Source organism: Pongo pygmaeus, chromosome 4 (genome assembly GCF_028885625.2).
Source record: "Pongo pygmaeus isolate AG05252 chromosome 4, NHGRI_mPonPyg2-v2.0_pri, whole genome shotgun sequence".
In the NCBI taxonomy this organism is placed as follows: Eukaryota; Metazoa; Chordata; class Mammalia; order Primates; family Hominidae; genus Pongo; species Pongo pygmaeus.
In genome coordinates this window covers 164,041,837-164,113,925 of record NC_072377.2, presented here as the reverse complement: position 1 = coordinate 164,113,925, position 72,089 = coordinate 164,041,837, and the positions used below count along the sequence as shown (strand labels likewise).

At 37.9% G+C, this 72,089-nt stretch overlaps 1 protein-coding gene across 5 annotated transcripts; it reads left to right on the top strand.

Annotated features, from left to right (window-relative positions):
• Nucleotides 1-18,974: 18,974 nt before the first annotated feature.
• On the top strand, nucleotides 18,975-70,303 carry RNF145 (ring finger protein 145). 5 transcript variants are annotated; one of them, XM_054487809.1, is made up of 12 exons: nucleotides 18,975-19,025; nucleotides 22,063-22,073; nucleotides 25,269-25,480; nucleotides 34,112-34,220; nucleotides 46,338-46,429; nucleotides 51,502-51,737; nucleotides 54,210-54,385; nucleotides 58,578-58,718; nucleotides 59,341-59,523; nucleotides 64,941-65,088; nucleotides 66,067-66,423; nucleotides 68,677-70,303. In XM_054487809.1, exons 1-12 carry the CDS (start codon nucleotides 18,975-18,977, stop codon nucleotides 69,040-69,042), a joined length of 2,082 nt encoding a protein of 693 aa, XP_054343784.1. In that variant the 3' UTR covers nucleotides 69,043-70,303. The 5 variants fall into 5 exon arrangements, with proteins under 5 accessions (XP_054343784.1, XP_063521398.1, XP_054343780.1 ...); XM_054487808.1 differs by lacking the exons at nucleotides 18,975-19,025; nucleotides 22,063-22,073 and adding exons at nucleotides 19,554-19,676; nucleotides 20,270-20,367 and having other exon boundaries at nucleotides 25,257-25,480; XM_063665328.1 differs by lacking the exon at nucleotides 22,063-22,073 and having other exon boundaries at nucleotides 19,009-19,025; nucleotides 25,257-25,480.
• The last annotated feature ends 1,786 nt before the right edge of the window (nucleotides 70,304-72,089 follow it).

Sequence of the window (72,089 nt, the reverse complement as noted above, 5' to 3'; positions counted from 1 at the left end):
CATACATTTAATGTACTTGTTTTCATTTTAAGTCATTCAACTGTGTAACAAAAATAATTTAAGTAACTCTAACATATGAAACATAAATATGGTGAATATTAGGTTCTTCTGAATGTTCCAATAGTATCTTTAAATTTAGTAAAGTTTTCTTATACATTGAACTTAAAGTCAGAAGTTAATCAATTATTCAATTAAATATTATACATTAAATTCTAAAGCAATTCTGTTTGATTCGCTCATCTGCTATTAATAAATTCTCCAAATAATTACACATATTCTAAATAGCAAGTGCACAAGGTGTTTCTCAACTTACCATGAATATATGAATACAATGGGTTTGGCTTAATCAGTTTTCATAATTCACTCTTTTATTTTCAATTACAGATCCTTCTAGAATTAAAATGGGCAGATGAAGCAGACAGTTATACCACACCAAACATTTGGTGTTATTTTTCAGGAGCAGGTCACTGAGGATACAAATTGACCCTGGATTTGGCTGGGACTCAGGGTTTTGTGTTCTCCCAACATACTGAGGCCCATTACAAGGCCTAGTTATAGGAATTTCATAGCCAGAAAGGGTCCCATGTTCACATCCCTAATTCTAGTGAAATCTGGGTCTGTAACCCCTCTCCTAGGTTCTTTCACTTTGAGATTGGATTGATTTACTCTTTGAATGGCTTTATCCTATTCTAAATTATCTTCTTATTCTTCCAAGCAGGCCAGGCTCAGCTCTTATTGATATTTAAATAGAATCCAGTTGGGATTCCACAAATCTCTTTGTAGTTTTGTATAGCTCTATCTACAATGGTAAGATCAGTCCTAATGACAGGAATGGATCTCAATCTACAAATGCAGGTCTGCAAAAACTCTTATTTTCTAAATATGTGACTCACCATTAATTTAATTAATTTTTCTAGGTAAACACAAGGCATGGGATTGTTACTTGCTACAAGGCAAGACATACAGGAAGGGGCTGGCAGGGACTCACGGTGTTAAGGTCCAAGTTATCCACCCTACTGGAATTTTTTGTTCTGGGGGCTCACTTTCTGGGATCTAGGGGAGTCGCAGCAGCAGCTGCAGCAACAGTGGATGATAATGAGCAACAGCAAGAACAACAGGGTGCTGACGAAGGTGAGGAAGATAATGTAGGCAGCAGTGTCCCACTTGGACTGAAAGGGCTGATCCCTGTCAGCTGTTGGTCTCCCCACACTTCCAGAGCCATTACCCCCAGCTCCTCCATGAACAACAGACCCATTTTAGCAGAAGTGCTCTGGTGCCACCTTTTAAAAATATACTAGACAAGCACCGCGAAACACATGGGCACTCAGCCACTGTTGACTTTGTGAACAAAAGAAAGAAAGAGAGGCTGGGCGTGGTGACTCATGCCTGTAATCCCAGCACTTTGGGAGGCCTAGGCAGGCAGATCACGAGGTCAGGAGATGGAGATCATCCTGGCCAACATGGTGAAACCCCATCACTACTAAAATACAAAAAAGTAGCCAGATGTGCTGGCATGTGCCTGTAGTCCCAGCTACTCGGGAGGCTGAGGCAGGGAATTGCTTGAACCTGGGAGGTGGAGGTTGCTGTGAGCCAAGATCATGCCATCGCACTCCAGCCTGGGTGACAGGGCGAGACTCTATCTCAAAAAAAAAAAAAAAAAGAGAAAGAAAGAAAGACAGAAAGAGAGAGAGAATGAAAGAAAGAAAGAAAAAGAAAGAAAGAAAGAAAGAAAGAAAGGAGAGAAGAAGCAAGGGAGAGAGAGAGGAAAGAAGGGAGGGAGGGAAGGAAAGGAAGAGTAGGCTTTAATTTACAATTTGAACCCTTATTTAACAGGAATTGAAAATGATAGAGTCAGTACTCACCCTTCCCTTTCCTCCTGAGATTTCATCTGGGTTCCAGGTGAACTCAGTGACATCAAGTTGGACAGCTTGAGACTTGCCTTGGGTGGAGTAGTTACACAGGGAACAAGAGTTTCTAAACCTTTAGAATTTCCTAATAGGACTGTCTTTTGTAATTCATAACATGCCTCTTTGAATCATACCTGAACGCATGCTAATGAGAGAATTCTTAACCTCTAGAGAGCTTCAGGATAGAGCTGATCACCAGGTGACTTTCAGCCCATCCCCTAACCCCTAACCGTGGGGAGGGGAAGAGGGTCTGGAGATTGAGTTCAATCACCAATGGCCAATCAATCACACCTACATAATGAAATTTCAGTAAAATCTCTTGAACAACAAGGTTTAGGGATCTTCTGAGTTTGTGAACATATTGATGTGCTGGGCGGGTGGATGCCCAGAGAGGGCAGGGGCTTTCTGTCCACCTTCCACTCCCTTACTAGCTCTATGCATCTCTTCCATTTGGCTGTTTCTGAATTGTATTCTTTATAATAAAACTGCAGTGGTTAAGTATAGTGCTTTCCTGTGTCCTGTGAGTCTTTCTAGTGAATTATCAAACCTGGTGGAGGGTGGGGAGTGATATGGTTTGGCTGTGTCCCCACCAAAATCTCATCTTGAATTGCCATGTGTTGTGGGAGGAACCTGGTGGGAGGTAATTGAATCAGGGGCTCAGTTCTTTTCCATGCTGTTCTTTATCAGCATGATATGTCTTTATCAGCAGCGTGAAAACGAACTAATACAGGGAGGGTCATGGGAATCCCCAAATTTGTAGTTGATTGAGCAGAGGTTCAGTTAGCTTGGAGCCCCATATCCGGCTAACATGTGAAGTGGAGGCATTGTTATGCAACTGAGCCCATAACTTGTGGGGTCTGCGCTGACTCCAGGTAATTGGTGTCAGAGTTGAATTGAATTATTGGACACCCAGTTGGTATCAAAGAATTGGAGAATTGGTGGTCCTTGGAAAATGACAGATTTGCTGTCAGAAAAACAATGCTGTGCTTCATTGGAGCACTACTCCTGTGTGCCTAGAGATCACTTTGCTCTTCTGCACCAAAGAGAAGCACAGGCGGAATCTGTGAGGTTGCAAAGTCCAAGTGCAAAGGCTTCTACAAAGCCATTTCGACTCAATGTTGGTCAACTTGCTGGGCTGGGCCTGGAGAATGTGAGCACCAGTCTCTTCTGCTCTTATGAAGTCCAAACTAATCTTGAATTTGTCATCCCCTGGAGGTTGGCCTGGGAAATGAGATGGGGTGGAGGCTCCATTTTGCAAAGACCCAACACCACCTAAGTTCTAATCACTTCCCTCTGACTCTCCTCCATCCTGGGGAAAAGTTGCATCTCTGGGCCAGAATAGCCTTGCTCTGATTCATTGAGTATCTTCTCAAATCACTATTCATGACAGAAGTTATATTCTATGTCTACTGAAAACTGGGATTTTGGAACTCAAAAGCTAGGATAAGGTTTTTGTTAGTTATATATTGGATTCTGCAATTCATCTGTCTTCTGCATCATTACATGCAGAATACTGAGCTGATTGAATGGGTAAGAGCCAAAGGAGAACAAGTAATGCTGGGAACAAAACACACAATGAGTAATTTTCCAAAATATTAACTCAGCGCACACTTTGACCATTTGTATTAATGCTTATGGAATAGTATTTGATGTCAGTTTTCCACTAGACTGTAAATACCATGAGGACAGGGATTATATCTTGCTTGTTCATTATTGTACAAAAAGTACCTAGAACAGTACCTGCATCCAAAAGAAAATCAATAAAGATTTGTTGAAGTCATTAATGAATTTAAACTCCTTAGTTTGACATTCAATATCTAAGTGATAACTCCCTGCTCTCATAAGCTAATTTTATTCCTGTAGTCACCAACTTTCCATATCACCTGAATTAATACAGTTATCAGCTTCTGTCACTTATTCAAGACCAGATCATTTATTTGAATATATTGTTTTCTTTGCTAAAAATGTCCTTTCTCCACTATAATAAAACATCTTCCCCTCTTTCAAACTATGCCTTAAAACTGATCCACAAACAACATTTCATGATTGACCTCACTTGTCTGTACACTCAGTTTCATTCATTCATCCCTTTAAAAATATATATTGAGTAACTAGTCTGTATTGGACACCATTCTAGGCACTGGCGATACAAATATAAATGAAAAGCTCTCTGTCCAAATAAATAAAACATGAATGAGGTATTTTTAAATAGTGATAAAGGCTATTAAAATACAAACAGGCCGGGCGCAGCAGCTCACACCTGTAATCCCAGCACTTTGGGAGGCCGAGGTGGGTGGACCACTTGAGGTCAGGAGTTCAAGACCAGCCTGGCCAACATGGCAAAACCCATCTCTACTAAAAATACAAAAATTAGCCGAGCATGGTGGCAGGTGCCTGTAATCCCAGCTGCTCGGGAGGCTGAGGCAGGAGAGTTGCTTGAACCCGGGAGGTGGAGGTTGCAGTGAGCTGAGATGGTGGCATTGCACTCCAGGCTGGGCGACAGAGCAAGACCCAGTCTCAAAGGAAAAACAAACAAAAAACACAGGACAGTGTGTGAGAGAAAGTGATCGGGGACAACAGAACAACATTAGATAGTGATTCAGGAAAGTCCTAGGCTGGGTGCCGTGGCTCGCGCCTGTAATCCCAGCACTTTGGGAGGCTGAGTTGGGTGGATTACCTGAGGTCAGGAGTTCAAGACCAGGCTGGAAAACATGGTGAAACCCTCTTTTCTAAAAATACAAAAATTAGCCAGGAATGGTGGGAAAAACCTGTAATCCCAGCTACTTGGTAGGCTGAGGCAGGAGAATCCTTGAACACAGGAGGCAGAGGGTGCAGTGAGCCGAGATAGTGCCACTGCACTCCAGTCTGGGTGACAGAGTGAGACCCTGTCTCGAAAAAAAAAAAAAGTAGTGATTCAGAAAAGTCCTGTCTGAGCATGTGATGTCTGAGCCAAGGTCTGAATGAAGGGAAGATGTGAGGATGGAGCATTTCTGCTACCATTTTTGTCAGGAGAGTGAACAGGTGCAGAGGGCCTGATGCAAGCATGGGTTGGGGTTCCTGGAAAAGCATAAATGAAGCCTGTGACTCAAGCTGGAGAACTAAGGAGGAGTGTGGTAAGAGATGAGAGCAGAGAGGCAAAGGTGCCAGGTCAGGCTGGGCCCTGTGGGCAAGGAACAGGAGTATGCATTTTGAACATAAGGGACCCCTGGAAGGCTCTGAAACTGGGCCATGTCATGGTCTGATTATCTTTCAGAAATGTATCTAGCCACTGGGTTAGGGATAGACTACAAAAGTGAAAGCAAAAAGACTAGGTAGAATTTAATTGCAGTAACATGAAATGATAGCTCAGCATGAACTAGGATGGTAGTGAAAATGGAGAGAAGTGGACAGATTGGAGACCTATGCTTGAGGTCAAGCCAGTAGGGCTTGCTGATGGACTGGCTGGGCATGGGAATGAAGACTAGGGTAAATGGGGAAACAGGAGAATCAAATTTGAACTTGATTTCTAGATCAGGGTTGGTGGTGTCATACACTGAGATGTGGGACCAGGGAAGGAAAGATTAAGGTGGAGGTAACGGGCAGGACTCCAATATTCTATTTAATTCACTTCCAACATGCCTGTTAGACATCTGGGTGCAGATGTTGAGTATGTGTTGGGATATATAAGCCTGGATCCCAGAGGAAAGGCAGAACAGGTGGTGGTGAAAAGAGCAGACTCTGGACTCAGCTTAGCCAGTTTCAAACCCTGGCTCCACCTATGTAGGCTTGAACAATTTACTTAAACTCTTTGTGCCTCAGTTGCTTCATCTATGAATTGGGGATAAAAACAATACTCACCCCGTAAATTTCTTGTGAGGATTAAATGAGTTAATACATATAAAGACCTTAAGACAGGGTCTGGTACACAGGGAGTGTCAAATAAGTGTTAATTACTATCATCAATAGGAGGCTGCGATTTGGACACAGCTGAGGGTACAGCTGAGGGCTGGAACACAAATTTGGGAGTCATTAGTGGAATTTTAAAACCATGGGAGTGGATGATATCCCCTCAGGAGACAGTGTGTTTACAGAAGGCAAAAGGGCCCTGAGCCAAGCCTTGGGTCACTCCAACATTTACAGCTAAGGCAAAGTAGCCCTCAAATGAGAGTGAGAAAGAACAGCTAATGAGGTAGAAGAAAAATTGGGAAGGCATGTAGTCACCGAAACTGGCAGGTTAAACAGTATTCTCCCCAGAATTCATGCCCATCTGGAATTTCAGAATGTAATCCTATTTGAAAATAGGGTCTTTACAGACCTAGTTAGTTAGATCTAATAAGTTCAGATGAGGTCATACTGATTACAGTGGGTCCTGAATCCAATGACTGGTGTCCTTACAAAAAGGCCATGTGATGACAGAGGCAGAGATTGGAGCGAGGCAGCTACAAGCCAAGGAACACCAAGGATTGGCAGGAGCGACCAGAAGCTAGGAATAGTCAAGAAAGATTCTTCCCTAAAGACTTCAGAGGGAGCATGGCCGTGCTGGCACCTTGATTTTGAACTTCTAGACTCCAAAACTATAAGGGAATAAATTTCTTTTATCTTAAGCATTCAATTTGTAGTCGTTTGTTACAGCAGCCTTAGGAATCTAATGCAAAAATCAGGAGAAGAAAGTGTTTTTAAAAGGGGGAGATAATTGGCTAGGTGTGGTGGCTTACACCTGTAATCCCAGCACTTTGGGAGGCTGAGGCAGGTGGATCACGTGAGGTCAGGAGTTCGAGACCAGCCTGGTCAACCTGGTGAAACCCATCTCTACTAAAAATACAAAAATTAGCCAGGCGTGGTGGCTCATGCCTGTAATCCTAGCTACTCAGGAGGCTGAGGCATGAGAATCGCTTGAACCCGGCAGGTGGAGGTTGCAGTGAGCCAAGATTGTGCCACTACACTACAGCCTGGGTCACAAGAGCAAAACTTCATCTCAAACAAAACAAAACAAACAAACAAACAAACAAAAATAGGTGGGGAGATGGTCAACTCTTTGAAATGGCTGGTGACAGGTAGAATAAGATCAGTACTGACAAGGGACCACTGGATTTGGTGAGGAAGTCTTTCATGATCTTGCTAGAAAACTTTCAGTGAAACATTTGGGGTTGAATTCTGATTGGAATGGATTAAGGGGAGAATAAAAGGTAGGAAGCTGACGCAGTTGCGATAGACAATTTTTCAGGATTTTTTTGTAGTGAAGTGGAGGTGAAGGTTGTGAGGCATGAAATTCAAGGGGGGGATTTTTTTTTATTTTTTTAAGAGACAGGGTCTCACTTTGTCACCCAGGCAGGAATTTAGTGGCACAATCATAGCTCACTGCAGCCTTGAACTCCTGGGCTCAATCAGTCCTCCTGCCTCAGCCTTCCCAATAGCTGGCACTAAAGGTGTGTGCCACCATGCTTAGCTAATTTAAAAAAAATTTTTTAGAGATGGGATCTTACAAGGTTGCCCGGACCAGTCTCAAACTGCTGGCCTCACACAATCTTCCTGCCTTGGTCTCCCAAAGTGTTGGGATTGCAGGTGCAAGCCACCGTGTTTGGACAGATTTTTTAAACAACCGCCATTCTAATCATGTTTGTATGCTAGTGGAAATGACCCAGCAGAGAGGGGACTTGATGGTACGAGAAAGAGGGATTTATTTCAGATTCTAAATGCTGGAAAAAAACAAGAGGCTGAGATTCAGATTGCTAGTGGAGAATCTGATCTTTTGTTGAAGCCAGGGAACCTCTACCAGGGTACAAGAAAGAAGGCCTAAAATATCGCTACGATCTGGTCATTTCATGGTGGATAGACAAGGGATTTGATGGATCACTTTGATTTTCTCAGCTACTCACTCAGCTGAAAATAGTGGAAGAGAGAGGATGGGTGGTGTGGAAGGTTTGAGAAGACAGCAGAACATGCCCCTCTGGGAGTGGGAAACAAATGTACCAGGACAATGCCGTGGGATTGTGGAGTGGGCCTGAAGGCTCAGATTTGAGATTTGTGATTGGTTGTGTGATTTATCCAGCAATATCAGCCACTCAGGTGCAGGTACAGAGCAGACAGAGAGCCAAGAATCCTTGTAAGTGGCACATTTAAATGACACATCATAGAACCTATGGTGGGTGAAGAGAGATGGCAGGACATAAGGAGAAGATGTAAAGAGCTGGTAGGGTCAGTGGATTGGAAGCTTGATGCTGAGAACACTTGAGTAAAGACACTATGAAAAAAGGACCAGAACCTTAATAGGAGTGGTCAGCAGGAAAGTTTATTGAAAATAAGGTTTTTGCAGCCAGGTGTGGTGCCTCACACCTGTAATCCCACCAGTTTGAGAGGCCTAGTAGGCAGGTGGATCACCTGAGGTCAGGAGTTTGAGACCAGCCTGGCCAACATGGTGAAACCCCATCTCTCCTAAAAATATAGAAATTAGCTGAGCACAGTGGCGGGTACCTGTAATCCTAGCTACTCAGGAGGCTGAGACAGGAGAATTGTTTGAGCCTGGGAGGCGGAGGTTGCAGTAAGCCGAGATCGTGCCTGAACTCCAGCCTGGGTGACAAAGCGAGACTGTCTTGAAAAAAAAAAAAAAAAAAAAAAGGAAACAGATAAAATGAGTTTTTTGGAAGTTGACGACAAATTAGCTGAAGACATACTATAGACAATCTCCTAAGTGGAAGAGAGAAGGAGTGAGGGATTCAAAAAGAAAGAAACTGTGGCTCATGCCAGAAAGAGTTCATAATCAATTAAGGGATAAAATATGTACCATGCAGCCTTATAACATGGCAGCATATGTAGGTCCATCTATCTAACTGGGTCATAAGATGCTTGAAGGCAGAAATTATGTTCCGGTTCATTTACATCACACTTAGCATCTGCAGGAATTGTGTGTTCTAATTCACTTATATGGCACCTAGCATCTAACAGATGCTATGAATATGTGCTTAGTAAATATTGACTGATAGTATCTTTACTATCTTTGAATAGTGAAGGTATAAGCATGATAAGCCAAAAATAATAATAATAACAATGATGATAGTGCTTATCCTGGTTTGGGCTGCTATAACAACATATCTTAGATAAGGTAATTTATAAACAATATAAATATATTGCTCACAGTTCTAGATGTTGGCAAGTCTAAGATCAAGGCAGTAACAGTTGTCTGGTGACAGCCTGTTCCTGGTGATAGTGCTTTCTACGTGTCCTCACATGGCAGAAGGGGCGAACAAGCTCCCTCAAGCCTCTAATTCCATTTATGAGAACAGAGCCCTCATGACCTAATCACCTCCACACCTCTAATCCCAACACTTTGGGAGGCCGAGGCAGGTGGATCACCTGAGGTCAGGAGTTCAAGACCAGCCTGGCCAACATGGTGAAACCCCATCTCTACTAAAAATACAAAAATTAGCTGGGAGTGGTGGTGCACGACTGTAGTTCCAGCTACTCGGGAGGCTGAGGCAGAATTGCTTGAACCCGGGAGGCAGAGGTTGCAGTGAGCTGAGATCACGGCACTCCACTCCAGCATGGGCAACAAAGTGAGCCTTTGTCTCAAAAAACAAAAGCAAAAACAAAGAAAACTCACAGGGAAAATTCCTGAAGTGTTATTGTCTTTTGTTTATATAGTCATTTCAGGTAAAATAATAATTCATTCATTACTAAGGAGACACCAGTGGGGCTTGAGTTCTACACTCTGAACAAACTCATCACCTATCCTGGCATTATCAGTGGGGCAGGAAGCAGGTGCAGCATAATGGGGGATATACACATAGAACCCTGACAAGTCTGGGTTGTATCTGAGTTCTGCTGCTGCTAGCTGTGTGACTCCGGACAAGTTACTTGACCTCTCTATGCCTCAGTTCTCTCATTTTTAGAATGGCAATAATTATACTATCTACTTCATAGGTTTTTCATGATAATTAAATGTGATAATTCATGTAAACTACCTAGTACAGGACCTAAAACATAGTAAATGCCCTAAATGTTACTCTTCTAAGTCAACTCCTCAGCATTTAACTGATTTCCGTGTTAAAGTCCAAACTCCTTCGCATGGCATGAAAAGTCCCTCCTTAACTCCTGGACTGGCCCCAGCTTACCTCATCTTTCCCTCCATTCCCTCTGTAAGTCTGAGATCCAATCATTATTGTTTTGTGTATCCTTTCTTATATGAACTTTACACTCTGGAAGTAACTCACAAGATTCGTGATGCAATCAAAATGCAATCTGATTTTATCACTCACTATCCCTTTAAGGATTCAGAAGGAGTAATTTTTTTCTGCCTTCCAATGGAAACTTGGACAGATACCAAGAATTCTTAATTAGTGGGCAGTCCTACTCACTTTAAGTAAAAAAATCAGTCTGGCTTTGGTAATTAGAAATGTGTCAAGATATTAATTAAATGCCTCAATCTCCATTCAAAAAGTGAGAGTTCTCTGCACCTGTGAGGGCCTGTGGTCACCTTATGCTCTCTCTCCCCTACTTAAATCCTCCCCAGGCACCAGTAGCTGCATCAGACCCCACCTGGGCAGAAGCCAGCTGAGAAAGTGCAGGTTGCTGGTGGTCTTCAGGTTGTCCGCATCTGGCAGGTGCCTAAACTTGATTCTTTCTCTTCTGGGTGCACATCTTTTTTTTTTTTTCTTTTTTTTTTTTTTTAATACATAGCAGTTTATTAGAAAGAATATATGGATATGCAGTGGTAAGTGACATAACTGATAAAAGAGGACCCACAATATCACTGATTCTCCTATTACTCCATGAAACTACTCCATGCAGTGATTTACAAGGGACCCTGGTTTGCAGGGTGCACAGGTTGCTTCACATTATCGAATACATAACACATAGGAGTTGTAATTTCATAGAATCTGAACAATCGGCACCACTGCTACTGATATCTTAACTGGTAGAAGCTAGCTGGCTTTTTATAACTGATCAACTATTGTGAGAAGCTATTGACTCTCCATGGGTTGTTTGAAGATGTTTTTTTTTTCTTTTTTTGAGACTGGGTCTGGCTTTTTTGTCCAGGCTGGAATGCAGTGGCGTGATCTCGGCTCACTGCAACCTCTGCCTCCTGGGCTGAAGCCATCGTCCCGCTTCAGACTCCTGAGTAGTTGGGAGGGACTACAGGTGCATGCCACCATGCCCGGCTAATATTTTTATTTTTTTTTAGTAGAGATGGGGTTTCGCCATGTTGGTCAGGCTGGTCTCAAACTCCTGACCTCAGGTGATCCACCCACCTTGGCCTCCCAAAGTGCTGGGATTACAGGCGTGAGCCACCATGCCTGGCCACGCCCAGCTAATTTTTGTATTTTCAGTAGACACAGGGTTTCACCATGGTGGTCAGGCTGGTCTTGAACTCCTGACCTCAGGTGATCCACCCACCTTAGCCTCCCAAAGTGCTGGGATTATAGGTGTGAGTCAGCACCCGGTCAGCTGACTCCTATGTATTTTTCAACACTCAGAATGTCTCTCCCCACCACCTCAAGAACCCACAAATGGGCTAATCCCACCCACTTCACACTATTTGCATTTTCATGGTAACCTTTTCTCACCTCTATCACAACTAACCCACACCGCTTTGTATATCTGTGATAACCAACCCACATCATTTATGTATCTGCCCCCACTCTAAGACACTGGAAGGTCTTGGGGTCAGAGACTCTTGAGATTTACTGTTACATCCTCGAAGCCTAACATACAATAAAATGCAAACTTCCAGCCTGCGTGGTGGCTCCCACCTGTAATCCCAGCACTTTGGGAGGCTGAGATGGGGGGATCACTTGAGGTCAGGTGTTTGAGACCAGCCTGGATAACATGGTGAAACCCCATCTCTACTAAAAATACAAAAATTAGCTGGACATGGCAGTGGGCAACTGTAATCCCAGCTACTTGGGAGGCTGAGGCAGGAGAATCGCTTGAACCTGGGAGGCGGAGGTTATGATGAGCCAAGATTGTGCCACTGCACTCCAGCCTGGATGAAAGAGGGAGACTCCTCTTCAAAAAAAAAAGTAAATTACCATTAGCAATAGCATAAAAAAAAACCAGGCATGAAGGAATTAATGTAATAAGAGATAAGTAAGATCTCTATGTGGAAACTAAAAACCTCAGCAGGATCTTGGGAAACTCAACAAGCTGATTCCAAAATTGATATGGAAATGCAAAGAACCAAGATCCTCCCGAAGACAAAACAAAACAAAGAAAACCAAGTGGGAAGATGTGCTTTATCACACATCAACTTCTTAGAGTCACTGGAACAGTTTGGTGTCAGCACAAGGATAAACAAAGAAACCAGTGGGATAGAATAGAAAGTTCAGAAACAGATCTATTCAGATATGCACACTCAATTTATGACAGAGATGGTGCTGTCGAGCACAGAAAAAACAGGTTTAAAACAAGCATTACACATAAAAAATATTAAATTCAAACTAAAAATTTATCTTCCTCAAAAGACATCATTTGAGACTAAAAAGGGAAGCTACATAACAGAACATTTTGCTTGACACATAATTGACAAAGGACTTGCATTCATAATATGCAAAGAATTACAAAAGAAAACAACAAGCAAAGGACAACATAAGGGAAAATTGGGGAAAAGACTTGAGCAATTCATCAAAAAGGAAATCTAAAAAGGCCCCCGAAATATGAAAAAGTACTCAACCTTATTGGCAATTAGGGAAATGCAAGTTAAAAACCCCACTAGAATGGTTAAAATTAAAAGGTCTGACAATACCAATCATAGGCTGGGAGACAGGGCAACAGGAACCAGATTACTATTAGGCAAGTAAGGTGCTGCAATCACCTTCAAACAGTTTGGAGTTACCTAAGAAAGTTGAAGATACGTAGCCCTGTGGCCCAGCAATTCAAGGGAAATGTGTACACGTGGTGACCAGGAAGGCAAGGGCAAAAATGTTGACAGCAGCATGATTCACCATACCTATAGCTCCAAACTGAAACTTTAATGTTCATAAATTCAATGTTCATAAGTACTAGGATGATTAAATCATGTTCTATTCATATGACAATTCTATACTGCAATGAAAATGAAATAACTGTAGCCTCACGAGAACATAATTGAATCTCACAGTGTTAGGCAGAAAAAGCTAGTCACAAAAGAATATCTAGGCCGGGCATGGTGGCTCACGCCTGTAATCCTGTAATCCCAGCACTCTGGGAGGCCGAGGTGGATGGGTCATTTGAGGCCAGGGGTCCGAGGCCACCAACATGATGAAACCCTGTCTCTACTAAAAATACAAAAATTAGCTGGGCATGGTGGTGCATGCCTGTAATTCCAGCTACTCAGGAAGCTGAGGCAGAAGAATCGTGCGAACCCAGTAGGCAGAGGTTGCAGTGAGCCGAGATTGTGCCACTGCACTCAAGCCTGGGCAACAGAGAGAGGGTCTATCTCAAAAAATAAAAAAAAAAAGGAAAAAAAAATCAAATACTTGATTATTTTATGAATTTATATAGCATTCAAGAACAGGCAGAACCAGACTACAGTTTTTAGGAATTCATAGTTAGGTGGTCAAAGAAAGAAAAGAAAGTGACTACATTAAAGTCAGGAAAATGATTACCTTTGGGGCTAGTGAGACAGCTGTGAATGAAAGGGCATGTGAGGATCTTCGGGGGTGTGGACAAGCTTATATTTCTGGATAGTGGTTAAATGGTTGTATTTCATAATAGTATGTGGAGCTGTACAATTGTGTTTTTATGTACTTAATATTATTATTATTAGTTACCTCCTTATGTTCATAGCAGCATATTATACTCAGGGATGGATGACAAGCAAATTATAAGGATTGAATGCCTTGGGACTCTTAAATGTAAATAATAGAAAACACAACCCAAACTGGCTTAAGCCAAAAATGGTAATCTATCGGGTAATATAAATTAAAGAGTGAGGAGGTCGGCATGCTGGCTTCAGATAAGACTTAGAGTTCTTACACTGTGACCAGGTCCTGGTTTCTTTTTTGTCTCAGGTTCTCTTTCTTCTGTTGGCTAAATCTTCAGTTGGTTCTTTCCTTTTGTATCCCAGATAGCTGCCAGTAAATTCCTGGGATTACAGGTTTCCTTTTTTAGGTCTAGCAGGAAAGTGAAACTTTGCTCTTCCCATAGCTCAGTCAAAACCTCTGATGTTTAGTCTTACCTCTGATTGGCCCAATGTGGCTCACAGGTCCTTCCCTGGACTAAGCACTAAGGGAGAAAGGATAAACTGGTGGAGCCCATTCCTGGTCAATAGCCAACAGACCACCTGTTTATTCAAGGTTCAAGTTGGTATTAGAAAGAAGAAGAGGAGAAGAATAGAGAGGAGGTAGCTAACAAATGTCTATGACAATCAATGTCCATTTTATTTAGTTGAATATCATCACACATAAACAACAACACACAGTTTTGCACTACTCCCTACCTCAGGCTTAATCAGAACCAAGGCAAAGAAAGTAGCTGGGTAGAACAGAGGTGCCAGTTGAGCTAAAATCTGAAAACAACAGCAAAAATACAATTTTTTTCTGCTGATGTTAGTGATTCTAAACAGTCACAAGTGCTCAGATTGATGAAAAGCAAAGCTGGCTTGTCAGATTGGATCTTCTTTAGAGATATTTTGAGGTGAACTGAGAAAATCTGAGTATTGACCGGGCAGTAGAGGATTTAGAGAACTATACTCCATTTTCTTAGGTGCAGTAATGGTAATTGGTAAAATTTTTAGAAGCAGCAGGTTGGAGTATTTAGGAGTGAAGTGTGTTGATGTCTGTAGCTCTCTAAAATAGCTTAGCAAAAGACACACACACATAGATAAAGCAAACATGCAAAAACTACCAATTGTTTAATCTAGATGGTATGCATATGGGTGATCATTAGAATATTCTTTTAATTCTGTATGTTTGAAACTCTTGAAATGTGGGGAAATAAAAAATGTTTTCAGAAAAATCTGAAAATTCAAAACAAAAAAAAAGCTGACTTATTTCTGTGCTTTCTCTTCTTATAGTCTCAGGTATTAGTTCCACACCAGGGAGAAAGAAATAAATTTATTTTGGTGTTAAAACAATATAAGTTCTATTGCTGTTTTCAATTATCCATGAAAAGTGTTTATTCAGCACCAGCTATGCATATGAATCACTTAGTGTTAATATAAAGTTACAATTTCATCTTTATCTCCCTATTAGAGAATAAAAGTTGACAACCAAATACTACAGACAGAAGGAAGGCAACTAGGCCAGGTGTTGTGGCTCATGCCTGTAATCCCAGCTCTTTGGGAGGCCGAGGCGTGTGGATCACTTGAGCCCAGACCAGACTGGGCAACATGGCAATATCTTGTCTCAACACAAAAATTAGCTGGTGTGGTGGTGTATGCCTGTAGTCCTAGCTGCTCAGGAGGCTGAGGTGGGAGGACTGCTTGACCCTGTCTCGAAGGAAAAAAAAAAAAAGGAGGGGGAACTATTGAGGACTTTGTACCAAGAATATTAGCATACATCATCTCATTTATTTTTCACAACAACCCCGCAAAGTAGATACTATCACTATCCCTGTTTTACAGACAATAAATGGAGGTGTTCTTAAGTTACGTACACTTGGTACAGGATCCCATAGCTAACAGATAGGAAGCATCTGAATAGAAGAGTAAATCTCTCATATACTGCTGGTGGGAATGTAAAATGATGCAGCCACTTTGGAAGACTATTTGGCAGTTCCTCAAAAAGTGAAACCATAGAGTTACCATGTGACCCAGCAATTCTACCAAGACAAATGAAAATGTGTCCACACAACAACTTGTACATGAATGTTCATAATAGCACTATTCATAAACGCCAAAAAGTGGAAATAACTCAAGTGTCCATCAACTGACGAATGAATAAGCAAAACATGATATATCTATCTACACAATGGAATTTTATCTGGCAAGAAAAGAAAATTAAGTACCAATACATGCTATACATGCTACACATGCATGGACCTCAAAAATGTTATGTAAAGTAAAATAAGCCAGACACAAAATGCTACATATTGTATGATCCTCTTTATATGACATGTCCAGAACATGCAAATCTGACAGAAAGATTAGTGATTGCAGAACAATTAATGATTGCTTAGGGCTGGGATGAGAAGGTAAGTAACTGCTAATGGATATGGGTTTTTTTTTCCCCGGCGGGAGGTTATGATGAAATGTTCTGAAATTGATTGTGGTGGTGGTTATACAACTCTGTGGATATACTAAAAACCACTGAGTTGTACACTTTAAAACAGGTGGATTATATGTTAATTAAGCTGTGTATATATATATATATATATATATATATATATATATATGAAAAAAAGAGTGAACCTCCCTTTACTGAATGATGTTGCCTAACAAAACTAGTTTTCCTCGTCGAGTTGGCTCTCAAAATCAAACCATGAGGGTAGCCAGGTTGAATGGATTCTATATATTATCTAGACTCTTCTAATTAGGGAGTTGATTATTGAACTGGATATCTTTGAATATCTGGTTGTTTGAATTGGATAAAGAAAACCTCAAAGTGCCCAGAACACATTAGGAACAAGAAAGTGTGTGAATAAATGAAGACATGAAAATTCTCCCTCATATTCCCAATGCTGGCTATCCAAAGTTCTTTGGATTTTGGCCCCATCATGTGAAATCCATTATATGATTTTCTCTAGATTTAGAAGGCAGTGCATAATAAAGTGGCCATCAGTTGTCTGAGGATTTGCAACAAAAGACTATTTCTATGTGACTATTAGCAATAGTTGGCTCTATCAGGAATTCAGGAACGAGTCTTTTGGAATGGCTAGAACTGGAACATATATGCACTCTTCCAAACTTCGTGCTGACTTCCTCCTCAATGTTGGATGCATTTAGACAGGAAGGAAGATAACCTTTGGAATCCTGAATGGCCTGCCATTGGGCAGTCATAAACATACCACTTCTTTCCTTCTAGCACCCTGGGCAAGTAAGTTCCTTTTATGACCAAGCTGTGGCATTTAGACATTTCCTTATGTTTCTTCCAGGTACTTAACGACAAATTTAGCTCTTTGCTTTTCCTGATTTGGGTGGGTTTGGGTGCCTCTAGAAAGTACTTCCTCTACACTTGATTGAGCTCTTTTATTTGAGCTGCCCTCTCTTCACCCGCCCCACCCCCACTTCTTTTTTCTTTTGCGTTTCTTTTTAGTTCTGTTTAATTACCTGCTTCTGGCAATGTGGAGATTTCTCATAACTGGATTAGCAGCACTATAATAGCAGTAACCCTTTCATTACCAGAGTAATTTTCTTTACTTGTTTTGAACTTCGGCATTTACGGGCAGCTGCTATTAAGTTAAAAGGTAAGAAGACATGTGACTTTTTCCGGCTTTTACAAGTCCAGAATACTTATAGTGAGGGTTACAGGGCTTTGAAGCCATTTCCCCCACTTTAAAAAAAGGAAAGGTAAGAGCTGAAGTAGGCCTCTCCTCCATTTAAAACACAAATCCAGTTAGAGACCAGCCTGACCAACATGGAGAAACCCCGTCTCTACTAAAAATACAAAATTAGCCAGGTGTGGTGGCGCATGCCTGTAATCCCAGCTATTTGGGAGGCTGAGGCAAGACAATTGCTCGAACCCAGGAGGCAGAGGTTGCGGTGAGCCAAGATCACGCCACTGCACTCCAGCCTGGGCAACAAGAATGAAACTCCGTCTCAAACAAACAAACAAACAAACAAAAAAAAACCACGCAAATCCAGCAACCATACTTCCTTTTAGAATCACATTTTCAGGATTCTGCCATTTATCCAAGAATAATAAATAAATGAAGTTAGAATTTAGTGTTACGTTCATTTTGACTTGTTTGTAATCTGTTTCTGGCCTTAGGTTTTCTTGACTCAGTCAGATGTAAAGTTGTTAAAACAGGGAGGGGATCAAGATAAGGCCTTGCTACCTTGGTCCATTTCCTATTCCAGTCATTATTCATGTGGCCTCTGTAATTTTTTTACTTACAAGGCTAGATAAAGAGACTCATGAACTGCCTCCCTGGGATGTGACAGGATTTATGACTATGGTGAAGTAGTCTGAGGCACCTGGATGAAAGGTGGTTATAGTGAATTATGTACACAATTCCCACACATTTTAAACCCTTGATTCCTACAGAGCTATCAAACTAATGGAAGGCAAGTTACTCGGAGTCTGGTTGACTGATACCTCCAGGGATTGCATTTTCTAAATACAGAGCTTGCTTTCACAATTTCAGCAGGATACAAGAGTGTTCAGAATTGGGGGTTTACCATTCAAAGAGCAGAGGCCAGAGACTTGAATTTTCAAGGAGGGTCCTCAACACAGACATCGAGATTACAGTACATTAATTTATCTTACACATGAAGAAGTTGAGGCTTCACAATTTCAGCATGACCCAGTATAGTTGCAACATCTTACCCATCACTGGGTGTGTATCTTCTGTGTACACTGGCCCTTTCAACATCTAAGGCCAGGCTAGGTGCTCATAGCAACTGGCTCCCCAGGAACTAACGAAAGAGAAAGCAAGAAACAGTGGAGGGGTTTTGGTGGTGGTGGAAGACAGGGGAGATAAAAGTGGGGGTTGCAGAAGGTCGTGGTGAGGCAGAGTGGTAGACAAACAGGGAATGAGAAGTCTTGCCAAGCCCAGAAGACTATCGTTGTGTAAACACACAATATGCTTCAGGTTATGTATTGTGGGGAACAGTTCCTGCCCTAAAAGGTGTGGACATTTAAATTAGGGTAGGATTGCGCATCTGTGATAGAGACTGGCACAGAGACAGACAAAGTGGAACTTCTCTACGTTGGGGAGGGGAAAATATACATTAGCCTGTTTTGAACCTTAGGCCAAGACAAGACAAACACACCAACACCATTTAATTTCATACTGCAATAAAATTCTTTGTACCAAACCATGGGATCAAAATTGTTACAGATACTCAGTGAACAGTTCCAATGCATTCATTCATCCAGTCACTTACTCCACAGGGGTTTGAGTGCCTGCACTCGGTGCTGGGCACGGCTGAGCCATCCCAGACGCCAAGGAGTTTACAGTCTAGTCCAGTCAGGGACGAGGTTAAAACGAATTCTCGCATCATTGCTACTGCGAATGCACCGGGACAAGATCAGCCCTTCAAATTCTCCCACGTGGTCCCTGCAGGTGAGTGTGGGTGTTAGCGCTTGCGGCCCGTGGTGTTTGGGAGCGAGAGAGCACGTGTGTCAGAATGGCGCGTGTCACAGTGCGCGTACAGGTGTCTCTGCGGTACGCCTCTCCATAGCCACCCGAGCCGGGCTGTATCGGCTTGGCTAGGCTTATGTCTCCCGCCCACGCACCGGAGGCGGTGCGGAAAGCACTCCGCGGGCGCGATTGTGAGTGAGCGCGGGCGCGCGCGGGAGGGGCGGGGGAGGGGCGCGCCGCGCTGGCTGGGCCGCGCGCAGGCGCAGAGTGCGGAAGTCTGGCCGCGGCCGCCGCAGAGCGCCGGGGGCGGGAGGAGCGAACGCAGGAGGCCATGGCCGCCGCCGCCGCCGCCGCCGCCGCCGGCGCCGGCTGCTGAGGGGCTCGGCCCGCGAGCGCCTGCTGCCGCGGACGATGGTGACCGTACGGGCCGGGCCGCTGCCGCTGCCGCTGCCTCCGCCTCCCCAGAAGCAGCATCCGAAGCCCGGCGCAGAGGAGCCGCCGCTGTGAGCTGCGTCGTCCCGGCCCCCGCCGCCGCCGCCCGAGGAGAACGGGAGGGCGGGCGAGAGAGCCGGGGAGTTGCGGAGCTCGCCCGCCGGCAGCGCCGCTCCCCAGGGAGGGAGTCCGCAGCCTGAGGTGACCACGCCGCCCGCCCGGCCCCTTCCTATGCCCGCGCCCCCGGCCGCTTCCCACGGCCTCCCTCCCCTCCCCCATCGCGTCGCAGGCTCCTTCCTCTTCTCCCTGTTCGCCCCTTTTATCTCGCTTCACCTCCCTCTTCTCCCTAGCCTTGTAGGAGTCCACATCCCCTCTTCACCCGCAGCACCCCTCCCTCCCATCCTCCAGCTCCTCCCGCGGTGCTCGCCTCCCTCTGACCCTGCTCTCCCCTCCTGGGCCCCGCGCAAAGCCCCCTCTGCTCCAGCTCCCGGGCCTCGGCTGCCGCCTCCCCGCCCTCCCATCCCTTCCTCTTCCCAGGGCCTGGAGCGGTTCCTTACATTCCTGAGATGCCCTTCCTCGGGGCTCTCCCCCTTTGCCTCCCCAGCATCCCATTTCTAGGCCTTTTTCAAGACCCTTCCAGAGCGGCCCCTTTCCAGCTCCCTTTCTCGTTTCCATTTCCAACTTTGCCTCTTTTGCCTCTTTGTTCACTTTGCTTCCAAGCTCCCCTCCCTCTTTCCCTTCGTCTTACCTTTCTTTGATCTACGCAGCCCCAAACTCAAGCTCCCCGCTTTCAGGTGGTGCGACGTTGTTTGGGGGTGCGGAAGGGCCTGCCAGTCCATTTTTCGAGGGGGGACCCACTGCTCTGCATCCCGTCCGTCAGTCCCTTTTTATGGTAAGAGGGCTCCTCATCCCTTCCTTTTTGTCCCCGTGGTTTCCTCTCTCTTGCCATCCCTTCTGTCTTCTCCCTCCAATTCTGCTTTCCCCACCCAAGGACCCTCAGACCCGTGAACCCCCCTTTGGAATGAGTTCCCTTTCTGTTCGGGGATGCTGAACTTCCCCTGCGTTTTTCTTCGCGAGCCTTTTGGTACGTGGCGTGGCGCGACAGAGTCAGCACCCTTGGCGAGATAGGAGGGGAGCTCCCGAGCCTCTTTCGTGGCAGAGTTTTTGCTGAACGTAATCTCTTAGCCCCGCGGCGGCGGCCCGGTTGCTGCTGCTACTGCTGCTGCGCTGCCTGCTTGCCGCGAGCTGGGTTGGGGTTACTGTAGTTCAAACGCAGCTGAGATCAGCAGGCGTTGTGGGAGGAGGTGCGAGGAGAGAGGAAGGGGCCTGTGCAGTGAGCAGGCATCAAAGATTAATGGATGGCCTTGCGTCGCAGTCAGCAGTAAACAGGAAACTAGTCTGAAAGGGAAGGAGAGGACTGTGTGTCTTTTTATTTTTTAAAATACGGAGTGTGCAGTTTTACTGAATCTTGAATCATGCCCAAAAGAATGAGCTGTCGGTGCTGCAGTCGTGACCCAGGCTGAGCGGCCGATGGCAGAGGTAGCAGTTTTATTTCTTCTCTCTGTTCCTTAAGTTGAAAGATGGCCTTTGTATTCAGAGTAGACTCCCTGTCTTTGCGGTTTTGGAGATGATGAGAAACCACAGAATTGCTAGTAGTTTATGTGGAGATCAGGTACATACAAAGTTAGCTAGCAACGAGTGGGAGTGGGGAGGACCAGCTATATTTAAAACATGTGCCATTGCTTATGTAAGAAATGCATTCTCTTTGCTGGTATCTCAGTTCTGGGCTTTTACTTAGAATTTTAGGCTCTAGCTTTGTGCTCTTAACATTTTCAGTGAGGCCTACCATCCTAACAGATGGACAGCCCGAAAATTTAGTTTTCTTAAGATCAGTTTCAGTTGATGGTAGAATTTTTTTTTTTTAATTGGTTGGGAGAAAGAAAGGAGATAATGGTGAATGATGATTTTTGTTTTTCGTTTTTAGGGGGAAGGTGTAGAAGTATTGTACTGAATAGTTTTAAGTTGGGTCACGTGTCATTCTTGTTTTTTCTTTGTCTTTTTTAAAAAAAGAGTTTAGGAGGTGTGACTACTTTTTTTTTTTGAAGAACTATGTCAAATAAGAGAAATGAAAAAATCACATTTTTCATTTCTCTTATTTGACATAGTTCTTCAGAGATTAGCTGTGACTTTAAAAACCTACATTTTTCTTATTCAGGACAATTTGTTTGGTTTCTTCATGTTCAAAACTAAAATCCCATATTTTCAGGAAAGTGTAGAATGAAGCCCCCTGTGTTTTCTAACCCACAAATTTGAATGGTAAACTGTACAGCATTATACTTGTACAAGACATTACTGTTTTCATAATTACCGATTGCTGCTTCTAAGCCTGAGAAAGTCATTTAATGAACTCATTGAGGTCTCCTTTTTGGTTAACATTTGTTGCACCTCTCTTGTGGTTTTTGGAAAGAAATGCCTTTTTTTTTTGGTTTGTTTTTAGCTGTTTTACTGTGTAAAACGTCTTTAAGTTTGAGTCACGTTTAGTTTATGTTACCTGCAGAGACATCATGTTGGAGTATTACTTTCCCAGTTCTTTTCAAAGTTCAAGGAGGACATTTTAAAATCTTGCATAGAAGATAAAACAGTATAGGAAGTTTATATATTTGGCTTTGGGTGTGTTAAACCTTTCGATTTTTTCTGCTTTCAGCTCTCCTGCTTATTTTCTAGGATTATTTGGTATTATTTTGTTTTCAAGAGAATATTGAGCTCCCCTGTACTTTAGAATATGCTGATTAGCCCTGTCTGACAATAAATCTGGAAAAGGATAAATTAGGCAGCATTATAAAGGTATTCTCTAGATCAGGAGAGAAAGCTCCATTTTACTTCGTCTTTGTATGATATAGTGATTTGGCAGGTGTGAGTAATTGCAAGTACTTACAAAGAAGATGAATATTTTAAAGTTTTGTTTTGATGTTGGTTTAGTGTGTGGTGCTAAAGGGTAGCGTAAAGTACCTATTTGTGTTGGTAACTATCATGTGCTCTTTTACTTTAGAAAGGTTCAAAGTGATAAGGTTTTGAAATTTTTTTCTCTTTGATTTTCCATGTATTAAATTTGTTTCGTCAGTGCCTTTATACATGACCAGCTTGCCACTGACTTGCTAAAATAACATTCACGTATAGAAATAAATGAAACATTTAATTTCGTTTATTTGGGCATATTTAATTTTATCCAAAGTCCTTGTTAAAAACATTTCAGTCTTGAGTTGACTATGTAGCAGAGTTGGGGATCTTGGATATTGTTTTTTATTGATAGCTTTCGGGACCCAGTATTTTCTCTTTATAGAAATAGAAATATGTCCTGTTTTCTGTTTCTTATTATATTTGTTAGGCAGGAGTGGTGGGTGGAAATAAAGAGGGAACATGTACCATTCTGCTAATGGACTTTTGTAATAGAGATGATCCTCTGTACGGATTAGGGAGTTTTTCTTCCCTAGCAGATCTTGATTTCTAAAGCAGGATTAGTTATTTGTTTAGTTTAAATTTTCTTCTTTACCCGTTTAGGAGCCACAGTAAATGGTGAAAATGGGCACATTTTAAAATAGCAAAGCATTGGAAAAAGAGAAAGGTTTCAAATCAAATGAAATAAATATGGGCTACAAGTGTTAAATCAGTAATAGCTCCTCCCTCTCTTGTTACTTATAAAAACAAAGGTAATGATTTATATTGGATTCCAGAATATAGAAAAATAGTTACTTTTCAATTGCAGTATAAAGACTCTCAGTAATACTGTCATCTCAGTACTGGTGATTTTCAAATATGGTGGCTGGTGGTTTGTGAGAAAATCTTTTCAATATTACTTTGAAATAAATTCCCAAGAGTGTATTGGGTTATCAGTTTGCTCACCAAAGTAAGTATTTCCATTGTAATTCCTGAAGTTATCTAGATGGCTTATACACATTAAAATGCATTAAACTCTTTACCAACAATTTCTGTGAATATTTTGGTGTATTTTTTCCTGGGATTAGAAAAAATGATAATATCATGGGCTTTGAGAAATTTAGATTCCTCAGTGGTTGGTTTGCAATAAATATTAAAGGTTAGAGATTTTATTTTTCCGTGCATTTTTCCTTCTTAGGACATGATATTTCTTATTTTCACAATAATATTTTTTCTTATGTAGGAAAATTATGAAAATGATCTTATTCTTGTGAAATAATCAGAGTTGCAGTACTTATCTATAAAAATGTTAAGTCTATATTATTGGTAGGCTATATATATAAAACATTTGGGTTATGGGAATGGTTGATATATGATTATTGAAAAGCTTTTATTAATAGTGTGCCAAATTGGGTTGCCTTTAGCTTTTTAACTATCAGAACTAGGAAGCTGTGAAAATTGGAGGGTAAGATGGAAATACTGACAAATATTTAACCATAGCATAGCAATCTGTCACTATAATTTTCTGCAGAAATAAATGTTTTCGTTTGTCCTGTAATGTCTGAAATTACTGCTAAAGCTGGAAATGTGTTTAGCTTTCTCAGCAAAATTCTTAAGAGGATATTGTCAGAGCCAACAATCCAGAATTATCTTTACTCTTTAAATTGTTCTTTACCCACTTTTGTTTGCCTTTTTTTTTTTGAGACGGAGTCTAGCTCAGTTGCCTAGGCTGGAATGCAGTATTGTGATCTCTGCTTACTGCAACCTCTGCATCCCAGGTTCAAGCAATTCTTCTTCGGCAGCCTCCCAAGTAGCTGGGACTACAGGTGTGCGCCACCATGCCCGGCTAATTTTTGTATTTTTAGTACAGACGAGGTTTCACCATATTGGCTAGGCTGGTCTCCAACTCGTGACCTCATGATCTGCCTGCTTCGGCTTCCCAAAGTGCTGGGATTACAGGCGTGCACCACTGTGCCCAGCCTTGTTTGCCCTATTTTATATTTTTTTGGATTAATTTGAAGTTCTACCATATAAAGCAGTATGGCATTGAATTCTCTCTTTAAATAGTAAATTGTCCTGATAACTGCCTTTCATTTCCTCCTCCCCCCGCCCCCTCACTACTTATCATGGTCTATGCAGAGACGGGCTGCAGACTCAATGCCTGGCTTCTTCCATGTGCCTGCTTATCTGTGTATCAAGGGAAGAATTTGATGAACACTTGAAGGCAGATTATGGGAATTTTAGACCATATTTAACTTTAAAGATTCAAGGAAGTGATATTGTAAATAATGTTTCCTCTACCTGTATCTACATCATGAGTTCTCTGGATTGTAAATTTAGCACTTCAATTTTGATTGTAAGTGAATAAGGAAAAGCATAGAGTACAAGATGCTGCAAACTAAACGTGCGGTTATGAAGTTTTTATTGAGTTGCTTAGGCTTTTTCATAGAGTAAATATTCAAAATTCACCCTCTTATGAGCTACATAAATCGCAGTTTTATTGGAGTGAGTGAATTTTTCAAGTTAATTTTATACAAGTTACAGTAGTCTTATAGAGTGTTTTGTTCCTAGATTTGGAGTTAGTGGCCTTTTAAAAAATTAGTTTTGAGGCCAGAACATTTAATCAGAATTATAAGATTGGACAGAACTGAATGGGTCAATGTGAAAACACAATACAGAGGTTATTTCATGAATATCTAAAAATAGTAGATGTGGCTGAGAAGTAGTATTATGCATTCTCACATAGTTCTGTACAGTGTGTGACAACCTATTAGATTCGTGAGAGGATATCTAAAAGCGATTTGTATTGACTTTTTATTTTTGTATATTGTGTCTTCTGAATTTTAGGTCTTCTCCAAGAAAAAAAAAAAGAAAAAAAAAAACCAACATGGCTGCGAAGGAGAAACTGGAGGCAGTATTAAATGTGGCCCTGAGGGTGCCAAGCATCATGCTGTTGGATGTCCTGTACAGATGGGATGTCAGCTCCTTTTTCCAGCAGATCCAAAGAAGTAGCCTTAGTAATAACCCTCTTTTCCAGTATAAGTATTTGGCTCTTAATATGCATTATGTAGGTGAGTGTCTACATCACATTTTCTAATCTTCTAATGAGCATTCTGATTTATGTCTTAGTATCTTTTTGAATTTGGGTAAAATGAAGTTCATTTTCATTAAGATGATAGTGATATAGTTGTTGATGAGTGTTTATGAATCTTGTTGATAGTTTTGTCTTATCATTGCACATGAATTATTAAGGCTACAAGAAAGTAAGCAGTATTGGATTTATTTTACTGGATAAAACTGGAAGGCAGAAGAAAACATTCTAGATTTTAATATGATGAAATATAAACAATGAGAAATACTTTTAGAGACATTTGGCCTCTTCTAATTTGTCTTTGTTTTGGGGTTTGGTAGTAATTCGGAAAGTAAGCTTTTTAAAATGCAACATTCTTTATTGTTCCCTGAGACAAACGAAAACATTAACATCAGCTGAAGATAAAGGGTTCAGTTAAATGAAATGTGGGAAATTATACTATAATATTTTGTTCCATAAAAAAAAATCCTCCTGGAACTGTAATTTTTTTTTTTTTTTTTTTTTTGCTTGAATCCCTTTTCAAGAAAAATGGAACTGTCGTTGATATGCTATGGGGTTAGTGGTAAAAATAATGATGAGAGATTGAAGAAATTAAAGTCAAGAAATACAGGCATGAAACAGATAAAATTTATCTAGAATAAAAGTCATGATCCTTACTTTTTAGGTTAAGTTTTGGTTTATTTGTAATGTATATAGCAATATATTTTATTAATGCTGTGATTGCAGAGTTCCAGACATGGTTTGAATGGTACTATAGTGGTTTTGCTAATATTTTATTATTAGAGTTGCCCGTCACAAAATATATCTTTTATAAAGTAATGAAGAGTTGTCCTGTCTCTCTGAGATTTATTTTTATCTATAAAAGGACTTTCTGGGTTCTAAAACTTAGCCCTGAGAACGTTCCCCTTACATCCCTAAGAGGTAAGCTGTTGTGGAAAGAACTATGATGTAGTAGAAAAGATGGTGCACTAGAAACAAAACGTTTCGGTTCAGTAAACTCATCTTTTGTGGATGACACTACCTTGGGAACGTCTCTGAAATGAGAAAGTTCCTTTATGTTGCAAAGCACTGTAATTCTCAGCCTTTTATGAAAGGCTTTGTATGTTAGCCAATTTATGGAAAGTAATTCCCGTCAGTTGTAGAACAACTGGGTACTTGGCTTAGATTTTTAGATTAATCAGCAAAGTCATACATACTGTGGTTTTAAAAATGTGCTTATATATTATTTCTGAATAGGTTGAAATATTTATTATAAAAACAGCTGCCTGATAACCAGAAATATTAATTTTAGAAATTGAATGTTTTCAAGTACAATTGAAGTTCATAATCTGGTTTATAATTTTGGAAAGTCAATTGAGCCATCTGAAATATGCTTACTCCATGCCAAAGCAGAGTAAGCTCAGTGATTGCATGAACAGATATTTTCAGCTTGAACAATGTTTTGGTTGGAATTACCTTTGTCAAAATATTACATAGTGTTTATGTAATGCTCCTGTTTACAGAATTTCACCCTCAAATACAAATCAAATTTCACCTTAATAAAATAATGTATTTATATTCAGAAATAAAAAAGCATAAAAAGTATTTAATGAAAAGTATCTCCCTCCCATCTCTGTTACTCATTCACTGAGTTCTCACTCTGAACACCATGTAGCTTTTATTTCTTTTTGTATAATTCTAGAGATATTTTTATGTATATATGTAAATATAAAAAATATATATTTCCTCCCTTTTTATACAGATGTTAGCATGGTATACATGGTTTTGAATCATGGTTTTTGTTTGTGTTGTATGTGGAGCCATAACTACTGCTTTTAGATATTTATGAAATAGAGTCTTGTGCTCTTTTCTTATGATGACAGTCTGCCGGATCTTAAAGACTCTCTTGAGTAGATGTTGAGGCCTCATTTCTCCTCTTCCCGGTTGCATTTTACATTGGCATAGTATCCTCGTATGGATATACCATAATTTATTGAACTAATTACTCCATTGGTGGACATTTTAGATAGCCTGCCTTCTGCTATTTTGTACAGCGTTGTGCTAAATAACTTTGTGTAGCTGTAATTTCAACAAGTACAAATATAACCTGGGGCTAAGTTACTAGAAGTGAAGTTGCTGGGTTAAAGAGTACAGTGGTCCGTTGGTATATGCTGGAAATTGGTTCCAGGATGCCCACATATACCAAAATCTGCGCATACTCAGGTCCCTCAAGTGACCCTGTGGAACTATGTATGCAGAAGGTTGGACCTCTGTATATGTGGGTTTTGCATGTTGCAAATACTGTATTTTCCATAAGAGTTTGGTTGTAAAAAATCTACATGTAAGTGGACCCTCACAGTTCCAACCTATCTTGTTCAAGGGTTAACTTACATATATTTGTAGTGTTGACAGATAGTACTTTCCATAGGGTTTTACTATTTTGTACCTCCAAAAACCGTGGTTGAGAGTTTGTACAATCCTGTATTATCAAAACAGCCTGTTAACACACATATTTTGGCTACTCCAATAGGTGGAAAAATTGATTTTTTTAACTCAATGTAGTTTTAGTTTGCATTTCTATTATGAATGAATTGAACATACACATACGTAAGAAAAACCTGTATTTTCTCTTCTGAGAGTTGTCAGTTTATATACATTGCCCACTTTTCTGTGAGATTCTTTTTTTACCAATTTGTGGGAATTTGGTGTACATTAGGTAAATTAATCCTTTGTGATAAGTTGAAAATAGTTTTTCCAGTTTCAACTCAGTGATTTTGCTTATGATTTTTTGACATTTAGAAGGTTTTTAAGCTTTAGTATTTTGAGTCAATTAGAAAAGCCTTCTTTATTCTTGAGTTTATAAAGAATTCTGTTGTGTTCTATCTTACTATTTTTGTGGTTTTATTTTTACATTTAAATCTTTACTTCATTTATCTGTATGAATAGTGTGTTATAGGTATAATTTTATTTTTTCTAGATAACCACACAGTCATCCTCACCTATTTGTTTAGTCCATTTTTTTCTCATTATATACTGAATTCTCACATATATTTTGTTTCATTTTTGAACTTCTCTTCCTTTAGTCTGTCTGCCTGTTTGTGAACTATTAACACGCTGTCTTATTTGTTGAGGGTTTAGATTATATTTTACTGTCTGATAGGGTTAGTCCCTTCAGTTTTCTTTATTTCCTCCTCTGAGCTTTTTTTTATGGTTAGTTTTCTATGTGAATTTAAGAATTGTCTCAAAATTGTCTAGGTCTCATTCCAAAAACAAAGCAACCCATTTGATTTTTTTTTTTAATTTAGATTGCATTATTACTAATTTTGGAGGCGGGTGGGGAGGATGGGTTCTTGCTGTGTTGCCCAGGCTGACCTGGAACTCCTGGGCTCAAATGATCCTCCTGCCACAGCCTCCTGACATTTATTGTTTCTAGGTATTTTATCTTTTTTATTGCTATCATAAGTGGGAGTTTTTCCCCCTTTATATCTTCTAATTGTAATTAAGGAGCTTAAAAATTAAGGGAGGGAGCAATAAAGTTTGTATTTAATGGAATATAATTGTGTCTTCAAACTTAGAAGCTTTCCAGGGTGGGTTCTGCTGAAAGAGAAGTGACTGTCCACTGTTTTTTGGAGTGTAGGATATGAAAAGAGGAATAGAAGTAATATTGGTAAGGTAGAATAGGGCTTTTGTGAAGAATCCTGAATACATACAGTAGATATTGTGCTTAATTCTATAGGTCGTGGTGGGTCAGTGGGGATTTTAGAGCAGGTGAGCTGCATTTTAAGATTGATTAGGCAGCATTTTATAGGATGATGGATTGGGGAGGGGGAGAAACTGGAGGTAAGAAGACCAGTTAGGATTTTAGGCAAGAGGTAGTGAGAGCCAGAACTGGCAAGGTAGAAATTGGGAAGAAATGGATGTGAAAATCCTATTGAAACTACCATCACTGAAATCATTAGTGACTTAAAATGTAAAATTCAAGCCTCATTTATGTCCTAATTCTACAGACTTTTCTATGTTTATGGAGCTGTTTACCACTTCCTCTTTCTTGAAAGTGTTTTTTTCTCCTGATTTTTCTCCTAACTCCCTGACCATTGCTTCTGATTCTTTTGTTTTCTTTAGACTTCTCAAGTGTTGATATTGCCCACAATTTGTGTTTAATTTTAATCTTTTGTTGTTTGGGTGACCCCATGTAGTTTGGGCTGCACATCTCTATCTCCACTTTACACTGCTTTTTGACCACTGTAGTCTGGAGTTGATGTTCTTCCTCTGTGATTCCATGGAACCAGTTCACATCTCTACCATAGCAATTATTATGCTGCATTCTAAGGGTCCATATGCTTATCTGTTTTCCCAACTATTAATAGATTGTGAGCTCCTTTAAGGTAAGAAGGGGGTTGTTTATTATCTCAGTATTCCCAGCACCTAGCTGGTGCTCAATAATGAATGAATTTTGTATATATGTATGTATGTACGTGACAGGGCCTCACTCTTGCTGAGGTTGGAATACAGTAGTGTGATCATGGCTCACTGCAGTCTCAGACTCCTGGGCTCAAGTAACCCTTAGCTGCTGGAGTAGCTGTACTACAGGCATATACCAAGGTCTTGTTTTGTTACCCAGACTGGTCTCAACCTCCTGGCCTAAAGTGATCCTCCTGCCTCAGCCTCCCAGAGTGCTAGGATTACAGATATTAGCCACTGTGCCCAGCCCTGAATGAATGAATTTTGAATTACTTCTTAGACATTTCCACCTAAATAGCCTATGGATATTTCAACTTGTTGTCAATCACTGAACTCATCACCTTTTTCTCACCTCAGAAGTCTTTCTCCTGCTGTGTTTCCTGTCTTAATAGCAAAGCTGTCTTCTTGATTACCCAAGCTAGAAACATCAGATCTTCACTTCCTTGTTCTCAACTAGTCACCCACAGATAACCACTAAGACCTATTTAAATATGTATCTCATGGCTGACTGGCAGCTCCATACCCAAAGCCACTGTTATAATCTAGGCTCTCATCTTACCTCCGGTCCTGCTGTTTACCCTACAACTACTATAATGTTTAAATAGCAGAAATTATTAGATTCATCAGTGTTGTTTTAAGCAGTTCATCATTTTTATTTATTTTTTATTCTTTTTTCTGTTCTCAGAGTCTGTTCCCATAGGTCATTATTTCATTTATTTATTTATTTATTTATTTATTTATTTAGAGGTAGGGTCTCACTGTCGCCCAGATTGGAGTGCAGTGGTACGATCTTAGCTCACTGCAGCATCAACCTTCTGGGCTCGTGTGATCCTCCCACCTCAGCCGCCTCAGTAGGTGGGACCACAGTCGTGTGCCACCACACCTGGCTCGTTTTTTGTATTTTTTTGTAGAGACAGGAATTTGCTGTGTTACCCAGGCTGGTCTTGAACTCCTAAGCTCAAGTGATCTTCTGCTTTGGCCTCCCAAAGTGCTGGGATTACAGATGTGAGCCAACACATCCAACCCTTATTTTTTACAGAGACAGGGTCATGCTCTGTCACCCAGACTGGCATGCAGTAGTGCAATCATAACCTCACTGTAACCTTGAATTCCTGGGCTCAAGTGATCCTCCCATCCCAGCCTCCCGAGTAGCTGGGATTATAGGTGTGCACTGCTACACCTGGCCTAGGTCATCATTTTTAAATGCTACTGGTCTTGCTTTTTAATTACAAATTACTGTGTATAATTTAAAAATTAACGGCTTTGCCATTGTTAACTTAGTTTGTTATGGATTGTTTGGTTAATGCTGTAGAGTGAGTTGTGATGCATGTTTGTGTTAATAGTATTTTTGGCTTGCATTTTTACAATTGTTAGATTGTATATACATCGTAGTTCAGATGGTTCATTCATACTGCTCTCAGTTAGTATTCATCATCTCTCAAAGTTTTCTTACACAAATATTTTGTTACCACTGAGTTATTTTTCCACTGGAATATGAAAATGGGGTATAGATGAGCAGTGGTGCTTTTGTTGTTTTGGTTTCTGTTCTCTTACCTCACCTAAATAGATATTGAAGAATTTGAGAACCATTAGCTAAGTCTAAACTCTTGATTATTGTATTTAGGCTTTATATTGAGGCTTTAGTTGCTAGTTCTTTCAGCATCGTCTCCCAGTCTTTCTGTTAACATCAAATTCTAGTCTAACCTACAGAATTTACTGTCCCCTAAAAATTATGCTTTTATGGTTTTCATGCTTGCTGTTCTCTTTTCCTAGAATGTTTCCTTTTCTTCTTAGCCTGGTAAAGAACCATTCACCTTTTGAGATCCAAGTCAAGCTTAATCACTTAACCATAGCCCTTCTAATGTTCATTTATTATAGCATCAATTTTGTCTAATAATTACTTTTGTCCATGCTTATCTTTTCACTAGATTATTATTCACATTAATTTTGGATCTTCCATGTCTAGGAATGCTGGTGGGTCATACTTTACACATAATAATGTTGATTGAATAACTGGATAATTGAAGGAATGGATGAAATGAATATGTTTGATCTAGAAGATTTGGCCGCTGATTTTATATGCGATATATAGAAGAAAGAAAAGACAAGACCGTTCTGGAAAGGAAAATGACAATTTTGTTAAAAGAGAGTTTAAGGAGAAGTTTCATGTAATAGACATTAGAAAATCCTTCAGCTACAATCAGTGGAAATGCTTAGTAACTATATTACATATTCTTTAAAATACCTCTAAAGTCATTTGAGGTAGGGGTTAACAAAATTGGAGAAATTATTTTAAGAAATAAAGAGCAAATAAAAATACTTATCTCTGGCTTTTGATGGACTGTCCTTGCAGTTAGGACGTGTAGGAAATCCTCAGTTCTATTTCTTTAGTCCCAAGCATGCTCATGTTTTCTTAGCTTTTGGCATGATTGATTCAGCATGAGAGAGGCAATAGGGGATAAGTAGGAGTACCTGTGCCTTAATAAAGATTCGTAAATTAAGTGGAAGATGGTTATAGAAGAGTAGACTGGGTCCAGATTGTGTAAGACCTAGAATGTCAGGTTCGTAACTTTTAGAGCAGGAGAATTGTCAAGTAAAAGTGATGGTGTTAGGAATATTACCCTGGTAATTAAGTATATCAGGGGTGTCCAATCTTTTGGCTTCCCTGGACCACATTAGGAAAAGAATTGTCTCGGGCCACACGTAAAATATGCTAACACTAGTGATAGCTGATGAGCTTAAAATTGCAAAAAAAAAAAAAAAAACTCATAATAGTTTAAGAAAGTTTATGAATTTGTGTTGGGCTACATTCAAAGCCATCCTGGGCCACATGCAGCCCATGGGCCATGGGTTGGACAAGCTTGAAGTATAAGGTATACAAAAATAGAGACTGAAAGAAGGCTGGTAGTATACTGTGCATTGCAGAGCAGATTAGGATATGGAACATAGAGATTGGAATGGAACACATGAGAGGAATTTATCAAGGAAGGCTCAGCAGGACTTGATGGTAAGAGAGAAAAGATGACAGGTTTTGAGTCACTTTGAGTTACTTTGTTGAGGGAGGAGGTGGGGAGCACAGTTTGTTCTTGTTGAATATGAGAACATTTAAGTGGAATATATCTCAGGTGTGATGAGATGGGATGTCTACTTAGACTAAGAAATGAGGATATGTTTTTGCATGTATAGTAAGTTATCAGTAACTTTGTTGATAACATTTCTAGGAGAGATGCTGATATTTGAAGTTACAAAATATGTTGTTTGCACTAGGTACTTTATATATAGAGAAAAACAGTTGTTTGGGAACCAAATTTCCAGTGTTTATTGGAAAGGGTGAAAAGAAATGAAGGGGAGAAGTTAGAGGGTAAGAGGAAATCCATATCAACAGAGCCAAAGAGTAACAATGTTTTGATGGTAGTTGCCTGGATATTGGGGATCAAAAATAAGCAGGATGTCTTAGATGTGATAAGTAGGCAATTGTTGACTTCCAACTTTCTTTAGAGCAAACGAGTTAAGGAGGTTTGTAAAGGGATTGTAGATGGTAAAGAGAAGAATAGATGCTTAGAAAATAGAGGCATTGGGTATAGATCTTTTCAAACATTTGACAGTGGAATGAGAAAAATAGTTAATAGGAAAAAAATCGCTGTGAAAAGAAGTTTATTTTTTTTTCTCAAGATGGGTAAAAGCCCTGCACATTCTTTGAAACAAAGGTAAGGAGTGATGTCAGGGGGAATGACTGAAAGTATAGGAGATAGACAGTCTTCAGGGGTTGGAGAAATAAGGTCTTGAATCACATGGAAGGGGCAGCCTTGGAAAGAGACATTAGGACACCCAGTTTTTCCTCGGACTAGAAAGAAAGAGAGAATTGGCATAAAACAAGTAAGTTGATATCAAGGAAAGGTAGATGATGAAAGGAGTTGTGTTACACATTTGTGTGATATATTTGATTATTAGGTAGAGAAATCTACAAGAGAAGTGAAAAATATAATACGTTTTCAACAACAAAAAATCCATAGTGGTGTCACTATGCTAAACTTACTTTGGTAAGTATAATAAAAAACCTCAGAAAGTACTGAAACCTATTTGGAAAATTATTTGCCTCAAGCTCTTTCTTTTATTGTAATTAATTGGGAAACTAAATTAAAATTGTATTTTATTTATCTTTCTGCTACAGGTTATATCTTAAGTGTGGTGCTGCTAACATTGCCCAGGCAGCATCTGGTTCAGCTTTATCTGTATTTTTTGACTGCTCTGCTCCTCTATGCTGGACATCAAATTTCCAGGTAAGAATATGACCCCATTTTTGAAATGTATGACTGAATTTAAAGTTTTCTTTTGCCAATAAAATACTTTTCATGAACACTGTTAAGTAAAGCTAAGGCTTTGGTAGGTCCAAAACTGGTTTGATACTCATTTTCCAAACTTACACAGGATTAATAGCTGGTTTATGCTGACATTTTATTTCTGCTTTTAAAAACAAGCTTAACATGAAACAAGCCTTAAGGTTATGTTTATAAAGATATCCTTGAACTGGCTGGGTGTGGTGGCTCACACCTGTAATCCCAGTGCTTTGGGAGGTAGGTGGATCACCTGAGGTCAGGAGTTCGGGACCAGCCTGGCCAACATGGTGAAACCTCGTCTCTACTAAAAATACAAAAATTAGCTGGGCGTGGTGATGGGCGCCTGTAATCCCATCTACTCGGGAGGATATCCTTGAACTTCCCTGTATTGCCTGATAAAAGAATTTCTAAAAGTAGGCTGTAGGAGCGTTTTAACAATTACAGACTTCATTACTTTAGGAAATCAATTTATGATGTATAAGAATCAGCATAAGATGCAGCCATGTGGAGTGAATGATTGATATACATTATCTTGTGAGGTTGATTGTATAGCTAAACTTCTATCTCTTTAGCCATATTGTCTGCATACCTAAGTCTGCTAGATCTAAATTTTAAGCCTTGGGTCTGCCAATGAATATGAGCTTCCTGCTTTGGAACAGAATGTTAAAATATAGGTGGACCAAAAGTTACATTATGAAGTAGTGGGTTGGAATATATTTTGGAGGTATAATTTGTTTTGAAACTTAAATTTTATAATTTTTGATAGAAAGGTATTTACCATATTAAAATATATTCCCAATTCTAAGAGGAGTGACCTTGCTTATAGTACAAGCCATAATAAGAGTCTGAAACAGATTTTGGGGTAGTTGAAATTTAATCTTAGAAGTAGCATTTTTACATTATTAGAATTACATTGTTGAGTTTTTAAAAACATTAACTTTTTCTGATTATAAAATTATGGTGCTCACCATAGACAATTTTTGGAAAATACAGAAAATGTAAAGGCATTTAATAATCATCTGAAATTATACCACCCAGAGATAGATGTGTTAACATTCTGGGACTTTCTTTCAGTTTTTAAAATACTATTCAATTCTCACCACTTCTGTGGATATGAAAGGATGAGAATAACTAAAATCACTGGGTTTTTCGCCCCTCTTGTTGAAACAGGACCACCAATTCTCTTTAATGTTTGTCTAATTGTTTCTCAAAGTCCCAGGGTATTTCCCAGAAGCTTACACTTCTTGCATTTTCCTCCTTTATTCCTTCCTGGTTGATTTTCTATGCTCAAAATGGTGCCTGGAGGATGGTGTCTTACTCTTTAACTTCTGCCACCATCCTGCCCAGGGTAGGTCCTCTGATGTCAAGGTTGCAAAATCTGGAGCTGGCAGAGTAGTGTTGCATTTCTTGCAGTCCTCACAATGTTTAAATCAAGCTGTGTTCCCTTCAAGAATGGAGACAGTAACATTCCCCATTTTGCATGACAGAAGTATGTCACTGTGTCTTAGACTCCTTCATGAAAACAACTTAGACCTTGTCCTGTAGCATCCCTCTCCATAGAGCCAAACTAGGAGTCCAAGCACCAATACTGACACAGACATGATGCGTTTCTCATCCTAGTACCACCAGCCCCCACACCTCACACAGTCTGTTCCTGTGGCCTTACCCCGATACCTCTGAGTCTCAGCTCAGGCTGAGGATGGAGACGCTTTCCCATCTTTGCTTACTCTTTTGTAAACAAAATTTGTATCTATAGAGTGTAATGCAGTCATTAGGGTATACTGAGCTCTGGAGTAACTGTTCTGTTTTATAAATGAGTGCCTGGGCACTTATTTTTCGATAGATGGATGGTTTGAATAGGTTCAAATTCCAGGTTTCTTATTTACTGCTCCATAACCTTGGGTGTCATTTCCCAGAAGGATAAGCCTTAGTTTTTTCACGTTAAAGTGGTAATAATATCTTAAGAGGCTGTTGTAAGATCAAATAAGATAAGGTATATAAAGCTTTTACCACAGTTTCTGACATAGTAAGTACTTGGTAAATTCTTTTGTCTTGTTTTTATCACATAGCAATGTTTTGTGAGCATTTTCTCGTTAATTTTTAAAAAATGATTTTTAAATGGTATTTTATGTATAGCCATATGATATCTTTTTAGAGTTGATAGGATTTTGTTGATTAATTAAGAAAATATCAAAGTTGAAGGTAGACCTATTAATATTGTTGCTTTTATTATAGCTACAATTCTGGGTGAAAAACTGTGAGTTTTTCATGGTTTTTCCTTTCTCATGGTTTTTCCATTTCCATTTGCATTTGTGGTGTAGTGATGGCTAAACCCGTGTAGTTCTGTTTTTATCTACAGTGCTGTGCTCCCTTGGTATCATGAGAGTTTGATTCTAGGACCTCCTGAGGATACCAAAATCTGTGGATGCTCAAATACTGACAGTATTTGCATGCAACTTTTGCACAGTCCCTTCCATGTACTTTAGTTCGTCTCTGGATTATTATAATACCTAATACAATGCAAATGCTATGTAAATAGTTTTTATACTGTATTCTTCAGGGAAAAATGACAAAAAAAGTCTGTACATGTTTACTCCAATTGCATTTTTTTTTTTTCTGAATATTTTCGATTCTTGGTTGGTTGAATCCACAGATGGGGAACCCAGTGAATATGGAGGGCTGACTGTATTACCAATCCAGGCATTTCTAGAGAGGTCAGGATTCTGGTATATAAGGAAAAAGGGGACCTAAGTAGTTTCAGAGGTAAAGAAAGGATTTTTTCTGACCACCCTTGTGGCTTTTTGAGCTTTTTAGTTTCAGTTTATGAAAATGACTTTTTCTAATGTTTCAAGTTTATTTTCATTACTAGGAAATTAAAGCTTATTTTAAATAATAGAAGTTTATTTTATTTATTTTTATTTTATCTCGGCTCACTGCAACCTCTGCCTCCCAGGCTCAAGTGATTCTCCTGCCTCAGCCTCCTGAGTAGCTAGGACTACAGGCATGCGCCACCATGCCCAGCTAATTTTTTGTATTTTTAGTAGAGATGGGGTTTTACCATGTTGGCCAGGCTGGTCTTGAACTCCTGACCTCGTGATCTTCCCACCTTGGCCTCCCAAAGTGCTGGGATTACAGGCACGAACCATCGTGTCCAGCCTCAATAATAGGATTTTATTAAGTTTTAATAAAATTTTATAGTAGGCAAAAATACTTCCCATTCTTACTTCATTTTGATTTTTTTTACGTTCCTTTGGGATTTACAGATTGAAAAAAGGAAGTAGGCAAACAGCTAGGAAGGGCAATCCCAGACTTTCACTTGAATCCATGTTTTCACAATCTAGTTCATTCCACTTAGGCAGCATGATTAGTGGAAAGGAAAATTAATTTTAGAATCAGACTTGATACAAAATGTTTCCTTACCTAGTAAATACGTTACCTCAGCAAGTTACTTCTTTGAAATTGTAGACTAAGCTTGTCCAACTCTTGGGCTGCATGTGGCCCAGGATGGCTTTGAATGCAGCCCAACACAAATTCGTGAACTTTCTTAAAACATGAGATTTTTTGCTTTTTTTTTTTTTGCTCATCAGCTATTGCGTGTTTAATGTGTGGCCCAAGACAGTTCTTCTTCTTCCAATTAGGCTCAGGGAAACTGAAAGATTGGATACCCCATTGTAGACAATGCCATCTTACGGAGTTTGTTTTGATACAAAATGAATGAATTTCAAGATATGGCATATTTTAGTATTAATATTTTCCTCTTATTATAATTTATACTATATGATAGTATCTCACAAAAGGCTAGTAAAGATGTGCTATCCTTGAATTATTCATAACATATCACAGTTAATAAATACCAAGGTTTGAACATGTAACATTTGTAAGACATTGAGGTTGAAGGTTTTAGCTTTAAAAAAATAATGGTTCAGATTTCTGTGGAGCTTCATAACCAAGTATCTTTTTTTTTTTTTTTGAGATGGGTGTTACTGTGTCACCAAGGTTGCAGTGGAGTGGTGCAGTCATTGCTCACTGTGGCCTTGAACTCAAGCACTTCTCACACCTCAGCCTCTTGAATAGCTGGGACTACAGGTGTACGCCACCATGCCTAGCTAATTAAAAAAATATTTTTTTGTAGAGATGGGTTTCTTGCTGTGTTGCCCAGGCTGGTCTTGAACTCCTGCCCTCAAGATACCCTCCTGCCTCAGCCTCCCAAAGCTTTGGGATTACAGGTATGAGTCATTGTGCCTGGCCCCAGGTATTTTTTTTAAATAACAACTTTATTGAGATATTCACATACCTGATTAAAGTATATAGCTCAAGGGCCTTTTATGGTGGCTCACACCTGTAATCCCAGCATTTTGGGAGGCCAAGGCAGGCAGATTGCTTGAGCTCAAGAGTTGGAGACCAGCCTGGGCAACATGGTGAAACCCTTTCTCTACAAAAAATTAACTGGGTGTGGTGGCATGCACTTTTAGTCCCAGCTACTTGGGAGGCTGAGGTGGAGGTTCGATTGAGCCTGGGAGATTGAGGCTACAGTGAGCTGGGATTGTACCACTGCACTCCAGCCTGGTGACAGAACAAGACCCTGTTTCAGAAAATATATATGTATACAGCTCAGTGGTTTGTAGTACATTCACAGAGTTGTGCAAAACATCATCAAAATTTATTTTAGATTTTCATCACCCCAGAAAGAAACTTCATACCCATTAGCAGTCATTGTCTATTTCCCACCACCCTCCCTGCCCCCAGCCCTTCGCAACTGTCAGTCTATCACCTGTCTTTTTTTATTGACCTATTCTGGATATTTTATATGCACTGAATTTCACTTAGCATGTTTTCAAGGTTCATGCGTGTTGCAGCATGTGTTGGTACTTATTTTCTTTTTCTGTCCATATTCCATTGTATGGATGTGTGTCACATTTTGTTTATATATCCAATTATCTTTTGATGGACACTTGGATTGTTTCTGTGTTTTAGCTATTATGAATAATGTTATGACAGTTCATGTACAGGTTTTTGTGTAGACAAATGTTTTATTTTCCTTGGACAAATACCTTGGAGTGGAATTGCTGAATCATGTGGTGCCTATATTTAACCTTTTGAGAAACTACCAGACTGCTAAAATGGCTGCAGTGTTTCACATTTCTACCAGCAGTGTATGAAGCTTCCAATTTCTCTACATTCTTGCCAGCAACCATTGTTGTCCTTTTTAGTGGAGCCATTACAGTGAGTGTGAAGAGGTATTTCATTGTGCTTTAGATTTGCATTTCCCTGATGGCTAATGAAGTTGAACATCTTTACGTGTGTTCATTGACCATGCGTAAATATTGGAAAAATGTTTATTCACATCCTTTGCTCAGTATTTAATTGGGTTATTTGTCTTTTTCTTGCTAAGTTGTAGGAGTTCTTTATATATTCTAGATACAAGTCCCTTATCAGATCTATGATTTGCAAATATTATACAAGTCCCTTATCAGATCTATGATTTACAAATATATTCTTCCATTCACTGCAATCAGGTTATATCAAGGCATAGTTTATTCTCCTGAGAAGGAGAATCAGCACTTATAATAATTTTAACAATTAATTTGGTACTTAAAAAAGTGGCTATATCCAGCCTCATTGGAAACAAGAAAAAAAATTAAAAAAACTAGCTTATAGAAAAAGACATTTGCAAATATTAATTTTCTAAGTTGGAAATTTCATAAACTTTTGAAAAGTTGGGTTTCTGTTTTCCTTTATGTGTATTTACATAATGAAGCTTATTATCCTGAAATGACTAAAAACTTGTTTAGAATATGTCTGTAGAATGGACATAGCTTGCAGTTCGGAAGAATTAAATGTCAGAGATTCATGGGTTCAGTCAATGTCATATAAATATTTAATATTAATATTCTAATTGAACTTAATAGAATTTGGTAAATGTCAGTTTAGAATTTTTAAAATTACTAAACTCTTCCTTGCGTTTTGAGGGATGTAGGGAATGTATTTTTCTAGTGCTAATCCCTATAGAAAATTGAGACTATCCAAAACTAAGGGGGAAAAAAGAAAAACCATACACTGATACTACTATTCGTGTGAGAGTGTGGTGGTCATTCCTGTGAGGGTGTGGTCACATCCACAGATGGATGTTTTTTTCTAAAATTTCTAAACTCCAGTATTTTTTTTTTTTTTTTTTTGAGACAGAGTCTTGCTCTGTTGCCCAGGCTGGAGTACAGTGGCACGATCTCGGCTCACGGCTCACTGCAAGCTCTGCCTCCTGGGTTCACGCCATCCTCCTGCCTCAGCCTCCCGAGTAGCTGGGACTACAGGCGCCTGCCACCACGCCCGGCTAATTTTTTGTATTTTTTTTTTTTAGTAGAGATGGGATTTCACCATGTTAGCCAGGATGGTCTCAATCTCCTGACCTTGTGATCCACCTGCCTTGGCCTCCCAAAGTGCTGGGATTACAGGCATGAGCCACTGCACCTGGCCCAGTATTCTTAAATTCCTTGTTTTATTGTTAGATTTATGAACCAACATATTGGATTTGTGTATCTATGACTTGAATTAAGAGCCCAGTAGAACTGGCTTTCAAAAAAAGAAGTAATACTGTTTTCATTCTGGCTCTTGGGTGTGTAAGTATGGTTTCAAATGTAAAAATTTCCCCAAGAGTGACTTATGTGTAAACTATGGATCATTAGCTCTCCATTTTATGATGACTTGCATAATTCAAAGTTGTAGATCGGGGCTGCTCTTTCTCAAGGATATTAGTATTTTGGGCAGGGTATGCATTGCTGCGGAAGCTGTCCTGTGCATTATAGGATGTTGACAACACTCTGTCTACCCACTAGACCCCAGTAACACCCTCTTCCCAGCAAATATGACAATGAAAAAGTGTCCCTAGACATTGTCACATGCTGTCTCTGAGGAACAAAACTGTCCTCAGTTAAGAACTACTATAGATAGGCTGGGCGTGGTGGCACACGCCTGTAATCCCAGCACTTTGGGAGGCTGAGGCGGGCTTTCACCATGTTGGCCAGGCTGTTCTTGAACTCCTAACCTCAGGTGATCTGCCCACCTTGGCCTCCCAAAGTGCTGGGATTACAGGCATGAACTACCATGCCCAACTGTTTTGTTTTTGTTTTGAGACGGAGTCTTGCTCTGTTGCCCAGGCTGGAGTGCAATGGCGCAATGTTGGCTCACTGCAACCTCTGCCTCCAGGGCTCAAGTGATTCTCCTGCCTCAGCTTCCCAAGTAGCTTGGATTGTTAAAATGAGTATTACCATTTATATTCTAAACTTAATTTTGACAGGAATAAAAGTGACCAGTTTCACTGTTTGACATGTTTTCTGCTTTTGAACATTATCAAATACAGGCACTTAATATCTAGGAGGCCAGAAAGAAGCTAAAGAAAGGGTGTCAACAGTTTAAATAAACTCTGGGTAAATGAATTATTCAACTGCTAGCGCAGTGCTGAGGGTATGGTAGGTGTGTTTGTGTGCATGTATGTGTGTTTAGTAGGCATATAAGGAAATATAGGTATTTGAACATCTGAGATTTCTTGTACCAAGTGGTGCTTCTTGTTGCCCATATTGCAAAAGATAACTTGGCACACTTCTTTGTTTTGTGTGAAAACAGATTAGGTTTCTTTGGAATTAACGTTGTTTGAAAGCTTTAAGTAAATAGCCAGAATGTACAAGTTGTTCCTAAGTTGTCCAGTGTCTGAGTCAGATTGCTGAAGAGACTGTTGTAATAAAGGTCTTTAATTAGCTGAAGTGGTAAGCTACTAGGTTTTGTTCTTGGTACCCATTTATTTTTTGTTAACATGTATACTTCTCTTTATAAGCAAGAATTTTTCTAATTGCAAGCTCTGAGGCCCTTTTCTTTTTCTTTCTTTTTGAGACAGGGTCTCACTCTGACCCATGCTGGAGTGCAGTGGTGCAATCTTGGCTCACTGCAACCCCTGCCCCTACAAGGTCCACACAATTCTCCCACCTCAGCCTCCCAAGTAGCTGGGACTATAGGCATTACCACGCCCGGCTAATTGTTGCATTTTTTGTTTTGTAGAGACGGAGTTTCACCGTGTTGTCCAGGCTGCTCTTGAACTCCTGGGCTCAAGTGAGCTGCCTGCCTCGGCCTCCCAAAGTGCTGGGATTACAGGCTTGAGCTACCGTGCCCGGAGGCCCTTTTCATAGATCTTGTACATTCCTCGTGGCCCCAGTTTGAGTTAAAAGAGGGAGGCTATTATACAGGACTAGGGAAGTAGATTTTTCAGTTTATTAGTGCCTTGGGGTGATTATCAGCCTTCCACAAGTGAAAAAACATTTAAGAAGGAAAATATTTTATTCAGTTATAAGTAGATTGGCAGGAGTTCTTGTTTCTGAAGATCTTAAAGCATTCTACCTTTTAAGTCTTCTGAAATGAAAAATTATAATGCTTCTCTTGAATAGCTCACCTGAGTCTTAAGAGAATCATATGATGTTGTTAAAAGTTAGAATTTTATGACTCTTGCCTTGAGCTAATTTTTCACCTAAAATGACTCATGAAATTTTGGATAATTCCCACTTTGGGTCCTTCTTATTTAGGCTTACTATCTTGTTTTTCTTATGTTGTGAATGACCATCCGTGTTAGGACTGATTTACCAAGAATTCTCAATGCCAGCATGAGATAGCTGGAATTTGTGCATGTTAGATATAGAGATTTTTGTTAACACTGATTCTTATTTCAGTTCTTCTCTACAGTTTGGGATGGGATGCCCAGATCCTCCTTTTAGAAGTGACAGCTCCATAGTGGTTGTGTGGCATACTGGGTAGTTTAGCTGTCACCAAAACCATTGCCTTGACTCTGGCACGCCAAGCTGAGCTGGCCTAAAGAGAGAGTCTGCAGGCTTTCTAGGCCTGGCTGTTTTTACTGAGGTGGGGCTTTTTGGTGAGTCAGCCAAATGGAGGATTTTGGAGGACTGTGTTGAAAGAGAGGAATTGAGCAAAGGGGAAAGGTTCTAAGAGGCCTAGGGACGATATTAATTTTGAGGCTATGATGAATGATACAAAGACTCAAGTTGAACAGGAATGTGGGGGGCAGTATAGTATTGGAGAGCTAATCCTAGGATTTGGAGAGGAGGACAAAGTAAGGAGAGCAAGTGGGAGGAAACCACTTAACATCAGGGCTGTCATTGTGGCCTAAAGGTTGATTATTTATTCTTCTGGAATGCAGACCTCCCTTAGTGTCCTATAATCACAGCAAATCGCAAAGTAATGAGTATAGAGAAAGCAAAAATAATTAAAAAGAAAATAATGGAAAGGATTACAAAGTTAAGAGAAGGCTTAAAAAAGGAATGAAATATAGGGTTGAATAAAAGAAAAGGAAATAGTTAAAACCTTTTATAATAACCATATGAAATAGGAGAAGTAAAATAAGTAGTATTTAAGATAAAAAAGTAAAAGGCAGATAGAAATATTATTAGTTAAATGAAAAAGATAGAACCTAGAAATAGAGAATAAAAGATGTAATTTTTAAATACGCTGTGAATTTAAAATCTTTTTATGTATCAATAAGAAAGACTTTAAAATCCTCACAGCATTCTATATTTTTTCTTACAGCACTGTCATCATCATAATTAAATAATTATAGGACTAAGTATTTATCTCCCCTCCCTGTTTGTAAGTTGCATGCTAGTATGGACTGTGCAGTATTAGCAGAGTCTAGCAGAGTGCCAGCACTTATGTATTCAGTAATTTCTTTTTGAGTTAAAAAGCAACAGAGAATGTTAGTTATCCGTAGAAATTTTGTTGTGTGAAATTAGAATTTAAGGTAAGAAACTCTAAAGAAAGACAAAGAAGTTTCTAAGAAGAGGATAAACTAACATAGGCTATGAAAAAATGCAGAACAATTAACAAATGTCTCAGCAATCAGAAATTCTAGCATAATGTTTAGTTTGCTGAGCTTTATTATAAAATATCAATAATATGTGACAAAACCAAACAGTGGAAAGAAAACATGGTAGGGACCTCAATTCTTCTGTCTTTTCTTGTCCCTCACAAAGAGATACTTGGGACTGAGGCTCTTCTGGGGCACTTTGTGGCTTTCTCCTTGGGGATAGTGCTCTTGGAGCTGACCTCTCTCCCTTTTCTGATGTAAAATTCGTATAACATAAAATTAATCATTTTAAAGTGAGCAGTTCAGTGGCATATAGTACATTCATAATGTTGTGCAGCTGTCACCTTTATCTAATTCTAAAACATTTTCGTCACCCCAAAACAAAACTCAGTACTCATTAAGCAATTACTCTCATCTCCCCTTCTCCCCAGCGCCTGGCAACCACCAATCTGTGTTTTGTCTATATGGATTTTCTCTGGCCCCTGTTTAAACTGTATCCATTGGAGAGAGATATGCTATGACCAAAAAGAAATTATTGGGCTTTAAAGGTCTGGATAGTACTGACACTCAGAGTTATGTCTCTTTTAGGTATAAATTTATTTTTCAAATAGCATTTTAAAATACTTCGTATTAATAGTATTTATATATGCATTTTATTCTAACTTCATAATTCTTTTAATTTTTTAGTTTTCTAACTATACAATTCCATTGATGATTACCTATAGTAATCAGATATTTATGTGTTATTTGCATTTGTATCTTTCTACATGAAAATAAGGTTACTCAATATTGCACAGTTGACATTTTGGACTGGATAATTTTTTGTTCTAGGGGCTAGCCTTTGCATTAAGGAATATTTAGCAACATCTTTGGCCTTTACACACTAGGTGCTAGTAATACCTCTCCCCAGTTGTGACAACCAAAAATGTTTCCAGATGTTGTAGAATATCCCCTCAGGAACAAAATTGCCCCTTGGTTGACAACCACTGCATTACAATAATTCTTCTTGAGAATTTGGCTTTCTCTTTCAGTAGAAAGAGACAATTAATACAGTATGTGTTAGAAACCGTCATCTAAGAGTGATAAAGGAGAATTGCTAGATCACCCATATAACTTAGTCATACATTTTTATAATCTCAGAAACTTTTAATTCTTTTAACAATTTTTAGTTTTAAGTTTTGATTCTTTTTTGGAAATACCCTTCCGGCTGATTGTGTAAGGGTCTTTCCTTGTTTGGCTATGCAGTGCTAAAGGAATTCCACTTGATTGCCTAATGGGAAGTCATTTCATGGAAAAAGTAAATACAGCCATATGAGTTTGGAAATACTTGAAATGTTCTCTTTTAAATACAATGAATAAAGCATTAAAACTTGAAAAAAAAAGGGAAGAATTTTTTTACACAAACTTCCCTTCTTTGATGCCAAAAATACTTTAGACAAACTGTCTTCCAGTACTACCATTTAACTTACTGATAATAAACTAAATTCTCCCTGGTTGTGCTTCCCGTCTGTTTTCCGAGTGTGTAAAGGCTCTTTGGTTATTACTTAAAGCTTACTATTTCTCAGTAGTCACACGTTAAATGAGTTAAATTTTAAAAGGAATATTTTGTTTGATCTAAAATTTGCTTCAAAGTAAATATGTAGCCTGCTTAAATATTATAATTATCATCTTAGATTTCATATAGAGTTGAAAATGATAATTTTTAAGGATTGTACTCCTGTCCCCCAGTTTTCTAACTAGTTTGTGGTTCTACTTGGGACTAATAAAATATAACTGGGGCCAAAACTTTGAGGGAAATAAGATGAGGGTGGGGTGGTGGTAGTGGAAGATAGCCAAAAGAGGAGATATTTAGTGTAATATCACTAGATATCATTGGTTAGTGTAGTAGAGTTGAGAGAAATCACCTCTCAATTGGGTTTTTACTGGGCATAAAATATTTAATAAGGCCATGAAAAGAAAGAAAATTTCATAATGTGGAGCATTGGCAGCTTTCTCTGTATGGTAAAATTACATTTCAATAAGTTGTATCTGTTTCTAGTGCACAGAAAACAGAGATGAAGACCATTTGTATATAATTCTTCATATCTAAATTTTTCCTTAGATGTGGAAAGGGGTATCATTAGCATAATATGCTTTTATAAGCATATTGTGATTCTGCTAGGAATGTATCTAATATATACATTCTTATCAATTTTCTTATTTAGGGACTATGTTCGGAGTGAACTGGAGTTTGCCTATGAGGGACCAATGTATTTAGAACCTCTCTCTATGAATCGGTTTACCACAGCCTTAATAGGTAAGTATTATAAAACAATTAAAGTGTAGGTAGGAACTGACCAGTCTTACTAACTTATAAAATTCGTGCATACTCATTTTTTTTTAAAACGGAATTCTCAAAAGTGATTCATGGTGACTTTTCCCACATATAACCATTGTTTAGTGGTTTTTTTTTTTTAAGTCTTCTTTTCCCCATGTGTAGATTATGTATTTATAGTCATATTGTACATAGTGCACAGTTGCTTGTGTTTTTTTAAGGGTTTTTTAAGTATTTGAGAAGATTAATTTTTAAATAGAGCTAATTATTACTTTGAAAGATTAAAATGAAACACGTAGTATCTTAAATTTACTTATTGCTGTTGAAAGCCATGACCTTATTGTCAAAAATAAATGTCTGGAAACATCAACAACTTGAGATGTGATTGAAATATTCAGGTAGCAGAATGTTAAAAATAGAAGTGTTGGCTAAGGCCTAAAAACAATATAGATACAATTTAAAGTGAAGTACCAGACCTCTGCTACCAGAGTGTACCATGCCAAAATGCAAAAAAGGAAGTGAGAGAAAACCTGTTTTGTGACTTTGAAACTCACCCATGTAGAAGGTGTTAAAAGGCCTAATATTAGAGATTAGAGGAGGATTTCTTCAGAGAGAACTCTTTTTGTCTGAAATACTTCCCCAGCCCTTTACACTAGAGGATTCACTGGGGGACCATTTGGGGAGTTATGTGTCTTCTGTGGTGAAGGGGGGAATGCTGTGGACTGGTGTCTGACTCACCCTGGAACATCTTTTTTTTTGAGTTACACTTTTTATTTTCTTACATTAAAAAACATTTTTTTTTTTTTTGAGACGGAGTCTTGCTCTGTCGCCGAGGCTGGGAAAACATTTTTTAAATAGGTTTCTGGGGAACACATGGTGTTTGGTTACATGGATAAGTTCTTTAGCAGTGATTTCTGAGATTTTGGTGCATCCATCACCTGAGGAGTGTACACTGTACCCAGTGTGCAGTCTTTTATCCTTCACCCACCTCTCACCTTTCCAGGAGGCCAGAATTCCACTTATATCATTCTTGTGCCTTTTCGGCCTGCAAAATCTAAAACTACATTGTCCAAAACTAGCCACATGTGGCTGGTAAGCACTTGCAGTGTGGTGAATTGAGATTAAGGTGTGCTGTACGTGGAAAGCACATACTCAATTTCGAAGACTTGGTACAAACCAGGTTAACTTTTAATATGTCTTGTTAACTTTTAATATAGATTGAATGTCTATATGATGATGTTTAGGATATGTTAGATTATATAAAATATATTGTTGATTTCACTTGTTTCTTTTTACTTTTTGAAATGACACTAATAGAAAATTTAAAATTATATTTGGCTTACGTTATAATTCTAATCTGATATAAAGGACTAGCAATAGGCTAGTTGCTTGTTGAGTGTTTTGACTGTGGAATGAAAATGCCTTATAGGGTTTTCCTGTATCTTCTGATACAGGAAATTGTAGAGCAAAGGATATAAGTTTCTTGTGAACTAGACAGTGGCCCCGAAAGTCTGTGTAGGATTTTCTTAGGTCCTGTTCAAGAAGGCCTTTTAGAGGGATGAGAAGACCTCAACAGGGATTGACCTTCCAGATTCCCAGGAGCTGAGAAAAGAGCCAAAAATGGCCAGTTGAGGGTGTATACCAAGCACCAAGGGTACTGCTGCAGGTGAGAGAGCCACAGTGATAGGAACGGTTTCAGAAGAACCCATAAAAATGTCCAGGGGAAAATAAATCAGTTTTAGATACCTCAAGTCTAGGAAGCACCAGTAACAACCACATCATTGTAAGAGTCCATTTAAGTAGGAACCTGCCTATTTTCCTCCCTCTCCTTCCCTACCCGCTTCGATCCTGGGTGAGTCAGAGAGAGAGGGAGAAGTACTAGGTCAAAAAAGAGAAAGAAGCCAGCCACAACCTCTCCACCTCCTCTCCCTATTGCAGGTTTTCTATCTTAAAGCATAAAGGTCAAAATTAATGCTTTCCCTAGAATGCCTGAACTCTAGAGTAAGGGATAAGTCTCAACTTTAAATCTGTTTGAAAGTTTCAGTTATTATTAAATTGAGACAGTAACCTAAGCTAGAGTAGAAAAGTTCTGGGACTTGCCTTGGATTTTATCTAGGGGCAGGAAAACCACTAATCTCCACAGAGTGGATTTTAAAAAGGCAGCAGAGGACAAAAATAATGTTGCTTTATAACTATCATTATGAGTTGGCATATTTATTAATGGTAACATTCAATAATGAAAATATTTGCTAAGTTAGAAAGCTTGTAAAGTTTTACTTTATGATGGATATACTTGTATTATAAATATGAAGCATATTTCTTAAAACTCTTCTTATCAGTGGCCGTGGTCTTCTGTTTACTTAACTAAGATTCAACTTTCCAAAGTCCATAAACTATTAAGGAGCATGTTTTCTTCCAACTTAGATTTTAAAATAATTTTCTGGTGTTTTTCGTCATTTCAGTAACAAACTTTTTTGAAAAACTAGGTAATTTTAATGTGCCATGATTTCTTAGGGTTGCCAACTTCTTGGAGATATTTCTAATAGTGGAATCCTGAAATCTAAAGAGTACATTGGGATTTTGGTTTATGCAGAGTTAAAAGTTGAAATAGGCAAATCAGAAGACAAACAACTTATTCTTTTGGAAGTTCAGGGGAAATTCCACTAACAATATGACTCCTTCCTTCTTTTACCTCAGCAGGAGTAGTCTTCTCTTAAATATGCCATATGAGTCATATTCTTCTATGAAAGAAGATAAAGGGAGCCTGTAACCCCAGCACTGAGCACCACATGTGCTGGCATAGACTTAAGGGAATTTTCAGAGCTTAGAGGAAGTTTACATTGTGCTCAACAAGGACATTTAAGTTTCATAGCTATAAACACAGTGGAAGCCAGATCATTTGGTGACCTCTTGTTTTGTATATAATTAGGAGTTTTTCTTTTCTTATGCCTTTATGATTATTTTTCACATTATTGTAGTATCAGTTTTTTAAAGGCCAAAATGAATGCTTTGTGAGATAAAATACCATATGTGTTTATGACATAGTAGATTGTTATAAGTGTTTGGTCTTATGTAGAAATGGTTGACATTTTTGTATTTTTCTAACACAAATTGAATTTTCCTTATTCAAAATGCTTGGGACCAGAAATGTTTTGGATTTCTGATTTTTTTACATTTTGGAATATCTGCATTATATTACTGTTTGGAAATCCTTAATCCCAAATCTGAAATCCAAAATGCTGCAATGAGCATTTTCTTGGAGCATCATGTTAGATTTTAGGGCATTTTGGATTTTAGATTTTTGGATTAGGAATATTCAACATGTGTATGGATAGGATACAAACAAGTCTCAAGTTTTCGTTTTGGTTTTCATTGACAAGAAGTGAGAGAATATGATTAATGATTCTAAATTAATCTGGAAAATAACATTCAGTAATCTCCAAGAAATTCTGAAAGGAGCAATGAGAGAGGACTTGTCCAATCAGTATGATGGAGCAGGGTTGTACCATCATTAGAATAGATCACTGAAAACAAAAAGTAACAGGTTCTTATATAGACCTAAATATGTAAAAGATTTTGGAATTTACTACAGTGGCATTTCAAATTAATGAGAAAGGAATGGATGATTCCAGTAGCCAGTTTTGAGATAACCAACTAAACGTGCAAAAAACAAACTTAGATCTTTATTTTCTTATTCCACAATAAATCAAATGTATTAATTTTTAAGTTAAAATTAAACATTAGCTAAAAATTACTAAAAGAAAATACAGCTATTTGTGTAATCTTGAGTGGGGTAGCCATGTAATAAGCCATGGCACTAAAGGTGGGTACCATTAAGAAAAAAAATGGTTTGACTATTTTCAATACATACTTTTATAAGAGAATAAAGTTATTTAAAATATTAAGACAAGGGACATATTAGAAAAATGCAATCATGTGACTAAGGATTACTATTTTGATCAGGCAGTAGGATACGTATTGTAGCAGAAAAATGGGCAAAGAATGTGAACATTTCACCAAATAATTGCAAATGTTTTTATATACTTATTGATAATGTTCAGTGCTGCTAGTAACCAACAAAATGCCAATTTAAAAAATTTGGGAAATATTCCCTGTTCTTCCCCTCTCTAAATTATACTCACTGTGGCAAGTTAATAGAAAAATGGCCACATTATACACTGGTAAATTGTTGCTGGAGGGCAGTCTGACAGTGTGTCAAAGTCTTTAAAAATGTTTTTTTCTGATTCAGTAATTCCTAGCCTAAGAGAATATTAGGAAATGTGTTCCAAGTAGTTTATACAAGGACGTCATAATGTAAAAGCTTATTCATACAAAGCATTTTATAATTATGGAATATTTGGAAAAGGCTAAATGCAAATATCATGTTACATACATTCAGTGTACCCCAGGGTGTTCTTAGGGCTACCTTTGAGTTGTGGGATTATAAGAGACTGAGAGTTTCCCATTTTGTTTCTCTGTATTTCTGAGTTTAATATAATGATCATGCGTAATCCCCAGTGAGAAGAATTTATTTAGTTTTTAGTTATGATTTAGTTATTTGGGGCAGTTTACATGGCCCTCCAAAAATAAAGATTAAAAAATTATCAGAACAAATATTGTTGCAGTATGATCTTGAACAAGTAATTATATCTCTTAGATTTTATGCTTTCACCTATAGACCAGAACAGTTAAATATTGAGTACCTTTGGAAAAGAAGCTATGTATAAACAGTAGCAACTGAATTGTCACAATACTGAATTAGACATTGTTTAAAGTTTTCTTCATATTATACATGCCATCACAGACGACCAGTGGAGATTTATGCTGCTCTTTCCAGATCAGCTCTACGGAATTAGTATTCAAAATTCACAGAACATGTGAATATGTAATTATAGTCAGATGAAGTTAAGTTTGATTTAAAATATTATCTACGAGATTTTAGTTAGACTTCTTCAAAAGTTGTGTTATTATCCTTATCAGCAGTGTTTTTTGTTCGTTTTTATTTTGTGGATGCCAAATGCTCAAAATTAAATGTATTCTATTCCCTATTTTAGGTCAGTTGGTGGTGTGTACTTTATGCTCCTGTGTCATGAAAACAAAGCAGATTTGGCTGTTTTCAGCTCACATGCTTCCTCTGCTAGCACGACTCTGCCTTGTTCCTTTGGAGACAATTGTCATCATCAATAAATTTGCTATGATTTTTACTGGATTGGAAGTTCTCTATTTTCTTGGGTCTAATCTTTTGGTACCTTATAACCTTGCTAAATCTGCATACAGAGAATTGGTTCAGGTAAGACTGACAACCACAAACAGGTAGATAAAATTCTACATAAATGTTAAGTACATTAGAGTTATAGTTCATTTTTATTTCACAGTTATGGTACCATTCATTTTTACAGTTTCAAAACAGCAGCTATTTTCAGCCCAATTAGGAGCATCTGAAAGATTCTTGATTATGTTCTATTGAGAAGGCAGTAAAGTGCAGTGGTTCTCTTAAAGCAGATTTATCTGAGATCATACCCTGATGCTGCTGTTCACTAGCTGTGTAACCTTGTGATAATTGCATTACTTTCTGTAAAACGGAGCTAATAATGAAAGCTGTGCTTTCTTCATAGAGTTCTGTGAGATTTAAATGAGTTTAGTACCAGGCAAACAATGTTCCATATGTGTTAGCTATTGTAATGAAGACAAAAATAATAAAGAATTGAATACCTATAAGTCAAATCCTGCTTTTTCCTTCTGATTATAGTCCTACTGTGACTATAGTTTCTTCCCTTTGTGTGCCTAATTTAAACAGAAAAGTTAAATTGTTCTGGGTTATAATATGATAGATTTCATTTAGATATAGTACTTGAATTGACTTTGCCAACATAACATGCTTTTTGTAAAAGTTTCTACCCTACTTTTTTCAGCCTTTGCTCTAAGATAAATTACTCCCAGATACAAACAATACACATTTGGGAAATAAATGTTTCTGTTTGGTTTAACTGATAGTTTGTAATATATAAAATAGATTTTAACCTGACATTGGTATAAAAAGAGAGTGTTAAAATGTCACTGTCTTCCACCTCTTGACTGTCCTTATGGTACAGGAAGCTCTCAGATAGAACAAACTGATACAGCTAAGTGAGGTATTCTCTTGTGGCCCCAGGGGCAGATCTTTGAGAATACTTTCTCTAAGCTTTTAGCCTTAGCCTGATTCTATCTTCGTCTTACACAGTGATTAACTTGGGCAGTTTTCCCAGGAGTAGATCTTCCAGAAAAGGGATTATTTCTACAGTCAGTGAAGAGTGGCTTCATGGGGAAGCAGGGCAGGAAGGGTTATAGTTGTATTCAGGGTAAGAATGACAAATTTAAGATACATATTTTTTCTTTGAATTCAGTCTTATGAGGGTTATCTTAGTTTGTAATAAATAATGAATATTCAGTAAATACTTATTGAATATTAAATATTTATTGAATAACCTCAGCCTTCATTTTTTAATGTCATGTTTAGTTGGTTGCCATAAGATTCATACATCAACTAGATGTAGTTGTCGGAAATATAGGTTATAAAATGTGTGACCAGGAAAGAATCAGATAAGCAAGAAATGGAAACAGACAGGTTTTTTTAGTAGTCTGTTTCTTGATTGAAAAGGAAGAAAAATAGTCTCTGCCTCTTAATGATGAGTTTACCTGATAATAATTTCGCAGCTAGTTGGGCAGTTTCCTTTTTCTTTTAATCTTTTGTCACTGGGGAGAATAGAAGTTAATAGACTGGGTTGTAGAAAAAGCCTTTGCTTTACTGATGAAAGAATTTTAAATTTAGAATAATCTGCAAGTCAATTTATTTTAACTTAATACTTAAAGATCTTTATACCTTACTGAAACATTCTGGTATCACATTGAGAGATTCGAGCAAGACCAGTTGACTGCTAGATTTTGGTTTTGTAAGCTGTCCGGCAGAATTCCTGCTGTGTCACCAGGGTCTGGTCCCTGACATAGTAACTCTAGAAACTTGGTTACACCTATGCTCTTAGATTGAATCAGATTCTGTGATTGATTTTTCCTAATCAGTTTCATAAGAAGAATGTTTTATAAACTGGAAAACTAATTTAGTGAGTTGCAGATTATTAAGCCTTTTTTTTTTTTTAAAGATATATCCTTTTCCTAGTGTTACTTACACTTGGCAAACCAAATGGAAAAACATAGCTTGATAAAAACACAGTAGGAGGAAGGGGAATTGATTTGTATGGGAGAAAAAGACTTGCTAACTATCTTTGCTCTGCAAAAATTTTTTCCAGTGATTAAGTGCTCTTCTTCCATTGAAGTATTTCTCATTTGTGACATTTCTGAATAAACCCTGAAAGTTTTTACTTTTACATTTTTTTTCCTAGTGCCTGAAGCAGTGTTGTTTCAATTCATGCTAGTCCTGATTATTTTGATTAGACATGAGTGTTTACCAGGTCTCCTCAAACTACCTTTTAAGGTTATTTTGTACTGAATATGACCTTATTTTGACCTTATCCCTGAACTATTAGGACAGTATACTGTTGCTATCAGATAAGTGTGTGTCAAGTGGTAATAATAATGCAAAATTAGTAAGTTTTAAAAAACATACTATTTATTAACTATATAGGCTAACTTTGAACGAATTTAGCTGAAACAGTCTTGCAATAAAAGAAAAGTTATTTAATATTTTACTTCTAATTTGACTCTTAAGTATTTAAAGTGTTTATTGGTGGTAATGCAGGAAGTTTTCCTATCTTATGTTTTTATTTAGGTAGTGGAGGTATATGGCCTTCTCGCCTTGGGAATGTCCCTGTGGAATCAACTGGTAGTCCCTGTTCTTTTCATGGTTTTCTGGCTCGTCTTATTTGCTCTTCAGATTTACTCCTATTTCAGTACTCGAGATCAGCCTGCATCACGTGAGAGGCTTCTTTTCCTTTTTCTGACGAGGTAATTAATAAGAGCCTATGATACTATATGTAACCTTAGAAAGAGAAAACTTTGATCTAGGAATAGTAAGTTTTGCAGATTACTTTTATTGTTCATGTTACACAACTTCGTATTTTGTTAAGATAGGATTTTCATTCACTGGATACCTAGGTTTGGCAATGCAGGGAGGTGCTAATATAATAATGTGGTTTATTTGGCTGCACTATGGACCAGAGTGTAGCAAATGATCTGTGGAAAGGTACATAGCAAATTGTAAAAGTATTTTTTCAATTTCAAGTTAAAATTACTGGGTCAGTCAGAAAAAAGTATATTATAAAAATAACATTTATTGAGTATTTAAAATGTACCATACCATTAAACACTTTGCCTCACATTAATCTTTACAGCAACGCTAAGAGATAGGTGCCTTTATTATAATTACCATTTTATAGATGAAGAAACTGTACCAGGAATAACTTGCCCCAGGTAACACTGCCAAAAGAAGCAGAACTGGCACTCAGACCCACCTGAGTTTGAAGCCTGTGACTTACTCTGTATACTTTGCCTATGTCGCTGTTGCCTTCAGTATCGAGATAGAGTCCGGTAATTGGTGAAATGGGTAGATAATAGTACTTTACTGTCTAACCCAGGGGTGTTCAATCTTTTGGCTTTCCTGGGCCACATTGGAAGAAGAATTGTCTTGGGCCATACATAAAATATACTAGCACTAACGATAGCTGATGAGCTTTAAAAAAAAATTCGCAAAAAAAAAAAAATCTCATAGTGTTTTAAGAAAGTTTACAAATTTGTGTTGGGCTGCATTCAAAGCTGTCCTGGGCTACAGGTTAGTCAAGCTTGGTCTAACCCAAAATAATTCTAAGACTCAGTTTTTAATATTTAGGGGTTTTTGTTTTGTTTTGTCTTTTTAAATCTCATGTCATTTGAGTCATTTTCCCATTTTATTGTGAGCTTATGCTAGATCCACATTTGTTATTTTTTCCACTCTTGAATTTGAATCTCACATTCTCAGAATCTAGTACATGAATATACATCTTGGTTCCCTCACTCATTGTCACTTTAAAAAGTAGGGATGAAAATCTGTCCTCCTATAAAGTAAATATAGGTAGATAACAGTTTTAAGTTCTAGTTAATAGTCATTGTTTCTCAGCCATCCAGTATGATGGAAGACTGTGTACTAAGTGGTGTAGGCTATGAGAAATTTAAGACAAGTTTACTATCCTTAAGGAGCATGTTACTAGGAAAGCATTAACACAAATGTAAATATCATTAAAAATATATGAGACAAAAACCTGTTTTAACAAATAAGTGGGATAAACTTATATTGGTACTGAATCAGATTTTGAACTTTATAAAAATGAATAACAGTTATAAGTAGCTTCTATAAACATGCAGTAAGTTGATGTCAAAGTCAAATACATTTTAATGATTAATTTAGTATTAAGTAAATTTGACTGCAATTTGTTTTTGATATAAGTATTATGGAGGTTTTATGCAGACTTTTTTTTTTTGAGATGGAGTGTGGCTCTGTTGCCCAAGCTGGAGTATAGTGGCACAATCTCGGCTCAATGCAACCTCTGCCTCCCAGGTTCCAGCAATTCTCCTGCCTCAGCCTCCTAAGTAGTTGGGATTACAGGCATGTGCCACCACACCTCGCTAATTTTTATATTATTAGTAGAGACCATGTTGGCCAGGCTGGTCTTGAACTCCTGACCTCAGGTAATCCACCCACCTCGGCCTCTCAAAGTCCTGGGATTACAGGTGTGAACCACCACGCCCGGCCTGAAGACTTTTAAAATGACCCAAAAAGTAACTGAATTTAAAGAGAAAGAGAGACAGTTCTGTGGTTAGGATAATAACCTCAGCGTGAGACTGAATTGGTGGTGCTTTAAACCAGACTGTTACCCGCTGCAAAGCACAGTAAGATGAGGTATAGCATAGTGCAATAGGCTTAACAGTTTACTAAGCCATGAATGCATTTGGACTTATTTACAAAGTAAGAAAATAATATTCGAATATTCTATGAAGTTTAGATATCTTGCTAACATAATTTTTTTCTCTTCTTTTTCTGTGCATAGCCAGGATAGATTGCCTTTTTTCATGATAAGAATGTTGTAATTTGCTTTGAGAAGTTCCCATATTGGTTCTTTTGTTAATTTATATCTCTGTAAGAGTTATTCTCTGTTCTTATTTATGCTTTTGTGTGCCTGGTAATGTTTATGTTTCTTTGCCAAAAAACAACTTATTTAGAAAAAGAGATTGGGAGCTTACCAGAATACCCTGACTAAACAAACACACCAACCAACAATAAAGCACACCAGATCAAACTGCAAATCAAAAAAAAGGTTTTTTTTGCAGCCAGAAAATAGAAATTAAGATTTAATAAAAATGAGTTACTGAATGAAGAGAGAGCAAAGAAAAATTTTATAAATTTTCCAAACTCTTTCACTTCCCTGAAGCTAGGTCGAAACCTTTGGTATTTAGTATGCTCTCTTTTGAAAAATAGCACCACATTTTTTTTTTTTCTAAAATAAGAGAAAAGGAAAGTGCTCTATTTGAATACGTAATTAAATCATATTGTGTGGGTGTAAAAAATTTCTCTAAATATGGAGAAATGTCCGTAAAAATAGAGAAATAGTATGGACCTTTGGTTAAATTTTCAGCCTTTTTCAATAAGAATGAAGTAAAATTTTAGTTGGTTTTCAGCCATGATTCTCATGTTGTAAAATTATACACAATTTGTTTAAAATCGTTACTAATGATTTCAGTGTGAAAATGCCAAACATTTCAGAAATTAAATTTGTAGGAATGTCATAAAATTAATTATTTTTTTCTAGTTATTAACCACCATGATTGGTGGATATTTTGGCTCCTAACAGAAAACCAGACTTTTTTTCTCATCATAGTGTACATTGGTACCAGTAAAATTAGATGCTTTCACATAAAAACCAACTAATAAGCAATTGTGTAGGAAAGATAACTATATAGAAGCATGGAGCTGCGTAGTAAAGGACAAGCATTGATTGCCTGAATGAATTCCTCGTCTATATAAGTGAAATTCTTCTTTGAAATTTAAAGCTTAAGATGTAGATACTACATAAGGGGTGGGAGCATTAGCTCAAGCCTGTAACCCCAATACTTTGGGAGGCTGAGGTGGGAGGATCGCTTGAGGCAGAAAGTTTTAGCCCAGTTTGGGCAACATAGCAAGACCTTGTCTGTATAAAGAATAAATTAGCCAGGCGCAGTGGCACGCTCTTACAGTCTTAGCTACTTGGGAGGCTGAAGTGAGAGGACTGCTTTTGCCCCGAAGTTCAAGGCTGCAGTGAGCTATGATTGTACCAGTGCTCTCCAGCCTAGCAACAGAGCAAGACCGTGTCTCAAATAAATATATGTATATATAAGATAGATATTGTGTAAATGCTAAATCCATCTCAGTACATAATAGTACATGTATTTATAAAATACATATATGTTAATATCTAAGAAGTTCAATGAAAATATTTCCAAGTTCTGGTGTAATGTCTTCCAGTTATCCTTATGAATAGTATCATACCAAACTTTTATGTTAAAAATTAATATTAAAATTATTTTTAAATAGTCTTGGAGCAAATTATTGGGCATGCTTTTGAAGTAACCCCTTTTTAAAAAATGCCTTTGTCGCAACCTAAATTTTAAAATACCATTAGTATGTAAGATACTGATGGAGTAGGAGGAGTGATACACCCTGCTCCATAGCAGTTTGGTCAAATAAAGAGTTGCAGCAAGTATTCATATTATAATGTAGCACAGTGAACAATTTGAACAGCCAACATTTTTCAGGAAGAACAGTGGGCAACTGTACAAGCTTCTTTTGAATACTTGTCAGCATGCTAATTATATATTTCTTATAAGAGATGTGAACATTTAGGCTTTTTGAATCTTACTGTATTTGAAGATGATAGATAAATAAGACCTTGTTTCAGATCTGGTGCTACGTATTGCATATTTGCCAATGAGATAGAAAAATGTGGGTTTGAAGATGAATAAGATGGTTAAATTATTAATGGAGTAATTGGGTGATTTCACCTCACATTTTGGTTTAAGATGTTTTAATTAATGAGGATCAAATCAAGCTTGGTGATTATTTAAAGGCCTCAAATGTTTTTACTGCAAATGGAAAGTTTATGTCTGTTAATTTCCCCCTCTTTTTTTCCAGTATTGCGGAATGCTGCAGCACTCCTTACTCTCTTTTGGGTTTGGTCTTCACGGTTTCTTTTGTTGCCTTGGGTGTTCTCACACTCTGCAAGTTTTACTTGCAGGGTTATCGAGCTTTCATGAATGATCCTGCCATGAATCGGTAAGTTCTTTCCTTGATTATGTCTAGAAATGTAAATACTATAGATAACTTGAGGAAGTAATGATGGATTTCTTTGGCTGATGAATTTTAGAAGAAATGGAATTGGAGAGTTTTTTTTGAATGGTTGCAACATTTGGGCTAAAATACTATGAAAAAATACATTTCCATGTTAATGATGTATTTGTATTGTATGTATTAATATATTATGATGAATATTGGACACCTTCCTTTCCTAGATTTCTTTAAGAGATTTTCAGAAGCTTGCTTTTTCCCATTTGAAGTTTAGCCCTGTTAAAATCTGATTTCTATACAGTATTTGATATTAATACCTGGCTCATTTACAAAGTCTGGTTGGAAAACTTCTGTTTGTCTTAGAAGTTATTATTTTTGCCCTCATTGTATGGTAAAATAATAGCTATTGTGCCTTTGCACATGTAGTGATATATATGACTATTTCATTAATGTTATAAAGTTAATATACTGATCAGGTTTTTAGTCTGGATTAAGTCAGAATAGATTTTAAAATATATAACAAGAGTCTGAGCCTTTGGATTATTTTTCTCTTTGAATTAAATGAGATTCAGATTATTTTATGTTTTCTGAAAATGTATGCTTTTTTTAGGGGCATGACAGAAGGAGTAACGCTGTTAATCCTGGCAGTGCAGACTGGGCTGATAGAACTGCAGGTTGTTCATCGGGCATTCCTGCTCAGTATTATCCTTTTCATTGTCGTAGCTTCTATCCTACAGTCTATGTTAGAAATTGCAGATCCTATTGTTTTGGCACTGGGAGCATCTAGAGACAAGTAAGAAACCTCTTAATGTTCTTTAAATTAACTCATGTAATATTCTTTACATGCATTTGTTGTCTAAATATTTAGGGAATATTTAGAGACAAAATGGATATGGGTAATTGGTATTAGCTTAGGTTAATTCAACAAGTTTATGTTTTTATTTTTCCTATATGAGATGTCTGACTTTTGTTTTTTTCTCTCAAGATTTTTTAGTTAAAAATCACATCAAAGGCCATGTAATTATAAGTTAACTTTTTCTGCTTCAGATGAATTTAATACTTTTTATATTTGTCCAGTTTTAAAATTAACATACAGCATAAAATTTAGTCTAGCATAATAAATGTAACAAATAATATTTAATTTTATTCTGTGTAAATTAGTTAAAGGAGAGAAAGCATGAAGTGAAATGCAAATGAAGGAGAGGAAAATAGAGGCTATCAGGTAATCATAAAATAGAAATTTATGGAAAAACAGCCTCATTTGATGGAGTTTTAGACAATTTCAACTGTCTGGATTATAAGGATTCTTGACAACTTTTAGGACCAAATGAAATTAATAGTTGGATTCATGTACATCTTGCATTACAGTAAAATTTTAAACTCTGTATATTTTATTGATACATAGTAGTAGTATATATTTTTGAGGTTGGTGTGATATTTTGAGAGCTGTATACATTGTATAATGATTAAATCAGGATAATTGAGGTATCCAGAAATTTTTGTGAGGGATAAAAGCCAAACTATTATTTAGTTCCTTAAAGATACAGTCTTTTTATTGTAGTTTATACAAGGAAATTCTGTAAAGAATTTCTTAAAATTCGATGTCACTGTTTTTTTCTAGTTCTCTATCCGCATTCTGATTATTGATTATAGAAATACATCTGAATTTATTGCTGCTTTGGTAGCCTTTTATAGTAAGGGAGCAGCTAATCTCTTGGGAGGTAGAATTGTATCAGCTGATTTCTAAAACATTCCAAATTAGCATTTTAATTATAGTACATCAGATTCATCTTTGTATCCCATAACACACATTGCCAAACATTCTATATAATTTTCTCAAGTGGTAGGATGGCTGAAAAATCAATTTAAATAAGCCCAAACTCTTAGACATGTTTCAGGTCTTCTTAATCATCATAGTTGATTGTAGTTATTTCACATTTGTTTGTGATGTTTAAGGTTTCTTGACTGAAGCATTTAAAATGTTGAACTCAAGGGTGAGCACAATTAAATAGCCACTTAGTAGATCTGAAAAGTAGATTTCTTTGACCTAAGTACAATTAGTATTTTGTCATCTCTGTCAATGTCATTTGTTATTAATTACACTAATTAATTTAGTATATATTGATAAAACTAATATTTAGAAAAGAGAAAAAATATGTTGTTCCACTACTATAAGAATCAGTAGATGCTGTTGTGGGTCTTCCCAGGATACTGAACTGTCCTCACTACTGGCTTTCTCCAAAATTAGATGCAGAGGAGATTTAGAGAGAAAGGAGCAAACTGAGAAGCATTGTATATGGGTCTGGGGTACTTTGAATTGGTGTCTGTGTTATTCCTTGTGGCTGCAGCTGCATTAACCTGAGGCAGGAGAGGCTCCCCTCTTGGCTGTGGGAGGAAAAATAGACATGAACTGTTCTGTTCTGTTCTTCCCTCCCACCATAGCCTACAGTAATAAGAGACTAACCATCAGCTACATGCCAGTATTAAAACAAATGAAATAAAGTTAAGAGAAAAATGCCACTTAACACAACTGACTCAAGAACTAAAAAGTTGAATAGTTCTATAACAGTTAAAGAAATGAAAGCAGTTGGCAAACTTCTTGAGCCAGATGATATTACAGGCAAGTTCAACCAAATTCCAAAGAACAGTTATCCCTATTTTTTTTATTTATTTATTTTTAGAGATGGAATCTCACTGTGTTGCCCAGGCTGGACTTGAACTCCTGGGCTCAAGCAGTCCTCCTGCTTCAGCCTTCTGTGGAGCTGGGACACATGTGCACACCACCACACTTGGCAGATTATTTAAAACAAATACTTTCAAACTGTAAGAGGAATACCTCACAGTTCACTCTGTGAAGCCATTGTAATCCCAATATTGAAATAAATCAGGCAATTTTTGAAGTATTTCACTCATGGCAGGAGATATTGTGAGGCATTTGTAATGTTGGCTTAAGGTAGACCAGTGGAATAGAGACCCCAGACTGAGCCACATATGGGTGGAACTCTGGTATATGACAGAAGTGGCATGCCAGATGAGTGGACACAGATGCTGCTCTATAATGAAGCTAGAAAAACACTGGATTCCTATCTCGCATTATAAACAAAATAACTCCAGTATGTTAGGGACTTAAATGTCAAAAACAGAAAGTTAAAATTCCACTGAGATTAGTATATTTTTGAGTAGGAAAAGATTTCTTAAACTGACAGAACTGACTATGGAAGACTGAGATTGACTATGACTATGAAAGAAAAGATTAATACATTTAACGATTAATATTAGAATTAATAGCAGTTTTTAAGTTAGAAATGGTCATTACAAACTGGAAGAAAATATTTCTAGTATGCACTCCTGATCAAGAATCACTCCTACACATCAGTAAGAGAAATGGACAAAAAACTTGATGAGGCATTTAGGAAAAGAGAAAAATGCAAACATGAAGAGAAGTTCAGCATCATTCATGATAAGGGAAATGTGAAGGCTACAGTGAGATACTGTTTTACACGCAATCAAAAGGAAGGACATAGAAAGGGGAGGGAAAATATCTGTCAATACCTATGATGGGGGAAGTTGCAGCTCCACAGGATATCCCATGGTACTGATGAGAGTGTAAAGTGGTGTAGTCACTTTGGAAGAGAGTTTGGCATGATCTCCTCATAGGTATATATTCAAAGACTCTTGCATGTGTACAGCAGGAGACATGTAGAAGAATGTTCGTAGAACAGTTCACCTCACCAGAAGCCTGGGAACAACCCAGATGCCAATGCAACAAGAAAGTAGATGATAAAATGTGATAATAGTCACAGTGCTATGTTAAAAATAGTGACCCACAAATCAGTATGAATGATCATAGCAGCACGAGGTAAAAAACTAAATCCAAAAAGATGATAATGTAGGATATTATTTTTATGTTAAAAACAAAATTTTAAAATTTGTAATACTTAGAAATACACATAGATAAAACCAAACTATAAAAAGGGAAGCAGGCAAGAGAATGAAGCACACAGGATTCAAGATAGTGGTTTCGTGGGGCAGAGGGTCGAGGACATGGTATATATAGGCAGGCCTGCCCCTGTCGTTAGATGTGGTTTATTGTCCAGGCCTTCACCTGTATGTGGGAAGTGGGTTCATAAATGCTTGTTACATTATTGACAATAGTTAATTAGATTACTGACTAAATAAAAGGAGGGACATGCACAGACCAATGATGACAGTACATCGTCAATCAAGGACTGTGATGAATTCAATTCAGTGTACTGGGAATTAAAAAAGGAAAGGAAAAGCATCGTAATTCTCAAGTTAGAGGACAATTAAGAGATGATACTAATAGTTCATGAAACAATTTTTCTATTAATTAAATAATTGTTAAGGGGAAAATCTTCATAAATATGTCTTTGGAGTTGCCTTGAACTGTAGGTAATTTCCATGTTTAGCTTAGGAGGATGTGTGAGTTAGTTTTAGCCACAGAAATAATTGGCTATTTTATCTGTAAATTTTATTGCAGTTTTTAACAAGTAATATTAGAACTGTGATCTACTTATTCAAATTATGTAGCAAATCTTCAAAAGGCAAACATTTTAGGAAATGGGTTGTCATTTTTATAGTGCTTAACCTATTAATTGCACAAGGTTTCAATGTAATTTTCCCTTATTCTTTTTATATTTTATTTGAAATTTGCTTTTATTTAATTTTAACTATTTAGATAAGGACATATATGTGTGTCTGTATATGTTTGTGTGTATATATCCACCTGTATTAAAATTAGACATAAATGTAAAACTCTTGACATAACATTGTTGTATATACATTTCTGTGTGTGTGCTTAAATACATGCATGTGTGTTTATAAATATGTACATATTTCATATAAATCATAGCTGGCTTGATTTTAAAAAAATATATTTACGGTTTTAAGGCAGATTGCCCTATTAGATCTATAATTCATCATCTAACACAGTACAGCTACTGCCTTTCTTTAAAAAGTTTAAAATTGCTGAATCTCAAAGCAAAGCTACTGACAAGTTTACATTTGTTCCTTAATTTCTGATTATTGTTATTATTATTTTTGGCAAGAAAAAATTTAAAACACTTTCCGAAGTATGCGGCTTTAATTTTCACCATAATAATTAACTTTCTTCTCTGAATTACTGATTATGATAGGACCACACTGTTATAGCATTTGACCTTGTGTGTGGTAATTTTTACTTCCTGACTATATTATAATTAAAGGTAGGAAAGATGATTTATGTTATTTGTGTCTCTTTGAGATGCTTTACCTGGATTTGAGAACATATCACAAATGTTGATGTTTAATTAAAACAGCTTAAATTTTTTGGTAGCCATGAGCTTTATTTCAATTGAAAGCCAAAGTTGTTTAGCTTGAACTAGCCTAAAGGGTTTAGAGAAATTGAGAGCATAATGGAGGAATTTCTAGTGGGACATAAGCGTGCTTGTGTTTTGCTGAGAGGGCAGTTAGTTAACCAGTTTGGTTTATGAGGAACAGATTTGACAAGCTTGGATGGAAAAATTAGGAGTGGAGGACCTCAAATGCCAGACTCAAAAATTTAGAGACAGTGTTGAAAATATTACGATAGTAAAGCTTTAGGAAGATTAGTCTGGCTGGCAGTGTCCTGGATAGATCAGGGCTGGAAGAGGGAGGAAAACCAGCTGATAGATCTTACAATACAGTTGCTCTCAGTCACTTCTCCCACTTACCCTGACCACAGCAGATGTGAGGATGAGTATACCTGCTCATTGGAGAGTCATTCCTATTAGTTACACTGCACTCTCTACAGCAGAGATTCTCATCATAAGTGGAATGAGTGGGAAGAGAGTGTCATAAGATTTGAAAAAGACCACAAATTATTCTAATACTCCCTCCCTGTCTTAACCAGGAAAAATTATTGAAACTGTTAAGGTTTAAGGCTACAAAAGCCTGAAATAATTTGAAATTGCTAGGAGTAGCAATTGAAAGCAAACTATTGAGGAACAAAAGAAAATCAGCTGTACTTTGCAATTGACTGAGTGTGGTGGCTTTGACATGCCAAGCCTGTGTGACTTGGTCTGAACTCTAGTACAGTGACTGGCATGGAGAAGGGTGTTCAGTGGGAATTTGTGAAATTTGATCATGGCACCAGAGATGTTAGCTGCTGATGTGAGTGGTTGTGCTACTAGGTGGCAGGAACTTAAAAAGAATAATTTTGTCTTTCTCCAGGAGCTTGTGGAAACACTTCCGTGCTGTAAGCCTTTGTTTATTTTTATTGGTATTCCCTGCTTATATGGCTTATATGATTTGCCAGTTTTTCCACATGGATTTTTGGCTTCTTATCATTATTTCCAGCAGCATTCTTACCTCTCTTCAGGTAAGCCTATGATTAATTAACTCTGTATAATAACTGATTTTGTTATTTTTCCTCCCAGAAGAGGAATTAAATTTTTTCAAGATGAATGATTATAAGTTTCCATTCAGGTGATAACTTCTCTGTCTTTACTAGAACACATTACATTTATTTGAGCACAGGAGTTAGATGGCAGGTTATGAAAATATTACATAAACCTATTGATGTCACTGTATTTTTTATGAAGGTGATTAAGCCTTTCATTTTCTCTTTTTCAAAATGGTATGATACAGAGGTGTCATATAAATCTTAAATTGATAAGTAACTAAAATATTAAAAGTTTTTAGAGCTTGTGTTAGAGCTTATTTGGAGTGTGTTTTTTAAATTAAATTCCACTCAAAAATACCAATAGTTCCATGATGTATATAAATATATATGTATACGGTGTGTGTGTATTACACACATACAGATATGATACATGTTTCACAGACATGCACACACAAAATATTGCCCTAGAAATGATAAGCTTATTATAACTTAAAGGAAGATCTTTGCTACCTAAGAAGTAAAAGAAAACATAACACAGTGAAGAGTTATTCATTATTTTTTGCAGAAGTAAAACTTCTTTCAGAGTTGTAGAACAGGAATGACTATGGTATGAAGAAAATTAAGATGGAGTTGAATGAGGTTTGGTGACCTAAGGAATAAGGGAAAAAGATGAATCAAAAAATTGATTACTCATCAGAATTAGGAAAGTCATGTCTGACAGTGTGGCTTTTTGTTATCTATACCTGGATTACTAAGATCACCCACATTTTAGTTACATCAGTGTCTTCTCTTTAGAGTTGATTTTTTATTTATTAAAACATTTTTTTCCCTGGATACTCTTCTTTATATTTGAAATATTGCATCCTAAAAACATCAGGAATGTGTTATTGTTTAAAGCTTATGAAAAAAGTATCTCAGTGATCATATTTCAAGATACGTACATTTTTTTTTCAGGTTCTGGGAACACTTTTTATTTATGTCTTATTTATGGTTGAGGAATTCAGAAAAGAGCCAGTGGAAAACATGGATGATGTCATCTACTATGTGAATGGCACTTACCGCCTGCTGGAATTTCTTGTGGCCCTCTGTGTGGTGGCCTATGGCGTCTCAGAGACCATCTTTGGAGAATGGACAGTGATGGGCTCAATGATCATCTTCATTCATTCCTACTACAACGTGTGGCTTCGGGCCCAGCTGGGGTGGAAGAGCTTTCTTCTCCGCAGGGATGCTGTGAATAAGATTAAATCGTTACCCATTGCTACGAAAGAGCAGCTTGAGAAACACAATGATATTTGTGCCATCTGTTATCAGGTAACTCCTTCAATAAGAATGTGTTTGGGTAAGTCATACAGTGTATCCCTTGGGACTGTAACCATAGGGACTGTAACCATATTAACCAAATTTAACTTAAATTTCTAGGCAAAATTATCTTCTGGATTAAAAAAGATGGAACTCAGAAATTATATTAAAGACCTGATAAAATATTTCCATTTTATTTCTAAATTAAGGTTTAAATTTAGTCCCTTGGGTTCTAATGTATTGTTGTTTTCAACATTATTGCTCACCCATAAATAAAGGAAAAACAGGTCAGGTGCATTTTATATTTACTCCTGAATACACACTCACACGGACTATTGAATATACTATCCATGAGGGGTCAGCAACTCCTGAAAAGTGGTGTGCCAAAATTCTGACTCTTTTCCCTCTAGTATTCCCAGAGTGGGGAAGAAATATCCATGTACCTAACAAAGGTAGAGAGAATATGTGCCCACCTGTGGGTTGCTAAGTATCCGACGGTACAAGCATTTGGTGAGAGTGGGTGAATATGGTAAAGGCTACCAAATTGATGTAAAATTGAAGTTGGCCTACCTATAGTCTTTAGCACATGCACCATAAAGAGCCTGATGATTGCCTTCTATTACAAATTAAAGGTAGTACTTAAATCACTTTGGAAATAAAACAACAACAAAAAGACCTAGAGTTTAATCATCAGTCACCTGTGCAAGAGGCTGCACTGTTGGAAATAATGGACAGAGATGATGGCCAACAGCAGAAACTATGTCCCATTTTTAAAGTCACTCTCAAAGAGTGTAGGCTGGTAGAATAAAACTATAGACAGTGTCAACAATATACAGGGGATATTCTTACTTCAGGATTGCTTTTGTAGTTTAGGTGGGGTATGTATGTATTTGTGTATATTTAAATTCGTGCATATTTAAATATTTTTTTTCTAATAGTAAAATACAACTATCAATTTTTTATTGTGATTAGAACATACTTTTTGACCCTAGCTAAACAATGTTCTCCAGGTGGTTTTGCATTTGAGGGGTCTGAGGAGTAATGTAGGGTTCCTGCCTCCCTTCAAAGTAGCCATTCTCTTAGTTGTGTTTATTATTAAAGTGAACCCTAGCTCTTTTGTGCTAGGTAGCCTCATTGTACTCAGGACAAAGCACATCAAAAACAGAGTCGGAGCACCTCAGCTTCAGCTGCTGATGTCTGAATACTCCATCTCGGGGATTCAAGAGTCCTGTTTGTATTTCCTGTTGTCACATCACTTTTTTTGAGGTGCTAGAACTACCTATTGATATCACATCAAAAATGAGAGTAAAACTGCTTAGCTTCCCAGCTGGCTGCTTTTCCTTGGATGGCTTTCTGCTTAAAAGTTGACTCCCAGGTGTTACCAGTTCTTGGCAAGGAATTTATGGGATATCCACACCTGCTTGCTTTGGGACTTTAAACAAAATTAATGGTTGATTCACGAAACGTATGTCTTTATAACTTTAACTTCATGTCTTCAGGCTTCTCTCTTCATATATATCTTATGCAAGGAATATTAATACAAAGTACACCACTCCTTATTCCAGTGGTTATCAAATGTGAGTGTATAAAAGTCACACAGGTGGCTTGTTGTAACTATAGATTTTATGAATCCCATCGTTACATATCCCACTTCAGTAGGTCTTGGGTGGCCCAAGACTATGTGTTAACAAGTGGTTCTTATGCAAGTTGAGAAACACTGGCTTATATAGACCAAATCTTGAAAACTGGGTATATACATTGTCCCTAATGAGAGAGTGCCACTTCCTTGCCAATACCCTGGTATTATATGGCCGATTTTGTTTCCTTGCCAATAATTTCATCATAATCTGTTCAGCGGTGTTGAAGCAAAACTGTAGAAAAAGTCCTGTCTTCATCAGATTTTCTGAGGTTGTAATTATACTCTTGCCATACCAGTGGAGACCCAGTAATCATACTGCAACAATTGTGTAACACTTGCATTTCATACTAAGGCAAAACCCAGTTATAAAGGTAGCTTCTTCCTCATTTTTGGTTTTTCCTTCACTTTTAGAAAGTACTTAGCCAGTAGTTCTTGCATTATTTGTATAAGGGGGATCTATGATGGCAGCAGGATTATTACTGATATATAAAGTAAGTTTTATTTTAAGATCTATGTTACAAATTTTCTGTTGTGGGAAAGAAATGTTAGAACCAGAACTTTGGGGATAGCACCGAAGATACTAGAAAACAGACATTTATAAGGTATCTTTTTCCCCCCTCTTTTAGGACATGAAATCTGCTGTGATCACGCCTTGCAGTCATTTTTTCCATGCAGGCTGTCTTAAGAAATGGCTGTATGTCCAGGAGACCTGCCCTCTGTGCCACTGCCACCTGAAAAACTCCTCCCAGCTTCCAGGATTAGGAACTGAGCCAGTTCTACAGCCTCATGCTGGAGCTGAGCAAAACGTCATGTTTCAGGAAGGTACTGAACCCCCAGGCCAAGAGCATACTCCAGGGACCAGGATACAGGAAGGTTCTAGGGACAATAATGAGCACATCGCCAGACGACCAGATAACCAGGAAGGGGCTTTTGACCCCAAAGAATGTCCTCACAGTGCAAAAGATGAAGCACATCCTGTTGAATCAGCCTAGAGGAGAAGCAGCAGGAATGATGCTTTTGATACTCTGGAGGAGAAGTTAACTCAAGATGGAATTCATGTTCTGATTTGAGGAATGAAAATGAGATGATCAGGCAGGAAACTGACATTCCAAGGATCTAATCCAGGAAGTACTCTCAGTGGGAACCACCTGCTTTCATCCCCTGACATTGTGGGAGAAATTTTGCAATGTATGTTAATCAAAATGTATTTATATGTTCTATGCTGATGTTTTATAGAGGTTTGTGAAGAAAATTCAACCTCAACAACTTCAGAAACTGCCCCTGATATGTGTGAGAGAGAAATAAAATCAGATTTTGAGTGTTGAAGGGACTGAGAAAGTGAGGATAAAGAGCATGAGGACAGCATAGAAGGAAGGAGGCAGAAGTGGAACTGAACTTTCACTCTCCATGGGACAGATCAATCTCATTATCAAGTCTGAATAGCAACCAGCCCTCTCCTCCACCCCGTTTCTCCTCAGTTAATTGGAACTCAGTCAGATGATTATTGAGTCTTGTACAGCACTGAAATGAAATCAAAGATGAAGAAGCATTGATTGTATTCAAAGATTGAAGCACGCTCATTCTTTGTATGTGCTTTAGGGAAGGGGTGGGTGGGCACTTGGGCCTTGCGGGTGCATTCATGTAATCTGAGACTCTTGAATTTTATGACGGAGTCTTCAATATTTTGATGTATATGAAACTTTTGTTAATATGTTGTATACTTTGCTGGCTGTGTGAAGTAAACTAAAACTCTAATGAACACTTTGGAGTCCGCTTTAGTGAAGGAGACCAAAGTGGGAAGGGCTTTAGGGCACTGATAGAGGCCCTGGGTGTACTTTTCAATCCTGTGTAATGTTTAATTCTTGGAACTGAATCAAAACAGTGTTAAATTATGGCAATATTTGCACTTTGGGAATGAGTACATAACTGTATGATCACACTCTGCAAATGCCACTTTTAAAGCTGTTAATAGACTTTGCACCTTTTCTTTGACAAGGATGTGTCATATTTAAATTTTTACATTCATCAAGGCTACAGGTAGAACTGGGGAGGGGGGAATGTAATTTTTTATGGGAATTTTGATATGAAAAGAAACTAGTCATTTATTTATACAATAGGCTTGGCTCAAAAAGTGTTTTTCAGACCTCGGTATTCCTAATGTGGGATGTGACTTTATTTTATTTTTAGTAGCAAATTTGGATGTAGACTGACAGACATAGCTGAATGTCTTAATAAATTTAAATTTGAAGATAATTATGTTTTGTTCCTGTGGTTTGTTGTCATTATAAAGTGCTTTTTTTGAAATTCTGTTCTTAGGAGGTTCTCTTTTTAATTTAGTTGGACTTACATACATATTGATCCTTGTCAGAAATGCCCTGTAGATGGCAAAATTCTTTGATTGAGAAGGACCATTTCTTTTGAAATCTTCTACACCCAGTGTTAGCAAACTTAGCTGGGCTTCAGAAGTGTTTGGGAAGCTTTTTATTTTAAAAAAGTATACATTTCTGAACCTTACTTCTGACTCAGATTGAATCAGCCTTTTGGGGTGCCTGAGCATTTCAGAGCTTCTATCCAGCTAGCCTAGCACTAAGGCAGTATGACTTGTTGTGGGGGGTGGGAAACAGTATCTCGGCTAGAATTCATTTCTCCCCAGGTGTAGCTGGAAGCTTATCATCTTTTTGGTGCTCCGCGTTAGGCAGAAGACAAAACAGATAGCTCCCTCTAGTGGTAGGAAGGCTGCTATCCAAAGACCTAGCAGTAATGATCTGGGATTTTAATAAAAGTAGAGTTCTTTGGAATCACTTTCACATCATAATACAGTTTTTACTTCTTAATAGCAAATAGATCCCAGCTGTACATACCAAATCAGATGAGTGTGTTAGTAGCCTTTTGGACAAATGTCACTGTGTGTATTTCAGGAGGAATATATTATGTGGTTGTAACAGAAAACCTCAAAATTATAGTGGCTTTAAAACCACAAAGATTTGTGTCATGCACGTACACTACAAGGATATCCTGTTTGGTGCAGACACTCAGGGATGTAGGCTGGTGGAACAGCCACTATTGAACTTTCTGGATGGTCATGCCAAAGGGAAGACTGCAAGGCTGTACACCAGCAATTACACATTCTTCCCTGGTATGGACATGTCACTTCCACTCACTCCCTTGTCCAGAACTACTGGTATGGCCCCACCAGCCACAACAGCACAGAAGCTGTCTTCCACGTCCTAGAAAGAGAGCATATCAGTGAACAGCACTCTGGTGGAGCAAGACTTCATTTTATAGATTATTCGAAATTTGGGAGCACACCTGTGAATGGTTCCAAATATACCAGTTGGGAACCTCTGACTTAATTTGTTATTTGTCCTTACATACTGGACAGTAGCATTGTATAATGCCATCCATATTCAAAATCTAGCCATTTTGTAATAGCTTCCAACTCACTGCAGAGTTTTTGACTTAGGAAGAAGACAAAGTTTAACCACCTGGTTCTACTGAAGAGAAGATGAGAAAATTAGATTCAGTTCCTCTTGTATTATGCTTGATCAAATTGAGAGAATCATCAGTTCCCTTATGAGTCCTTTTTAGGTCACTTTTCTTGTCTAAATGGTTTCCAGTGTTTTCAGACAGTGCATACCTATTTTCACACATCAATATTCCCTTAAAAACTTTGTAATAAGGTCTGTCACCTTATGCACTTTGTCATCAAAATTAGTACTGTGACAATCCTTTATCAGTCCTTGGATTTAGGGAAATGGGCAGCACAGAGGGATAAAAGGGGCTTGAACTAAGGGCAGGAGCTCTGGATTATAATTCTAAGTCCTCTGTGATCTTTGATTAGCCTTTGTTTTTCTGGGCATCAGCCTCATCTGAAAAAAAATCATCACTGAAGTGTCATTCTGTTTCAGGTTTTGCCCATCTGTATTTTTAACCTCACCACTGACTGAGTAATGAGCTTCATATTTTTTTAACAGTTTTAAACTAGAGACAGATGCTTCATATTTTTTTTAATGTGCTGTGCTACATATTAAACTTACCT

What these genes read in the sequence shown, in the direction of transcription:
- RNF145 (XM_054487809.1), top strand. Translation starts at nt 18,975, where the DNA reads ATGCACCGGGACAAGATCAGCCCTTCAAATTCTCCCACGTGGTCCCTG. An exon ending in CATACAGAGAATTGGTTCAG is followed by an intron (nt 51,738 to 54,209) that starts GTAAGACTGACA and finishes GTTTTTATTTAG; the next exon opens with GTAGTGGAGGTATATGGCCT. An exon ending in TTTGTGCCATCTGTTATCAG is followed by an intron (nt 66,424 to 68,676) that starts GTAACTCCTTCA and finishes CCCCTCTTTTAG; the next exon opens with GACATGAAATCTGCTGTGAT.